We start from the raw sequence: 72,089 nt of genomic DNA on the forward strand, positions 1-72,089 counted from the left end.
GGGCCGCCATCAGGGGGGTACAGCCAGTACTCCTGTATGGGGCCCCGGCACATAGGGGGGCCCGGACAGCAGGAAGATCGGTAGGATGACAGCATACCTCCCAACCTGGGCAGGACTGTCCCGCTGTACAGAGGCTTTGTCCGGCATAATTCTGGTGATAAATGTTACCTTCTAGCTCAGAAGGACCTGCAGCAGTGGGAACATTTAGAGCAGCCAGGGATTGGCTAACAAACCAGCTGGGTGTGCACTATGCAGCCACAATGAGAGACTGCACCTGTCAAATTCATGCTGTGATGTCGGTAATGGGCGGGACTGCTACTCAGACCCGCCCCCTGTGTCAAGCAACACGTGCATAGGGAAGAAGGAGAAGGAAGATATGGCAGCCAGCAACAGAAAGGTATTTTAGAAAGGTAATTATGTGGAAGATGGGGGAACCTTTGGGGAAGATAAGGGCAGAGGAGAGGTGTGTGTGTTGCAGAGGTTGTAGCAGCTGGGAAGAGGTGCATACAGAGGCATTTACGTACATTCGCTACTATGGACAGCTTGGTATGGCACTACTCCTGATTTTTAACATTGGCCATAATGGAGAATCTTGGTCAACTTGGTATGGCACTGCTCCCTGTCTAACATTTGCATCTATGGGAAATCTTGGTCAGCTTAGTAAGGCACTACTCCCTATCTAGCACTCTCCTGAACCCTGTGTATAATGCACTCCAGAACCCGGCATTCTGTATCTAGCATTCTCCTGAACGTATTCCTGACCCCTGCACTCTGTATGTGGATGGGGTTGTGAATTTGTGGAGGAATTTGGGGGGTTGCGCTGTGAGGGGTGATCGGGAGGGATTTTTGCTAGGTAGAGGGATTGGGGAAGGGGGGTGATAATACAATTTAATATAATTTTGATATTTTCGGTGGAAGGGGGGGGGGGTGGCCTGTCAGGTAGGCTGTATGGGGCCCCAGGATTTCTAGCGGCACCCCTGCCAGGCCCATTACATACTGTGCTTTCTGCTAAGTAGCTCTTGTACTCTAGGGCTTCTTCACAACATATCCATTGAGCTTTGTTTTTCTGCACACCACCGCGCATGTATGGTGTGAACAAATTCCTATGCCCAGTACACATAGGAGACATCGGCTGCTTCAATAAAAACCGGCCAACAGGCTTTACTGTCCTCCCTCTCAATGCAATCCCATTTGCAGACCCCTGCTGTTCCTTTATGTTCCCTACAGAGAATATTTCTGTCCCACTGAGGGAGCTGCCACTAAAGTATATGGACTATTACAGACTCTTATGGGATTTTAGGTTATTTTTACAAATCCAATTATTATTTTTTATCGTATATGCATTATGACAAGTAGTTGCTTTTGATTATTCTATACTCCTCTTTGCACCATTTTCACTTATATCAATTCCATCATTCTGCTTATTGTATTTTGAAAATATTTCTAATATTCTGTATTTGGTGTTCTCTCAGTAGTTGTATTTAATCAGAGTATAGCATCAAGTCAATTAAACTCCTGGAATATGAATCTGGTCAGTTAAGTGGCAGATGGGGTTGTTAATCAGTTTCAGCTGCTTTGGTGTTAATGAAATTAACCTCTTGCAGACCGCTGCACGACTATATACAGCGGCGGTCAGCCCCTCCTGGGCAAAGTGACATATATATATATACGTCACTCGCCCGCGAGCCAATAGGGGGCAAGCACGCGCTGCCGGAGGCGCGCTCCTGCCCCCGCTCGTTCTCGGACACTCCAGCGCGAGTGACCGCCGGCTCGGATGTCCGCCGGTCACTTGCGATCGTCCGTTACAGAGGGAGAAAGGCAGTCGGCTAATGTAAACAAAGCCGCCTGTCATTCTCCCTGGTGTAACTGCAGAGATCATATGATCCTGCTATTTAGGATTGTATGTCTCTGTGGTTACATCAAAAGCCACGCCCCTTTACAGTAAGAAGCATGCCCCTAGGGACACATTTAACCCCTGCCACTTCAATAAAGTTAACCCCTTCCCGGCCAATGTAATTTTTACAGTAACAGTGCATATGTATAGCACTGATTACTGTAGTAGAAGTGTCAGAAATCTTTCCCTTAGTTAATAAACGCAATAACTTTTGCGCAAACCAATCAACATACGCTTATTGCAATTTTTCTTACCAAACATATGTAGCAGAAAACAAATTGGCCAAAAATGTTAAAAAATTTAGATTTTTAAATTTTTTGGGGGGGAATTTCATATAAAAAATGTGAAAAATATTGTTATTTTTGCAAAATTTACGCTCTTTTTGTTTATATCACATGATCAAAAAATTGCACAGGTGATCAAATACCACCAAAAGAAAGCTCTGTTTGTGGGAAAAAAAGGACATCAATTTAATTTGTGTACAGCGTTGCACAACCACGCAATTGTCCGTTAAAGTCACGCAGTGCTGAATCGCAAAATAGGCCTTGGTCAGGAAGGGGGTAAAATCTTCCGGGGCTTAAGTGGTTAATAGGTGCACTAGATGGGCAACAATGAGACGACCTCCAAAACAGGAAAAGTTTTACAGATGTAGACCAGTAAAAAAAATCCCTACTCATCTTTTCTGATTGTTTTTCACTAGTTTTGCGTTTGGCCAATGTCAGTATCACTACTGGTAGCATGAGGTGATACCTGGACCCTATAGAGGTGTATATGTATTTAGGTATGTATATATATATATATACTGTATGTGTGTGTGTATATATATGTGTGTATATATATATATATATATATATATATATATATATATATACACACACACATTATAGCGGGCCTCATTCCTCATGAATGTATACACAGCCTGTCACTAGGGAGGCGCTCACACTGACTTTGTATTCATTCATAGTCCATGTATGTCTCCTGCACACCTGACCCCTGCAGCCCAACTGTCACCTGCAGCCCAACTGTCACCTGAATTCACATAACGGCAGGCTGACAAATGTAATCACAAGTGCTATTACTGGCTGGACCTCTAGGGATGAGACTTTACAACAGATTCATAAAAACTCATCCCCCATCCGTATTCTCCATGGAAAGATTTCCCCTCTATTCCTGTCCTGATGGCAGCTCACAATGTTGGCTTTTCCATCACTTTCTATCCTGGTGACATTGGTGATCAGAAGAAATATAGAGGAGAATCTCTGTAACAGGACATAGAAAGTGTTAAAAACCAGACAGAGGTTCTAACTCTTCCCTACTCTGTCTAGTGACCTCCTATGTGTGTGTATATATATATATATATATATATATATATATATATATATATATATATATATATATATATGTATGTATGTATTTGGGTGATAAATGTTGTATTGTGTGCTGTGCATTATATCTCATTATTCTAATACTTACTATCTGTGTCTTCCAACTTTGTGTGAAGAAAGGGGCAAAATCTACCCAGAAATTTCCAAATTCTCTTCCCATTTGCCCTAAGTCTATCCCTTTTAGGGGCAGACTCTTGGGGCTGTGGGGTTGGTCTGTGGTCCTCTGTTAAGAGTCCCGCTCGTAGTAATATTACAGAATCCTCCTTGTTGGTTTTCAGGAGATCCATCGCATCATATCCTCTCTTTCTCACAGTCAGCCAGTTCATGATTACAAATCACAAAGCAAAGCCTCAGAGAGAAAGAGAACACAACCACCTCTAGCAGAGTACAACGATGGAATGGCTCAAGGATGCTCTGCAAGCTCTATTTATAGGCAGCAGCTGAGGGGGGCGGAGCCAGGTGATGACAGTTAAGAAAACAAGGTCACATGACCTTTTTTTTTTTTTTACCAGAGACATGACTATACAGGGAAAAAAAAATTGTTTATCCTATCTGGTGTTTATATGTCAGATTTTTTGGCAATTTTTTTTTTAACTAAAAGAAATATGGAACATCTTTGCTCAGCTTACATCTGAATTATTCATTTTTTCTGTATCCGGCACATAATAAAATCATTTTATTTCTGTCTATGGACACAATTCACAAAGCTATAACATTAGGACAAGGTTGTATTTTTATCCCTGTAACAGTCATGTTCAGATCTGCTGGCTCCAAACTGAAATTACTGGTCATGTGATCTTAGCCTGGTGATGGAAATACAAAATGTTGGCCATATAGTTTTTAACCCTTTGAGTGCCAGTCTGTAATATTCCCTCATTATAGGGACATTGTTCAGATTTTAGCACTGTGATAGTGTGAATGCCAATCGGTTATGTAATACTGTACACTAATGGATTTCATATCTTTTTCCTTTTTTGATGAATAGAACCTTATTTTGGTGGTGTTTTATTATCCACTGTTTTTTTTTTTTTTTTTTTGTTACTATATAATAAAAAAGAAAAATTGAACAATATGGTAGTTCTTCAGCCTTGGATCTAGCCTTGGTACATGGCTTTTATAAGTCCATATCCCTAACAGATATTAAATGCTGAGAAACCATACTTAAATTTTCAGGCCTCAAAACATAGCAATCCTAATGTGATATCTGACCACACTGAGATGTTAGTGCCAACGACCACAGATCAGCTACAAAGAGGAAGCCATACTGGGCTCCAGGGCCGCCATCAGGGGGGTACAGCCAGTACTCCTGTATGGGGCCCCGGCACATAGGGGGGCCCGGACAGCAGGAAGATCGGTAGGATGACAGCATACCTCCCAACCTGGGCAGGACTGTCCCGCTGTACAGAGGCTTTGTCCGGCATAATTCTGGTGATAAATGTTACCTTCTAGCTCAGAAGGACCTGCAGCAGTGGGAACATTTAGAGCAGCCAGGGATTGGCTAACAAACCAGCTGGGTGTGCACTATGCAGCCACAATGAGAGACTGCACCTGTCAAATTCATGCTGTGATGTCGGTAATGGGCGGGACTGCTACTCAGACCCGCCCCCTGTGTCAAGCAACACGTGCATAGGGAAGAAGGAGAAGGAAGATATGGCAGCCAGCAACAGAAAGGTATTTTAGAAAGGTAATTATGTGGAAGATGGGGGAACCTTTGGGGAAGATAAGGGCAGAGGAGAGGTGTGTGTGTTGCAGAGGTTGTAGCAGCTGGGAAGAGGTGCATACAGAGGCATTTACGTACATTCGCTACTATGGACAGCTTGGTATGGCACTACTCCTGATTTTTAACATTGGCCATAATGGAGAATCTTGGTCAACTTGGTATGGCACTGCTCCCTGTCTAACATTTGCATCTATGGGAAATCTTGGTCAGCTTAGTAAGGCACTACTCCCTATCTAGCACTCTCCTGAACCCTGTGTATAATGCACTCCAGAACCCGGCATTCTGTATCTAGCATTCTCCTGAACGTATTCCTGACCCCTGCACTCTGTATGTGGATGGGGTTGTGAATTTGTGGAGGAATTTGGGGGGTTGCGCTGTGAGGGGTGATCGGGAGGGATTTTTGCTAGGTAGAGGGATTGGGGAAGGGGGGTGATAATACAATTTAATATAATTTTGATATTTTCGGTGGAAGGGGGGGGGGGTGGCCTGTCAGGTAGGCTGTATGGGGCCCCAGGATTTCTAGCGGCACCCCTGCCAGGCCCATTACATACTGTGCTTTCTGCTAAGTAGCTCTTGTACTCTAGGGCTTCTTCACAACATATCCATTGAGCTTTGTTTTTCTGCACACCACCGCGCATGTATGGTGTGAACAAATTCCTATGCCCAGTACACATAGGAGACATCGGCTGCTTCAATAAAAACCGGCCAACAGGCTTTACTGTCCTCCCTCTCAATGCAATCCCATTTGCAGACCCCTGCTGTTCCTTTATGTTCCCTACAGAGAATACTTCTGTCCCACTGAGGGAGCTGCCACTAAAGTATATGGACTATTACAGACTCTTATGGGATTTTAGGTTATTTTTACAAATCCAATTATTATTTTTTATCGTATATGCATTATGACAAGTAGTTGCTTTTGATTATTCTATACTCCTCTTTGCACCATTTTCACTTATATCAATTCCATCATTCTGCTTATTGTATTTTGAAAATATTTCTAATATTCTGTATTTGGTGTTCTCTCAGTAGTTGTATTTAATCAGAGTATAGCATCAAGTCAATTAAACTCCTGGAATATGAATCTGGTCAGTTAAGTGGCAGATGGGGTTGTTAATCAGTTTCAGCTGCTTTGGTGTTAATGAAATTAACCTCTTGCAGTCCGCTGCACGACTATATACAGCGGCGGTCAGCCCCTCCTGGGCAAAGTGACATATATATACGTCACTCGCCCACGAGCCAATAGGGGGCAAGCACGCGCCGCCGGAGGCGCGCTCCCGCCCCCGCTCGTTCTCGGACACTCCAGCGCGAGTGACTGGCGGCTCGGATGTCCGCCGGTCACTTGCGATCGTCCGTTACAGAGGGAGAAAGGCAGTCGGCTAATGTAAACAAAGCTGCCTGTCATTCTCCCTGGTGTAACTGCAGAGATCATATGATCCTGCTATTTAGTATCGTATGTCTCTTTGGTTACATCAAAAGCCACGCCCCTTTACAGTAAGAAGCACGCCCCTAGGGACACATTTAACCCCTGCCTCTTCAATAAAGTTAACCCCTTCCCTGCCAGTGTCATTTTTACAGTAACAGTGCATATGTATAGCACTGATTACTGTAGTAATGTCACTGGTACCCCCAAAAGTGTCAAAAATGTCAGTCAAGGGTCCGATCTGTCCGCCGCAATGTCGCAATCCCGCAAAAAAATCGCAGATCGCCGCCATTACTCGTTAAAAAAAAAAACACCATAAATGACAGAAATCTTTCCCTTAGTTAGTAAAGGCAATAACTTTTGCGCAAACCAATCAAAATACGCTTATTTCGATTTTTTTTTTACCAAACATATGTAGCAGAAAACAAATTGGCCAAAAATGTAAAAAAAAATGTGATTTTTACATTTTTTTTGGCGAATTTCTTTTTTTTTTTCAAATTCTTTATTTATATAAGTCATACAAGAGATCAAAGCAAGTATCAAACAAAAGAATAATACTACAGGATACAATAAACGGTATCGGTAAACAGCAATCCCAGAAAGTGCATGACATCAGAGATAAAATCTATAGGGGAAGACAGCATACCCGTAAAATATCCATATGAGGTAAACATTCCCGTTTTTTCCAGACCGGTAGAGTGCAATCAACTAAGCTCAAGACAATCACTGCAATCGTCTCAAGATGTGCTAGGAGGATGCAACAAGTCTCACGCACACGGGACCTCAGACATCCAAAGGTGTTTCCATTAAACATCTGGAGCGATAGAATAGAGGGATAAATGCAAACATCCAGGGTAAAAGGAAGAAGGGAGGGGGAGTGAGTAGGGGACAAGGGTGGGGGGGAAAGAAAGCAGTGGGGGAAGCTCCGGCATCATGCCGGGAGACCGGGAGACACATCGTGGTGTGGGTAAGTGGGGAAGGCCAGTCAGGTGTCATCAGTGTCCTCCTGCGCGGGCGACCCCGCTGACAATCACAGCTCCTGCCCCGAGGTCAGTCCCTGAAGTGCCATCCCCTCAGCAGAGAATATGAATACATTCCAGACGGACCAAGTCTTGGAGTACTGTTCCTTTCTGCCCTGTGCAGTGAGCACCATGTCCTCCAAATCGTTTATCCTCTTGACCCTCTGCAACCAAAGGGCAATCGTCGGGGGAGAGGGGCTCTTCCAGCAGAGGCTGATACATGCTTTCGCTGCATCGGCAAGATGCCTCAACACCGAGCTTTTATAGCGTTTAGGAGCAATGCCCGTGCAGTGCAACAGGAAGAATGCCGGGTCGTCGGGGACAGCCCGGTCTGTCATCAGTTGGGAGATACGACGCACTTCGGCCCAGAAGTTCCGAAGCCTAGAGCAGTACCAGAAAACGTGGGACATGGTGCCCACTTCCTGATGGCAACGCCAGCACATGTCGGACGCCTCCGGGAAGAACCGGTGCAGTCTGGCCGGAGTAAAGTACCAGTGTGTAAGGACCTTGTAGTTGGATTCCTGTATCTTCGTGCAGATGGAAGATTTGAGGGAGAAACGGATCATATTTCGCCTCTGGGATTCAGAGAATGTCTGGTTCAGTTCCCTTTCCCATTTAAGGATACCCGGTAGGGCAAAGTCCGCGGGAGGGTCCGAGATCAGGGCATAAATCTGCGAGAGGGCATGCGGCAAGTGGCCCTGTGTGGACAGGAACTGCTCAAAGGGCGTCAGGTCTCGCCCAAATGTCGAGGGCTCGCCCAGGCCTCCAAGGAAGTGAAGAAGCTGCAGGGCCTGCCACCTGAGCAACCGAAATCTCCCACTCAGGGAAGTCAGCTGGCAGAGAGTCGGCCAGCCCGTACCCGAGACGAAGTGTGATACCTGGAAGATACCCTCCCTAATCAGGGCGCCGAACCTGCCGCCCTCACAACCAGGCCCAAACGTCGGATTCCCTAGCAAAGGGTAGAGCGGGCCTCTACCCCTCGAGAGGCCTCTATCCGAGGCCGCCAGAGAGCACGCCTTAAGTGTGGGCCCTATAGTAGGGTGACGCATTGCCTCCGCAGGAACTCCCCTGAGGACAAGCGGGGCCCGCGGTAAGTATATAGGAAATAGGGAGGCCTCCAGGGCAACCCACAGTTTCAGATCTGCGTGACGCGCCCAGTCTAGCCATCGGGTGAGCATGGCCGCCTGGTAGTATCGTCTAGGGTCCGGAAGCGCCACACCACCGTGTCGCTTAGGCAGCACCAGGTAGCGGCGAGCCAAACGCGGTCGCCTGCCTGCCCACACAAAATCGGTGAAGATCGACTCAACCTGCTTCAGGAACCCCCCCGGGAGTGATATCGGCAGTGCCTGAAAGAGGTATAACAGTTTGGGAAGGATCGACATCTTCAAAATATTACACCTGCCGAACCAGGAGTGGAGCCCCTTTGTCCACCTCTCCAACAGGGTCCGGATGCTCACCAGGAGGGGAGGGAAGTTGAGGCGAAACAGGTCGGCCGGATTGGGGGAGAGCACGGTCCCTAGATATCTAAGCCCCCCTTGGGCCCATCTGAATGGGAAGTCCGAAGCCAGCAAATCCTGAAGAGGCCGTGGGAGGGCCACCCCCATGATCTCTGACTTGGAGAGGTTGATCTTCAAGTTGGAGACGGATCCAAACACCTCAAACTCCCGCAATAGGCACGGGAGGGAGACAAGGGGCTGGGAGAGGGAAAATAGGAGGTCATCGGCGTACGCCGAGACCTTGTATGCGGTATTCCCCACAAGGATGCCCGAGATGCTCGCATTCGACCGAACTCGGTTCAGGAAGGGTTCCAGGGAAAGCGCGAAGAGGAGAGGCGACAAGGGGCACCCCTGGCGGGTACCATTGCGAATGCGGATCTGATCCGAGAGGACCCCATTCGCCTTCACATGTGCGCTCGGATTGGTGTATACACTCCGAATCCACGCCAGCATTCGATCTCCCACGCCAAACCTGCGGAGCGTCGCAAACAGGTAGTGCCAATTTACCCTGTCAAACGCTTTTTCCGCGTCCGTGCTCAAAAATACCGTGGGGAGATTAGTGTGGCGAGCCTGGTGTATAAGATCGATAACCTTGATGGTGTTATCCCTGGCTTCGCGGGTGGGGACAAAACCCACCTGATCTCGATGCACCAGTGCCGGTAAGAGCATCTGAAGTCGGAGGGCCAGAAGTTTGGTAAAAAACTTCAGGTCCGCATTCAACAGGGAAATCGGGCGGTAGCTCCCGCAGGCGGAGGGGTCCTTCCCCTCCTTCGGAATCACAGAGATGTGGGCACCCAGGGCCTCTTCCCGAAAAGCAGTGATAGTCCCCACCGCATTGAAGAATCGCAATAAGTGGGGGGCAAGGGTCTCCTTCAGCGTCTGATAGTAGGACACAGGTAAGCCATCCGGCCCGGGGGCTTTACCTTTTTTCGCAGAGGAGATCACCACAGTGAGTTCCTCCAACGTGAACGGCGCCTCCAGTTCCTCTCGATCCGAGGAGGAGATGCCCGGGAGTACCACGGAGTCAAGATAGGCCAATGTGGCGCCCTCATGCGACGGTTGTTGGGGAAGATCATATAGACGCGAATAAAATTCAGCAAAGCACCTAGATATCTCTCTAGGGAGGTGGACTTTAGAACCTCTGGCGTCCAACAGGAAAGGTACATAGGAGGCCTTTTGCTGCTCCCGAAGTGCGCGCGCCAGCACCTTCCCGCACTTGTCCCCCGCTTCATAGGAAACCCGCTTACAGCGCTGCAGTGCGGCCTTGGCTCTGAAACGCAAGAGATCCGCCACCTGCGACCTCAGATGAGTCAACCTCAGGCCGGTCTCCCCATCTGGTCTCCGTTTGTGTCGCTCTTCCAGCGAGACCACCTCCTGCAGGAGTGCGTCTAATTTAGCCTCCCGTTCCCGCTTGAGGCGAGCGCCATGACGGATAAGCACCCCTCGGATCACCGCCTTGTGGGCCTCCCACAACACGCCCAGATCACACTCCGGCGTGGAGTTCAAGCGGAAATAAGTCTGAAGTTGCTGCGTGACGTCCGCAAGAACGTCGGCATCCTGTAGAAGCCCTTCGTTCAACCTCCAATGCCAATCCGCGTCCCGGAGGGTTCCGCAGAGGCCGACAGACAGCGTGACCGGAGCGTGGTCGGACCAGGTAACGGCGCCTATCTCCACAGCCCCTACGTACTGGAGGAGGCGGTGTGGGATCAGAAACAGGTCTATCCTGGAATAGGCCTGATGGGGAGCGGAAAAACACGTGTAATCACGTTCCCCTGCATGCAGGAGCCGCCACGCGTCCACCAGTTGAAGGTCGTGTAGGACTGACTGAACCAGTCGGCGCGTACCCCGGGGCACCGACGACGATCCCGTGGAGGTATCTAACGTCGGGTCCAGTGGGAGATTAAAATCCCCACCCAGCAGCAGACGTCCCTTCGCGAAGTCGACAAGCTCCGTCAGTACCTTCCGGAGGAACACATCCTGGTGGACATTTGGAGCATATACCGTAGCCAGGGTCACCGCAACATCCCCCAGTCGGCCCCTGAGAAACAGGAACCTACCCCCCGGATCCTCCCGACGTTCCAGAAGGGTCCAGGGGAGTCTGTTGGAGATCAAGATAGAGACCCCTTTGGACTTGGATTCCGGATTGGAGGCATGGTACACACATGGGTAGAATCTATTTTGTAGGAGGGGAAGGCCTCCCGTCCGGAAGTGAGTCTCTTGTATAAAGGCCACGTCAGAACGGAGGCGCCGCAGCTCCCCAAGTAGCATGCGGCGTTTCTCAGGCACGTTCAGTCCCCTTGCATTAAGGGAGGTCACCCGCACAGGATCCATAATGAACAAGGAGGGGGGGAGAAGGGTAAGGCGTAAGGGGAGGGGTCAGAGGAGGGGGGGAAGAGCACCGACGGGTAAAGGAGAGCAGGTGAGAAAGAGATGGGGGGGAGGATCAGTAGAGAGCAATCAGTAGAGTGTCCACCGATCAGGGACCGTGCAAAGGGAAAGAGGGGAGGGGTGCACAGGAAAGAAAGGACCAGGGGAAACAAACAAAACAGAAAAGAGACACCCCTTGGGCCTACCTCTCACACAGGAGAGAGCCCGGATACGAGGTGTAGTCCTAGAGGGGGGTGTAGAACAGAGAAACGGAGACTGGGTGGGATGTAAACGAGCCTCCCGGACCAATCCCACCCCATCCCCTCTGGAACGTTACAGTCAAGCCAATGCAATTCAAAACATAGTAATGGTACTACAGTGCCACGGAAATTATGACGCAAGTGTAATATGCAAACTCAAACATAACATTGCTTTACAGGTGTACACAGCAGAGGACACAGCAGAGGCGAATAACCCAGGTGGAGGTACCCCTCAGCCACCAACCAAAACCACAGGTGGCGAAAGGGGGACACCCACTGCCCCGTAGGGTCAGCTAACCCCGACCGAGGCCTCCATCCAGCACAGAGAAACAGCCACATAAACAGTCGCTCAAGGTCCCCGTGCAGCAGCCAGGAGGGACGGACATCCAGTCCCCCCGGCTCCCCAGGCCCCCCACACAACATCCCCCGACATTTCCAAATATACAACGTATCTCCCCTCCCGGGTCCCGCCCAAACCCCCACAACACAGCACATTCCCAGGCACCCGCATCCGCGACCCCAGCGCCCCACTCCCCCAGCCAACATAGAAAGCCAAAGGGAGCACTGCGCCAGTGGACGAAGACACGGACACCCGTCCCCCTCCCCCCCCCGCCCTCCAGCCACAATCAGCCAACAGTCTAAAGTTAACCGTGGATCTCACCCCCGTCAGCCCCCCAGCCAAGCCAGTCACTTTTTTTTAGGAAGGCGTCCGCAGACATGACCCCCATCACCAAAAAGTGGGCGCACCACAGAGACCGTTGATGTCTGCAGGGTCAGGGCAGGCCAGGTAATGGCAACCAGGGCCGACCACCGGCTCAAGGAAGCGGGTACAACAGGGGGTCAAGGGGGGGACGGGTCATCCGGGTGGAGCTCCATCAGGCAGACTGCCGTAGAACATGGGGCTCTAGGAATGTTCCGCGGGCAGAGCAGAAATCATGCCTCTCCCAAGAAAAAAAAAAAAAAAAGGGAGAGACCGGGAGTGTGTAGGTCCATAGCGCAGAGTCCGAGGCCATGTCCAACAGCCTCATCGGGTAGATAGGGATGGGGAGCGGATCAAGGACGTTCCGGGCGGGCAGAGCAGGGCAGCGTACGAATCCACAGGAGATACTCCGAGCCCCGCAGCAAGACACCCGGGGATGGCGGTATAAAGAAGGGGGGGGGGTCACCATAGCGGGTGCAGGGCTCCAGGACCAGGCCACGGGAACCGGGTGGTTCCACAACGTCTCGTAACCCCGGTGACCACCCCCCATGAGAGCAGATGTGTGGGTCCGGGACAGGCCGGGGCAGTCTCGTGTCAGGGATGCATAGGGGACATTAAGCAGCAGGGGAAAAAGTACTCATCTGTGCCGTTGAGTCAAGTCACCTCCGGAAGGTCTCCTCAGTCCTCTCGCGTAGCCACCGACGGTTCCCCACGGGCCCGGCGGCCCCTCCGTGGGGTACGGGGAAGGGGTCCCCCCTCCATCCTGGCCGCCGAGGCAGCCCGTCTGCGGGAGTTGGGGAGCCTCTGGAGCCAATTCGGCACCTCCACAGGCGGCACCCCTAGGAAGGCGAACAGCCCAGGAAGTTCATCCGGATGCTGGAGCACGAAGGAAGAAGAACCCTTATGAACTGTCAGGGAGATGGGGAAGCCCCAGCGATATGTGCAGCCTAACTGCCGTATACGCTCCAGGAGGGGTCGCAGCAGAGCCCTCCTCTGCAGGGTGGCCCGGGACAGGTCAGGTAGAATGCGTACACTCGCCCCATCAAAATCCACCTCCCCGGCATCCCAGGCCTGACGGACGATCGTGTCCTTATGGGAGTACCGATGGAGCCGGCATATGACGTCCCGCGGCCTAGCGACATCTGGGGAGCGGGGTCCCAGGGCTCTATGGACCCGGTCAAACTCCAGGGAGGACGGTGGTATATCCGGTGCCAGGCGCTGGCAGATAGCCAGGACCGTAGGCTGCAGCGACTCCGGACCTGTTGCCTCCGGGATGCCCCGCAGCCGTAGGTTGTTACGGCGGCTGCGGTCCTCCATCTCCTCGAGCCGTAGTTGGAGCTCGCCCACGTACAGGTCCTGGGCCACTTGAGCCGCCTCCAAGCGAGACACTCTGGATTCCAAAGAAGACGCTGCAGTCTCGCCCGCAGAAACACGTTCCGTCAGTACCTGCACATCCGTGCGGACGGCTTGGATGTCCCTAGCGTGGGCTTCTTCCAGTCTAAGGGCCAGGGCCTCAAAGTCCCGCTTCGTGGGAAGCGCCTGGATCAGGGCCCGCAGATCCCCCGCATCACCCGCCGACAGGGGCATCGCGTGCGAGCTGGCCGTAGAGATCGAGGGGGACGGAGGCTGTGTGTCCATTCCAAACAGGACCGGTGCTGTCGGGGAGACAGGTGCCGAAGCCATAGCTGTCGTAGAGTCCCCACGTGGCTTGTTGCGGCCGGTTCGGGCAGAGGCCGAGCGGGTCTCAGGAAAGTATCGGCTGAGTTCCGATCCCGGAGGGGTGCGGAGTGGCTTCCGGGGTCCCCTCCTTCGGTTATTGCTCATTCCGTGGCTAAGAATGGCTTAGAAGCAGGTCGGGATAGGGTGAGACGGCCGGAGCTCAGGGAGTATGCTTCTTCACGCCGCCATGTCCAGGACACGCCCCTTTTTGGCGAATTTCATATAAAAAATATGTGAAAAATATTGTTATTTTTGCAAAATTGACACGCTTTTTTTGTTTATAGCGTGTGATCAAAAAATCGCACAGGTGATCAAATACCACCAAAAGAAAGCTCTGTTTGTGGGAAAAAAAGGATGTCAAATTTGTTTAGGTACAGCATCGCACAACCGCGCAATTGTCCGTTAAAGTCACGCAGTGCCGAATCGCAAAATACCCCCTGGTCTTTTAGCAGCCAAATCCTCCGGGGCTTAAGTGGTTAAATAAGCAGAAGGGAATTAAAAAAATTCCAGAGATTGACGTAGTAGAATAAAATTTGATAAAGAGCTTTCTAAATCTATTGAATGGAGGATTTCTGTTTTGCGTCTTTATTAGATAGATTGATCAATAGACTGTAGAGGATATAGATAAACTGTGAATATACTGTAGATATGGATGAAATGGATATGGATAATATAGATATACATAGATATGGATGATGTAGAATAGAGATATAGATATCTTTGCTTTTCTATCCGAATCTGAAGTAACAATAAAACACGGCCTAAAAAATTGTAAATAGTTAAAAAAATTATTTTTTTTTTTGGATACAGCAAAGGGGGATTAAAACTACTGCTCGGTTATTTTTCAATATTTTTTATTTCAGTTATCACCTTACCCCGACCATTGACACCGCTGTGAAGGCTATTATTGGCATTTTTACTTCTGTGACCGGTAAAGTCCCCCAGTTTCGCGTTCATGGTGGAACCAGACAGGAGAATCTGGCACTTCAGAATGTCCAGGTAACTTCATTCCTTTCATAAAAGCTAAAGCATGTATAGAGGGCTCAGCTTTTCTGTAAATGTTTCCTTTATAATTGTAAAGTTCTTCTGGTGTTAAAAATGTACCACATGTACCCCCTGCCATCTTCATGGAATTTTGCTATACTGTAGTTAGGCCCTAGATACAACGAGCAAGCTGCAGTGGGTGAGGATTGAGTCTCAGAAAAAGGATCTTATCCAAGAAATGTGAATTTTGGGTATTGAAAGCTTTAGGCATTATAAAAACTGCGTGGTGTCTCCATAATCATCTGTTGCTTTTACACACCCAACCACTTACACACCTTTACTGACACCACTTCTTTATGGTAACTAAATCCACCCTGAGCTTCCTATAATATCCCCATAATATCCCCAAAATGGAGTTTATATTTTTTGTTTTATTGTATTACTTTTTTATTTTAATTCAACATACAGAATTAGGAGATACAATGACAACAGCTTGACCAGACAAACATTGAGGACCATATAAGACAGTGGTATCCAAACTGCAGACCACAGGCCGGATATTGCCTTTGGCTTTCCTTTATCAGGCCCTTGGGGCACTATTCTTCCCACTAATACCAATGTTGGGACACCATTCCTTCCAATAACACCATTATTGGGACACCATTCCTCCCACTGACACAAGAGATAGGACACTGTTTCTCTCACTGACACCAATGATGGTGCACTATTCCTTACCTTTCATCACAATGACACCAATGATGGGACACCTTTCCTCACAATGACACCAATGATGGGACACCATTCCTCACAATGACACCAATGATGGGACACCTTTCCTCACAATGACACCAATGATGGGACACCATTCCTCTTACTGGCACAATGATGGGACACCATTCCTCTCACTGACACAATGATGGGACACCATTCCTCCCACTGACACAATGATGGCACACCATTCCTCCCACTGACACAATGATGGCACACCATTCCTCCCACTGACACGATGGGACACCATTCCTCCCACTGACACAATGATGGGACGCCATTCCTCCCACTGACAGCAATGATGGGATGCCATTCCTCCCACTGACAGCAATGATGGGACGCCATTCCTCCCACTGACAGCAATGATGGGACGCCATTCCTCCCACTGACAGCAATGATGGGACGCCATTCCTCCCACTGACAGCAATGATGGGAAGCCATTCCTCCCACTAACAACAATGAGGGGACGCCATTCCTCCCACTGACAGCAGTGACAGGACGCCATTCCTCCCACTGACAGCAATGACAGGACGCCATTTCTCCCACTGACAGCAATGACAGGACGCCATCTCTCCCACTGACAGCAATGACGGGACGCCATCTCTCCCACTGACAGCAATGACGGGACGCCATCTCTCCCACTGACAGCAATGACGGGACGCCATTCCTCCCACTGACAGCAATGACGGGACGCCATTCCTCCCACTGACAGCAATGACGGGACGCCATTCCTCCCACTGACAGCAATGACGGGACGCCATTCCTCCCACTGACAGCAATGACGGGACGCCATTCCTCCCACTGACACCAATGACGGGACGCCATTCCTCCCACTGACAGCAATGACGGGACACCATTCCTCCCACTGACAGCAATGACGGGACGCCATTCCTCCCACTGACACCAATGACGGGACGCCATTCCTCCCACTGACAGCAATGACGGGACGCCATTCCTCCCACTGACAGCAATGATGGGACGCCATTCCTCCCACCGACAGCAATGATGGGACGCAATTCCTCCCACTGTCAACAATGGAACACTATTCCTTCCACTGACACCAATGACGTGGCATAATTATATTTGCTATAGATATTAATGATATAACAATATTACTCCCACTGACACCAATGCTGGGATGCTTTTCCTCACAGTGACACCAACAATGGGACACTATTCCTTCCACTGACACTAATGGTGCGGCATAATTCCTTCCACTGATATAAATGATGAAACGCTATTCCTCTCACCGACACAAAGATGGGCACTATTACTCTCACTAATACCAGTGATAGGGCACTATTCCCCCTACTGATCACAGGCACTATGTAGACCTTGTCCTCCCACTGATCACGAAGCCTGAGGTATTGTCCACTCTTTATGATGCTGGGGCATTTTCTACTCCCACTGACCACAGTTCGCCCCCTTAAAGTCTGAAGGACAATTAACTAAATCTTTGCTTAGAAGGTTTGGTGACCCCCCTGGTATTGGATGTAACAATGCTTCTTGGATGGGTAAATGGAGAAGATAATGCCATGTGGTGCATGGCTATGGCAAGGGTATTAGTGCCAGAGCATAGACATGGAATGCGATTGAAAAATCATATCATCACTTTTGAAACTAGAGGGTGTATATAGTTGCTATGGATTGGTCTATTGGACCTCCAATGTCTCCCCCGCCCTCCAATGTAGCAAATCAAGACCCAGACTCATTTACATTGGACATTTGTAAACACCCCTAAGAACTTCACAGATACCAGATTTCACTTGATTGTGTCATCAATCCAGGAAGTAGATGGAGACCCTGGCTTGTGCCTTAGCAAAGATGGTGCCGTCCTTCTGTAGAGAAATGTAAAGAGGAGTACTATAATCGGAAATATCTGGAAGTGTTACTCTAATGCATTATTGAGCATGCATGTGTTTAATATGAAACAATATATTTGATGCTAGGTCCACTCTAAATGATATTGTCATGTCACGTCTTTCCACAGGCCCGATTAAAGAGGAAGTAAACCCTCCTCGGGAAGTTGTACCTATAGGTAAGCCTATGATAAGGCTTACCTATAGGTACTGTAAATATCTCCTAAACATGTACCGTTTAGGAGATATTTACCTTCGATGCATCCAGTGACGTCACCGGCGCATGCGCTATGAAGGAACGGCCGCTCGTGCCGTTCCTTCAGAGCCCCGTGCCGTGACTGTCGGCTCCCGTGCGCGTGCGCGGGAGTGACGTCACCGCGGCTCCGGCCAATCAGATGGCCGGATGCCGCGATCCCGGAAGACGGGCGACTAGACATGTCGCCCGTCATAGAGGTGAGCGGACGGCACGGCGGGGGCTCGTTCTAAGGTAAGTATTTCATAATGAGCTAGTATGCGATGCATACTAGCTCATTATGTATTTCTCTTTCAGGTTGTAGAAAAAAAAAATTTTTTTACCGAGTTTACAACCTCTTTAAGGATGGTGATGGCGTACTTGTTTGCTCAGCTCAGCCTCTGGACACGTGGCTTACCAGGAGGACTGCTGGTTCTCGGATCAGCTAATGTGGATGAAAGGTTAGATCGATCATTTATATATTTAACCAATGACAATAAATGTAGAATATGAATTCTGACACATTTTTAAGGAAATATTCTTTAAAATGGTTGAGAAATCCAGACATCTAGTTTAATTCTAGTCAGAATTCTAGCCGGAATATTTTTTGGGGGGAAAATAGCCTGTTCTCCAGCCTTTTGTCTAGACCACAATAACGTCCATAGCTGCCCCAAGCCTCCAGAAATAATCACTTTATGCGTCCCAGAAGGCTTTGCGGCAATCTAGAACACACCGTGCATGTGAGTGTCACCAGGGGCCTGGTTGCACCCGGGAAAGACCGCTTGACACATGATGGTAAGTACAGAAGATGGCAGACGTGGGCTCAGTGTGCAGCGGAGGATTGGTGGGTTAAAACAGGACAACACTGGACTCGTGTGAGTATGTATTTTGAAGATAACCCAAGAAACCAGAGAAGGTGAGGGGATAACAAGGGGGGGAGGGGTGAAGTTCCTCTTTAAGGCTCCATGTACACGGGACGTTGTTAAAAGTCCCTTTGAATGCTGGAATTTTTAGGACGTTTGAAACGTCCGTTCGGTCGCGTTTGTACCCGCGTTTAGCGGGCGTTTAGCAGTGTTTGCGGGCGTTTGCGTTTAGAAGCGTTCCTAGAGGTCAAAAAAATTATTCCCCTTTAAAATGGAAAAACGTGAACGCTAAACGCGGGTCATCACGTTCAGACGCGTTCGGACGCGTTTGTGTGTTTGAAACGCCGGGAAACACACGTTCAAACGCAAATAATTGCGTTCTAAAAACAGTCCCTGAACGCAACTGCCTGCAAATGACTGTAAACGACCCTGTGTACATGGACAGATAAGATAAAATGTAGATGGGTTCAGGGGCTTCTGAAAAAAAAGCCCAACTGCTCCTAAACGGCCATTTCCAGCGTCCCGTGTACATGGAGCCTAAGACATGATGCCAGAGATACTGAAAAATAGATCTGAGGTTTGTAAACTCTTTTAAAACCAACATTGTTTTAGGGTTTTGTGGCGACTATTTTTTTTAAATTCGCTGTGCAAATGCCTCAAGCATTCGCACAATCCTCAATAAGAATGCTCTTAACATAATATCTTGCGCTTAACATGTCTAATAAGTTTTATTACCTAGGATTTTTCAGTGCCATTCTAGTGCCCATAATGTGGTATTTTCCTAAATACCTCAGTCAGGAAAATACTACATTATGGCCACTAGATGGCGCTGGCAATCCTAGGAAATAAACATATGAGGCAGATTACTGTGATTTTTCATGGTGGCTGTGTGAATGCTTGAAATATTCGCACACACACAAATTTTTTAAAAAAAACCTTTCACAGCACTTTTTACCCCCTGATGTTTTTGAAATAACCTTTAAAATGATTTACAAATATTGAGTTCCAGTCAGCATCATTTTTATACTTTTGTTTATTAAAGCCTTCGAGGATACCTGACAAAGTATGACTGCTCCAGTGCCGACATAAGCCCCATTGGTGGGATCAGTAAAACAGATCTGAGAAGATTCATCGGCTATGCTATCGATACATTTTAGCTCAGCGCACTGACAAGGTGGGTGAGGATCAAACTTCCTTCTCAATAAATGTGGTGCAAAACAGGACAGTCCACACAAATCTGCTATTGTGGACTGTTTGTTTCTGACTGGTACTCCATACAGAGCTGTAAGAACCAGAGACAGGGAGGGGCTTGGATCTTTTTAGCTGTGTGTGTAATCTGAATAGACCTGAGCAGGTGCAGATAAAATTGCCTTCTGTTTGTAGCATAGCGGTAAGTTGCAGGAAGCTTGCAATCATCATTCTAGCACTCCACCTGCTCCCTGAATCTACTCGTGTGCACTATTTCCTGATTGTCTTTCTAATATTTTCCTGATTTCAAAAATAAAATGTGTACTTCTTCGTCCTGATCTGATGGACTGAAATCATCCTGAACTCATCATGTTTTTAATATTCCAGTATACTGTCTGCCCCGCCAACAGCAGAACTGGAGCCGCTCACAGATGGACGCATATCGCAGACCGATGAGGTAGGACAGTCATTGGTCTCTTATTATACAGTCTCTTCCTTGTTCTTGTCCATAGTTAACTTTATTTTTTTAAAGTTTTTAAACTGTTGTTTGATATCCTTTAACCACTTTACCACCAGAGGATTTTCCTGCTAAAAGACCAGGGTTTTTTTTGCGATTTTTTACTGCGTGACTTTAACGGACAATTGCGCGGTCGTGCGACGCTGTACCTAAACAAATTTCACGTCTTTTTTTTCCCACAAACAGAGCTTTCTTTTGGTGGTATTTGATCACCTGTGCGATTTTTTGATCACGCGCTATAAACAAAAAAAGAGCGTAATTTTTGCAAAAACAACAATATTTTTCACTCTTTTTTTATATGAAATTCCCCCCCAAAAAAATGTAAAAATCAAAATTTTTTAACATTTTCGGCCAATTTGTTTTACGCTACCTATGTTTGGTAAAAAAAATCGCAAAAAGCGTATTTTGATTGGTTTGCGCAAAAGTTATCGCGTTTACTAACAAAGGGAAAGATTTTTGTCATTTTTGGTGTTTTTTTTTTAACGAGTAATGGCGGCGATCTGCGATTTTTTTTGCGGTACTGCGACATTGCGGCGGACAGATCGGACCCTTGACTGACATTTTTTACACTTTTGGCGGTACCAGTGACATTACTGCAGTAATCAGTGCTATAAATATGCACTGTTACTGCAAAAATGACACTGGCAGGGAAGGGGTTAACAGTATTGGACAGGGAGGGGTTAAGTGTGTCCTAGGGGCGTGATTCTAACTGTGCAGGGACAGGTCTACTAGTGTAAAAACAAAGATCAACAGTTCTACATAGTAGAACTGTCTGATCTTCACTTTTACGCAGGGAGAACTGACAGGCGGCTTGTTTACATAAGCCGCTCTGTCTTTCTCCCGCTGTACCGGCGATCGTAGTGTGACCGGCGGACATCGGGTCCGCCAGTCACACTCCCGCACTCCTCCGTGAACGAGCCGAGGCGGGCGCGCGCCTCAGCGGGCGCGCGCCCGCCCGCTGTTGGCTCTAGAAGGAGTGACAGGCGAGCGACGTAGACCTACGTCACTCTGCCTGGCCGGGGCCGACTGCCGCAGTAAATATACTGTGCGCAGTCGGCAACCGGTTAAATAAATGGTTCTAAAATCATTATTAAAAAAAAAAAAAATATATATATATATATATATATATATATATATATATATATATTTAATTAAAAGCTATTATCAGCAAAGTGAACAACCTCTGCTCCTTAATAGCATTAAAACACAGGCCAACCTTAGAGAACTAGATTACACAGCTTATAACAAGTATGGTGAGTTCCATATGTAAAAAAAAAAAAAGTGTGTATGTATATATGTGTGTGTGTGTGTGTGTGTGTGTATGTATATATATATATATATATATATATATATATATATATACAGTGTATGTATGTATGTATGTATATATATATATATGTGTATGTATTTATATAATTTTTTTTTTTGTAAGCTCCAGGGTGCAGGGACTGATTGTATAAATAGTATGTATGTTACTGTGTGTGTGTATACATATACATACACACACGCCTACATACACAGTGTGTATATTTATATATATATATATTTATATATATATTGACCTATAAAAAATGGTTATAAACTGTGTGGTATGGTATGCCAAATATATATATATATATATGTTGTGTGTGTGTGTGTGTGTGGAAATAAAAAAAAAAAAAAAATATATATATATATATATATATATATATATATATATAATATAGAAAGGCCAGCTGTCTGCTTTGTAATCCGTAATAGTTGAGGGCTTCATTTTTAGTTTTTAATAGTCCTATTTGCTGCAGCAAAGGTTAGTATAGCTAGTTCTAGAGAGGCCCTGAGAAGCGCTGTTGATTGGAGCACAGGGCAGGAGAAGAGTCTAAATGCTGCCCTCAATGTTAAGCAGTGGCTTGACTCTCTAAGATGCTGATGGCATGGGCTGCTTTAACCCATGTAATAGCAACAGGACTCTGTAACAGAGAAGCCCTCAATTATTAATGTTTATGTGGACAGGTTGCCTTTCTTAGTGAAGTGGTTTTTTAGACTCATTGGCGTGCACAGGGGGTGTACTCATTGGCGTGCACAGGGGGTGTGTCAGGTGTGCCTGGGCACACCCTAATCACTATGTGTGATGCCGATTCCCCCTATTGCCTGGGCCTCCCCCCGTGCTACGCCCCCCACAGTGCTGCTGGCTTCCCTCTTCTCCCCCTGGCTGCTGTGGGGGATGTTTCAGAATGGAGAGTGGGGGCAGGGGCTAGTAAATATGTAATTTACCAGCCCCTTCCTTTTCTAAATGAACACAGCGAACAAACTCACTCACTGTGTTCATTTTGTTTACTATAATTCAGTTGGCAAATGAACAGGAAGCCACTCAGCACAGAGTATTATCTTGTTCATGCACTGTCCAGTGCAGCTGAGGCTGCAGAGAAAGGCATGTGTGTTTGAGCTTTGGGGTGCACACCCTAATGCAATGGGCTGCACACACCTATGATCAGAATAAAGTATGTTACATGTTAGCGGATTTCTAGCCATGCTCAAATAATTTTCTAACCAACGTGCCCCTTACAGGAGGATATGGGAATGACATACGATGAGCTTTCGGTCTATGGAAGGCTAAGAAAAGTTGTAAAAACTGGACCGTACAGCATGTTCTGCAAACTAATTCTTATGTGGAGGATGATATCACCTAGACAGGCAAGTACAAAGTCCATTGTGCCCTTTAACAGGTTCAAACATAAGACAACCTAATACTTGGGTGCAAGTGGGAAAAGGGTTAGAACTTCTTCATTTTTTTTTAGGTAGAATTCTGCTTACTTAGAATGATACATAATTATGGTAAAAAATGTGAGTCAAAAAAGTTTGGGATGGGACCAGCCCTATATTTATTTGTACCAAGAAAAAGGAGGGGAATGGATCTAGCCCCACCGGAAAGTGGGCTTTTAAATGGTACCTCCCTAAAGATGTATAATTATACAAATCTTTTGTTGAAAATGTAACAAAAATATAATAAAAAATCCTATACATAGCCTTATTCCAACCAGGGCCACAAGAAAGAGGAGCCCCTGAGACAAAATACATACAGCGACATCAATAATGTACGGCGACATCATATATTACATACAAAATACATACAGAGACATCAATAATGTACGGCGACATCATATATTGCATACAAAATACATACAGAGACATCAATATATTTTTGTACATTTTTAACAAGATCTTTGTATTATTTATCTTTTGGGAGGTACCATTTAAAGCCCTCTTTCTGATGGGGTTAGGTCACTCTTTCTTACCCTCATTTTTCATGGTACAAATTCTGCTTACGGTACTTCCTGTGCTGGTGACAGCTAGCAGACAAGCAAAGCAACCTGAAATAGGATGCCTTCTTTATGCTGTCCTAAAAAGGGAAACAAAGTTCCTTTGGAGTTGAACATTAAAGGGTCAGACCACTCAAAAGTGATATTTTAGGTAATGGTGAAATCAGTCCCCGGGGTGTCTTGGTTATTCCCGAAGAAATCTCCTTGCCATTGTTCCTGTCTACCCGGGAATTTTATATGTTCTGCCACCTTTTGTGTGTTCCAGCTCCTCCTGTTCCAGGCTCCCTAATATTTAATGACTAAACAAACTGGGTGAGTTGGTAATGCTTTTAATGGTCACGGGAGGTGTGCAGACCCAGGAACCTAGCACCGAGATCTCACCAATAAAGTCCCTAGGAGATACACAATATGGCCAAAAGATACACTTGACCATCACACCAACGGTATGACTAAAAGTGTGTGGGCAGCTCTCCAAATTATTCACTTCAGGCATTTTAGTAAAAATAATTTTTAACTACCGTATTTATCGGCGTATAACACGCGCCGGCGTATAACACGCACCTCAATATTTGGAGAGAAATTTTAGGAACAAAGCTTAAATTTTAAAATAAACAGCTTTGAACTCAGAACATTTTTTTTAATCAAATGACATCTCACCAGTGCCCATGAATGCAGCCTCATCAGCAGTGTCCATATATGCAGCCTCAGCAGCAGTGTCCATATATGCAGCCTCAGCAGCAGTGTCCATATATGCAGCCTCAGCAGCAGTGTCCATATATGCAGCCTCAGCAGCAGCGTCCAGCAATGCATCCTCATCAGCAGCGTCCATATATGCAGCCTCAGCAGCAGCGTCCATATATGCAGCCTCATCAGCAGTGGCCATATATGCAGCCTCATCAGCAGTGTCCATATATGCAGCCTCATCAGCAGCGTCCATATATGCAGCCTCATCAGCAGCGTCCATATATGCAGCCTCATCATCAGCGTCCATATGCAGCAGTGGCCATATATGCAGCCTCATCAGCAGTGGCCATATATGCAGCCTCGCAAGCGCCATTGGAACTATCCAAATCTGTTTTAAAAAAGGCCGGGAAGCAGCGCTGAGAGCAGAAGGGGCGGGCCGGGCCGAGGAGAAGGAAGGACGAGCGAGCGCAGTCATCGGAAGTCCCGCCTCCTCTGCCGAGACGTGTGACGTCTCTCATAGGCGCGACTTCCGATGACTGCGCTCGCTCGTTCTCCTCGGCCCGGCCCGCCCCCTTCTGCTCTTATGACAGCTCGTCCTTCCTTCTCCTTGGCCCGGCCCGCCCCTTCTGCTCTCGGCGATGCTTCCTGGCTTTTTTTTTTTTTTTTAATATCGGCGTATAACATGCACTGCTGCTTTTTCCTCCATTTTTAGGAGGAAAAATGTGTGTTATACGCCGATAAATACGGTACTTCAGCTCTGGAAGGTTTTACCCCCTTCATGACCAGGCTGTTTTTTGCTATTTAGCACTGTGCTACTTTAACTGGATATTGCAAAGTCATGCTACACTGCACCCAAATGAAATTTGTATCATTTTTTTTCACACAATTTTTTTTTTTGGTTGTATTTGATCACCACTGTGACCAAAAATTATGAAAAGAAAAAATATTTTTTACTTTTCTGTTTTATAAAACGTATTAAAAAAAAAAATCCAATTTCTTCATGAATTTAGGCCAAAATGTTTTTTTGCTACGTCTTTGGAAAAAAAAAATCCTAATAGGTGTATATTGATTGGTTTGTATGAAAGTTTACAAACTATGGTGTATATATAAAGAAAATGCGAAGGCGCCTGGCCCTTTTCAAAGATGTTAAAAAACCTGCTGCCCTTTTAATTGTTAGGTAACAATAAATAAATAGATAAATGGTTAAAAGGCGCTGGTAATCTTAGGTGTAAAATATAAATTATTTGAAAGTGTGTGATCTTATTTAAAAACTTACTAAAAATTCACATAACCAGGTACAAATGCCAGTGGTGCATACATATACAATATATATAAATAATGAATATATAAAGTGCAAGTGCTGTATAACAATTTGTGCAAAAATAAAAAGTGCTTAAATGTGCAGCCAAGGATATGTTAAATAATATGTACCATAAATAAATAATAAAACATTAAAAAAATATTGTGACTACTATTTCAGTGCTTAAGTGATTTTTTAAAGTGCTTATGGGTAGTTCATAGTCCAAGTCAATTCATGCAGGGAAAAAAAACTTGAATGTATTAATTGCTTGGATCTTGGGTGATCCGGTGATGGGGTGTGACACTCTTTGCTTCTTACCAGATTGAAGCAGGTCGCAAAGACCCCCAACGCCTGCAATCCCTTTTATATAGGTGGATCAGACCTTACGGACTCCTCTTTCTTTAAACAGAATATACTGCTCCTTTCTCCTATTTTTCCTTGTGTATTACTCATATGGGTGAGGGTAGAGCCCACATATAGAAAGACACATAAAACAGCCAAAATAGTGTAATACTGTTGGTTTAATATAGGTGCATAGTAATTACAATGATTGGCTCCTTACATTTAGTTGTGCCCTCCTGGCACTGGGCAATTCGCATTGGTTGCTGCGGGTATCAGGAAAAAAAGCTCTACGAGGATCTGCAGTACCCTCTCTTGAGTCTCCTTCCCACCTTCTAGCGTGGGGCGGTCGGCGTGCCTTAAAGATTAAAGGGTGGCATTAATCTTGCCAAATATTGAAAACCTTCTAAATGGAAAGACACTGCTGAGATTTGAACTCAGGATCTCCTGTTTACTAGACAGGTGCTTTCACCAACTAAGCCACAGCGCCTCACTTCACGACGACCGCCGCACGCTAGAAGGGGGGAAGGAGACTCAAGAGAGGGTACTGCAGATCCTCGTAGAGCTTTTTGTCCTGATACCCGCAGCAACCAATGCGAATTGCCCAGTGCCAGGAGGGCACAACTAAATGTAAGGAGCCAATCATTGTAATTACTATGCACCTATATTAAATCAACAGTATTACACTATTTTGGCTGTTTTATGTGTCTTTCTATATGTGGGCTCTACCCTCACCCGTATGAGTAATACACAAGGAAAAATAGGAGAAAGGAGCAGTATATTCTGTTTAAAGAAAGAGGAGTCCGTATGGTCTGATCCACCTATATAAAAGGGATCGCAGGCGTTGGGGGTCTTTGCGACCTGCTTCAATCTGGTAAGAAGCAAAGAGTGTCACACCCCATCACCGGAGCACCCAAGATCCAAGCAATTAATACATTCAAGGTTTTTTTGCCTGCGTGAATTGACTTGGACTATGAACTACCCATAAGCACTTTAAAAAATCACTTAAGCACTGAAATAGTAGTCACAATATGTTTTTATTGTTTTATTATTTATTTATGGTACATATTATTTAACATATCCGTGGCTGCACATTTAAGCACTTTTTATTTTTACACAAATTGTTGTACAGCACTTGCACTTTATATATTAATTATTTATATATATTGTATATGTATGCACCTCTGGCATTTGTACCTGGTTTTGTGAATTTTTAGTAAGTTTTTAAATAAGATCACACACTTTCAAATAATTTATATTTTACACCTAAGATTACCAGCGCCTTTTTACCATTTATCTATTTATGGTGTATATATACTGGAATTTGTATTTAGTTTTTTATACTGGTAATGGTGGTGATGGCAGGAATGTGATGCATCGGTCAGTCTGACACCAACTGATACTGGGTGGGAACTGGCTGACACTGACATCACCAGTGACACTAATACAGTGATTAGTGATAATACTATACACTGTGACTGTACTGATAACACTGGCTGGGAAAGGGTTAACATCTCGGAGTATAAAGGGGTTTAGAGTGTGCCTAAGTGTTAATGTGTGTATTATGTGCTGCTTTTTACTAAATACAGTAAACCCCCCTCCATTGCGGGGGTTACGTTCCGGACCCATCCGCGAAAAGAAAATCCGCTAAATAGAAAAACCCTATTAAAATACACACTGTAGGCATGTTTTTTTTTACTGTCACTGTACTTTTAAAAGCATTTTAAGGTCTTTAAACACACTTTTAAAACAATAGAAACTCATTTAAACACATAAAAGATACTGAGAGACAGAGCAAGAGCTATGGAAAACACAAAAATATTTTATTTTCAATGATTTAATTCGTAAAATAACATCACAGAAAAAAACGCAATATACCGGGGAGAAACTGAACCGTAATGGAGCGGGGGTTTACTGTATCTTTGTTCCCTCTCCCTGCGCGCCCTGTACCCGAAAGAGGCCAGCGACGTACAGGTACGTCAGTGTGGCTTTAGGAGCCGACCGTCTGCAGTACAAAGCAGACCGGCAATCCTAAAGAGGTTAATACAAAGACATTTTAGACAGTTGTGCTCTCCTAACCTTGTGGTAACAGTTTGAGGAAGGCCATTTTCTGTTTCAGCATGACTGTACACCTGTGTACAATTCCAGCTCCATGAAAACATGGTTTGGTGTGGAGGAATATAAGTGTCCTGTACAGAGCCTTGACCTCAACCCTACTGAACACCTTTAGAAATTGAAATTTGGAAAGCAGATTGCAAGCCAGGTCTTCTCATCCAATGTCACTACCTGTCCTCCACAAATGTTTTTTTGGCTGAATGGGCACACATTTTCACCAACGTCTTCCACTGGACAACCTTTCCAGAAGAGTGTACGTTGTAATGGCTGTAGGTGGAAGCCATGGTCATGGTTTTGGAATGGGATGACCAACAAGCAAATAAAGGTGTGATGACCAGGTGTCCACCGACCTTTGGCCATATAGAACATAAAGAATATGTCAGGTTCTCTAACAATACCGTGGCTACTAAACTCCAAAATATCAGTTTTGGGTGGACTGATCCTTAAAACTGAACTTCAGCTTTTGATTATACATAGTTACATAATGGCTGAGCGCTGATACTCTACTGTGTTCCGGGTATGAGACCGGAAGTCTCGACTCCAACCCGGAACACAGCATGGTATGCTGTATGTGGCCTCAGCTCAGGGCCGGCGCTACCACTAAGGCAAATTAGGCAGCCCCCTAGGGCGCACTGTAGCCTAGGGCGCCTGGCCGCTGGTTTCCCTACTCAGTCCCACTGCTGCCTGTGCTGTGCAGCCGCCCTGGACCATCACTAAATGTAGCTGCCATGGCAGCACTGAGGAACAGACCTGATGTCACGGTCTCCCGAGTCCTGAAAGTCTCCGGAGACCTGACAGTGACAGAACAGAGGCGGTCTGCGCCTCAATGATCAATGACAGACAGGACAGTCTGTGACTTGTCTGTCTCTCTCTCTCAGAAACTCTCTGGTGCCATCCAGCTTTGGAAGTGGTGATCGTTCGATTCGTCTGTCCCTGGCTATTCCCTCCCATCAGTGCCATTACTCCCATGATGAGCTCTGCTCTGCCCTTCCTCCCCCCCTTCCTCCTCCTCCCCCTTTCTCCTCCTCCCTATGTCTCTGTGTAACCATGTACTTGTGTCAAAAAGGATCCTGTTGCATTGCTTCCTTTGTGTGAAATACCCAGTCCTTCTTCCAGTCCCCATCCTTTCCTATTCCAAATTACATTGTTGCCTCTGTCCATTTTATTTCAGGTAGCTGAGAAAGTAAAACATTTCTTCAGGATGTACGCCATTAACCGGCACAAAATGACGACCCTGACGCCTGCATACCATGCCGAGAGCTACAGTCCAGATGATAACTGGTTTGACCTCCGACCTTTCCTGTATAATGCATCGTGGGCGTGGCAGTTCCGCTGCATTGATTAACAGGCAGGTCTCTTTCTATTGTTGTGGCTGCATGAGAGTTCTATTGAGCTTTTATAATGAATCTGTAATGAGAGATATACAGGGACTGCCATTGCAGACCTCCTTCTGAAAATTCAACATACCTGGCTGTTATGCTGAGCCCCTGGCTTCGGTACTTGAGTCACTGACAAGTCTGCACAAAACATTGCAGAAAAGTCAGAAATCCCTATCTGTATATTTGATCACCGACTCATTGTTGAAGCAAAGGATCTGTGTGACAGCCAGACAACTTAACTTTCAACAGAGATCTCTGCTATGACTACTGCCATGTTTGCCTCATGACTGGTTTCCCTTCTTGTAGATGTATTTCTTCTTGATAATTACCCACTTGAGCCCCGGAAGGTTTTACCCCCTAATGACCAGGCCATTTTTTGCGATACGGTATTGCGTTACGTTAACTGACAACTGCACGGTCGTGCGACGCTGTACCCAAATAATATTGATGTCCTTTCTTTCCCACACCTCGGCGGTTTTAATTTTTTGCGCTATAAACAAAAAAAGACCGACCGTTTTCAAAACATTTTTTTTCTATCTGCTATAAAACATATCCAATAAAAAAATAGAAAAAATCGAATGCCTTATACATTTAGGCCACTATGTATTCCGCTACATAGTTTTGGTAAAAAAAAATCCCAATAAGCATATATTGATAGGTTTGCGCAAAAGTTATAACGTCTACAAACGATGGGACATTTTTATGGAATTTTATTATTTATTTAATTTTTTACTAGTAATGGCGGTGCTCAGCGATTATTTTTTTTTTTTTTTTTAGTGGGACTGCAACATTACAGCGGACAAATCAGACACCAACACTTTTGACACTTTTTTGAGGCCCAGTTACACTAATACAGTGATCAATGCTAAACTGTACTAAAGACACTGGCAGGGAAGGGGTTAACAGGGGTGATCGAAGGGTTAAATGTGTCCCTAGGGGGGGTGCTCTGACTGAGGTAAGACAGAGATCCATGTTCCTGCTTAGCAGGAACACAGGATCTCCATCTTCTCCCCTGTCAGAAAGGGCCATCTGCCTTGTTTACATAGGAAGACTGCCGTTCTGTCTCTCCTGGGAATGATCGAGGGAGACCGGTGGAAATCGGGTCCGCCGGATCCGCTGATTGGCAATCCCTGTGTCCAATCAGCACACGATCGCGCCTTAGGCGGCGCACGTGCACCCCCCAGTGGCTATTGCACAAAATGACGTACAGGTACTGTATGTAGTAGAATTTCATGTGGTCGGGTAGGGAGAATCGTTCCTGTAACTGCGCAAATGTTAGCATGACCCCTCCATGGAGGATATGCCGCATATGAGTCACCCCCAAAGCCCGCCATCTGTCCGCCTGATCTAATTTGCACAATTCCGGGTAGGCACGGTTACCCCAGATCGGACTAAATTTGGTATATCCCGTCACCTGTTGCATTTGTTTTGTGTTATCCCATACCTTCTGTAGGAGGCGATACGTCGGGTATCGCCGATTGGGTTTGGTGAACAGCTGTGCCTCCAGTCCCTCTGGCACCCCAATTGCCCCCGTAAATTCCTGCATAACTGTCAACGCTGCACCAGCCGGAGCCCCCGACAGCGCACCCGCCAGGTACTGCAGCTGGGACGCCAGATAGTACAGCCAAGGGTTGGGCGGGGCAAGGCCCCCTCCATCTCTGGGCTTCTGCAGTTGCTCCAAGCGGATCCTAGCCGCCTTTCCCTTCCACAGCAGGGACCGGAAGAGGGTATTAACACTTGTTTTTTTTAGTGTTCACGTATTTTTTGTGTTCTGTTGAGCAGGCAGCACAAGCAGCACCCTTCTTGTATTGTTTATCAGCAACTTCAAGAGAATCTTCCACTTTGCTAATTCAGAGAATAGTGACAGGCTCCCTTTACAGGCTAGTCACGCACCTTGTAATAAGAAAAAACAGAGACACACACAGCGGGTAAGATCGGTAATAGAAATAGAGATGTAAAGACAAGCTTCAGTCTCGTGCCACACCCACTGACGCATTTCACCCTCTCTCGATTAAACGTGTGGAAAGGTAAAACGCGTTAGTAGGGCATGGCATGAGAGAAGACTAGCTGAAGACAGTCTTTACATTTCTATTTCCATTGCTGGGCTAATCTACTGTTTGTGGCTCTGGTATTTCTTTTAGGGGGTAGTGATACTGGGCCAGACAGGCCGTCTAAGTGTTGGCACCTTAAAGTGGTTCTGAAGCGTTAAGGTTTTTTACCCTAATGCATTCTATGCGTTAAGGAAAACTTTCTGTACTGCAGGATTTCCCCCAGCCTCCCCCTTTATCGTACCTGAGTACGATCAAATTCTGCTCTCGCCGCTCTCTCCCTCCTTATTGAGCAGATTGTTAGCAGCTGGAGCCATTGGCTCCCAGTGCTGTTAATCAAATGCTATGTCAAGGGAGAGGATGTCGGGACAGAGCCGCCCACTCTGTGTTAATAGATGCAGACAGGGTGGTTCGGGAGCGAGCGTGCACGGGTGCCCCCCGTGGAAAGCGGGTTTCCGTGGGGGCACTTGTCTAAGAGGAGGTGCTGGAATGACAGTGGGGGACCCCAGAATAAAAGGATCGGGGCTGCTCTGTGGAAAAGCAGTGCACAGAGCAATTAAGTAGGACATGTTTTTGTTGTTCATTTAATTAAAAAAAAAAAAAGTTTATTATCACTTTATGTGATTTTGGAGTCGCCAGGAGGGGAATACACAGTTGCGCAGACTGGTGCATTTTGCTATACATCCTACCATTCTTTCACCACTCCACCATTCCATTCTGTTTTTGGAGCCCTTAGAACTACCCGGTACTTCCAGGTATGAGGGAGCAACTTACCTTTTCCCTGTATCAGTATGTTGTGATTGGGCCTGAGGAGGAGGGCAGAAGAATATTAAAGTATAACTAAAGGCAAAACTTATTTTAAATTTTGGATAGAGTAGAGAGGGATTAAAATGCTTGCCAAGTTTTATTGCTGTCTGTGTTAAGGAGATTCACCTGTCTGTCCTTTTTACCATTATCAAAAGTGAAAGTAAAAAAACATGTTGGGTTGTCTCCAGGAAAATAATAGAGAGAAAATCTTCCAATGGGGACACTAGTTCTGGTGACATGGGGGGGTCCCCAAGGAATTCTCTTAATTTGCAGGGATTTCCTCCCACTTCCTGTTTGGCTATGAGACAGGAAGTGAAGAGAAATCTCCTCAATGGAACACAATAGAACACAAATGGCAAAACAAATCTGACAGCGGTTATAACCCTCCGTTATAAATAAAATAAATAAAATTACCTATAGTTCTACTTTAAAGCTGAGCTCCAGGCTTTAAAAATAAAAAAGTTGCAGCTCTGGTTGTAGTCCCCTTTTAACACATCGTTGTACACAGTTCTCTTCACCACAAGATGCCCTCAGTCTTCCGGGTTCAATGACACTGTGAGACTGAAGGGTGTCACGAGCCCCCTGAACCCGACACCCAGTATATTGATGCAGAGTGCTGCTCTGATGTCCCCACATTAGCTCCACTCTCTCCATCATCCATGACTGCCCATCACTAGGAGAAGATCAAAGAGGATCCAGCATGTCATGTGCTGGCCAGTACACATTGGAAAAACAAGCAAAACATACAGCTGTAGTGGACTCAGTGGAGGAAGTATGCCTGTCAAGAGAACCAGTCATTCTGCTCTGAATAGGCAAAGTGACAGATTCTCTTTAACAGGAGAAACGCCTGGCTGACTATTTTGCTGTCTGCGTCGTAAATGTACATACTGTAAGTACTAAATGTCAGCTGAACCCTTACATAAGAGCGGTTCAGGTTCCAGCAGGTATAACATTATTTTGCTTTTGTTGCATTGTATTAGTGGAAAGCCAATTTAAATACGACCACTGATCGGTTCTACTCAACTGTCTGCTGCAGCAGCCAGTTGTACCAGATGGCCCAGCATGGGGATGAGTGTAATTTATATTGTGGTGATAGAAGTAGTTGCTTTTTAGGAGTAATTGATGGTGAAGAAATTGGCATAAATCGTTAAAATATATTTTTTTAATGGCTTATTTTTATTTTATGTGTCTTCTCTATTTTGAAAGTAAAATGGGAGAGGTATCTGGAGAGATGTTTTTAAAAAAAAAAAAAAAATCCGCCCCTTATAGCTGGCCAATCACGCTCCTTTTTGTGAGATGTGTTTAAAAAAAAAATATCTGGCCTCCTCCCCTTATAGCTAGCCAATAATGTTCCTTTTTGAAAGAGAGCTGTGTAAAAAAAAAAGAAAAAAATCCAGCCTTCTCCTCCCCTTATAGCCAGACAATAATGCGCCTTTTTCTTTTTGAGAGAGAGCTGTGTAAAAAAAAAAATAATAAAATCTGGCCTCCTCCTCCCCTTATAGCCAGCCAATCACGCTCCTTTTTCTTTTTCAGAGATGTGTTTAAAAAAAAAAAATCCAGCCTTCTCCTCCCCTTATAACCGGCCAAAAATGCGCTTTTATCTTTTTGAGAGAGAGCTGTGTAAAAAAAAAAAAAAAAATCTGGCCTCCTCCTCCCCTCATAGCCAGCCAATCACGCTCCTTTTTGTGAGATGTGTTTAAAAAAAAAAAGAATCCAGCCTTCTCCTCCCCTTATAGCCGGCCAATCATGCTTCTTTTTGCGAGATGTGTTTAATAAAAAAAAAATAAAAATCCGGCCTCCTCCTCCCCTTGTAGCCGGCCAATCACGCACCTTTTTGTGAGATGTGTTTTAAAAAGAAAAAAATCCAGCCTTCTCCTCCCCTTATAGCCAGCCAATAATGCGCCTTTTTCTTTTTGAGAGAGAGCTGTGTAAAAAAAAAAAATATAATAAAATCTGGCCTCCTCCTCCCCTTATAGCCAGCCAATCACGCTCCTTTTTCTTTTTGAGAGATGTGTTTGAAAAAAAAAATCCAGCCTCCTCCTCCCCTTGTAGCCGGCCAATCACGCACCTTTTTGTGAGATGTGTTTTAAAAAGAAAAAAATCCAGCCTTCTCCTCCCCTTATAGCCAGCCAATAATGCGCCTTTTTCTTTTTGAGAGAGCTGTGTAAAAAAAAAAAATAAAATCTGGCCTCCTCCTCCCCTTATAGCCAGCCATTCACGCTCCTTTTTGTGAGATGTGTTAAAAAAAAGAAAAAAATCCAGCCTTCTCCTCCCCTTATAGCCAGCCAATAATGCGCCTTTTTCTTTTTGAGAGAGCTGTGTAAAAAAAAAAAAAAAAAACGGCCTCCTCCTCCCCTATTAGCCGGGCCAATCACGCACCTTTGGCTCATTTTGGCTGTGTGAACTTCTCCTTTTCCCCTGGTGCTGACTCCTGGGTTTTTCTCTTCCCCTTTGGATGCCGCTCATTGAGCAAGTGCATCCTGGTGCAGTGGGTGCTACCCAGGTGGGGTGGTGAGTCTGGTAGGGTCCCTCCCTCCCTCTGCTGCAGGTTGTGGGGTGCTGTTTGCTGGCGACCTGGTGGTGCTAGCAGCGTGGTGGCGGTGTCCCTTTGCAGTGCTAGACACTTTGTGGGGGTCCCCCTATTTATTGATGGTGTCTCTGTAGCATTTTTACCCCCCTGACTCCCTCTTAGAGGCTGCAGGTCCCTTCGGGGACCCAGCCATCCATTGATGCACTGACGGCGGTCCTGGAGTCCTTTGTGTCCTGGGTGAAGATAGCTTTTGGGCGGCGGGCTAGCATAAAGCATCCCCCGCCTTCCCTTACTTCATCTGTCTCAATAAAATCCTGAATCTAATTCGGTCGCTGCGGACAAGACCGGAATGGGACTAAAAACCAGCCCTGGAAATAATTTCATACCAGCCTCAGTGGCATAGCGTGGGTTGTCAGCACTCAAGGCAGGTAATTTGTGCCCCTAATCAGCGGACGTTTAGCGCTCTCTGGGTCCCTACCACTCATACAGAATTAAAACCCCTTATGGTACATTTTAGGATTTACCAATCCTCTTTGTTCTCCTTTCTTTCCCTTTTATCTTTCTCTATCCTAATTTCTTGTTTTTTTTTTTTTTCCATCTCTCTCTCTCCCTTTTTCTTTGTTCCTCCCCCACTTTTCCTCTCTCTTCCGTGTATTCTTTCTTTTTATTCCTTCACTTACTCCTTGTTGGGGGAGGGGAGACTGGGAGAGCGGGGTCCAGTCTCCAGGGACAGCACAGCTGGGAGGCCACAGGCTCTAGGAACAGCCCAGCTGCCCCCCCTCCCCACTATCTAATACACTGCTGACCCCCCCCTCCCCGCTATCTAATACACTGCTGACCCCCCTCCCCGCTATCTAATACACTGCTGAACCCCCCCTCCCCGCTAACTAATACACTGCAGACCCCCCTTTCCGCTAACTAATACACTGCAGACCCCCCTCCCTGCTATCTAATACACTGCTGACCCCCCCCCCTCCCCACTATCTAATACACTGATGACCACCCCCTCTCCCCACTATCTAATACAATGCTGATCCCCCTCTCCCCCTAATACAATGCTGTTTCCCCCCTGGCCCCCTCCCCCTAATACAATGCTGATCCCCCCTCCACCTAATACAATGCTGATCCCCTCCTCTGCTCTCCCTAATACAATGCTGCCTCCCCCCCCTCCCTCAATGCAATACTCAAGGTCCCTCCTTCACGACTCTTACCTGTACACTACAGGGCAGCTCAGCGCACCGTCGGTCACCGGTGTCTGTGTGGGAGCCTGGGAGGGAACTTCAGGGAAGGGATGCCGCCATGCTGTGCAGCCAGCTAATGACTAGAGATCCGCTGACTACTGCCACGCATCCTCTGGATATGACATCATGCCGCTCACATCTGGCAGCTAGCTCGACTCTGCATACCCAGCAGGGTGGGCCGGCGGCCGCGATTACAAAGGGGAGTAAAAACTATCTTTCCGGCTATATCTCAAAGCGGCCCCCCAGAAATTTCCCAGTATCCCGGCAGGCCAGTCCAGCCCTGGCTGCGGACGTGGCCTACTGTGCAGAGTCTGCGGCCACCGTCCCCGAATTATCGGATAGTGAGGATAATTCCTCCACACCTTTGGCTGCGCACAAGAAGGCACTGGTGGACGCACTGATGGTATGTGTGCGTGAAACTGTTAAAAATTGGCACTCACAAACCATCTTACGCTGCAAATGTGTTTCCTTATCCCTTATCTCACTTGAGAGCTGCTGGTCCGTTCAGGATAAAATTTTAGAATGTAAACTAATGCCCTTGTCCCTGAAGGTGATTAGCTGTCATTGCCCACACAGCCAGTGCAACGGATCTGAAATCTATAGTTCTCTTCCCCTTCTTCCTGTAGTGCTTCTGGGATGGATCAGGGTGATTCTGACTGGTTTGTTATGTTGGTAAATGTTAGTATTTTTATGGGGATATGCCCTTGGTGGTGCTGTTACTTTACAGCTTCCTCTCTTTGGTGTTGTTTGAATTGCTGAGCGTGGAGCGCTCAGTATTGATATAGATAGAAGCTGTCTTCAAAGTCTGTGAGGCTGCTTAAGTAGTTAGAGTTGTCTTTGATTAGAGTAATCGTGTACTCTAGCACCTCCTGCACGCTGTCATCTGGGTATCCTTGTATACCAGTGAGGGTGACAGTCTTGTCTGGGCAGACAACCCATTCAGCAGCTTTGACACAGCAGATGGCCTGCAGTGATGGAGGGACAGAGCAGTAATAGTACTCTGTCAGGCAGAGTTTAACAATTGCTTTTGCACATACCATCAGGATATGGTTCTCCTCCACTGTCTGTGCAGTGAGCTCTGCACTGGCCATCCGCTTCATGATAAGATGCTGCAAGAAAAAGTTGGTGGTTGGAGCAATTAGCCGGTAGCTGAGTTTCCTCATGATTAATGCCTCCATAGTCCACATTGTGGTGTTGGTGAAATGTCTGCGACAACCCAGAATTATCTGGTCCAATTCTTCACTATATGTCTCTGATGTTTTTAAGGCAAGTACCATTGAGGTAATGGCCATAATGTTGTAGGTGCGCCTCTCCACCCTGAGGTTAAGTAGGAGCCTGTCCAGGTAGTTTATGGCCAGGCACAGGGACTCCAAGCTCAGGGAGTGCTTTGAGTGGGATTTGATAAGGCAGCGCACCATTTTTCTTCGGTCTTCTTCATCCAGTTCTGTACAACGAAGACAGTTCGCAGGTAGGAAGTAGAGTTCAACACTCCTCTTGCAAGCATAGTTTTCGTTTCCATATTCCATTACATACTGCAGGTCTCTTCTCAGGCTATGGAGGTTGTATTGTCCCACACAAGGGTTCATTGAGCAGATAGGTGATTCATAGGGCTTCAGCTTTTTGAAAGTAGGTTTAACAGAAGGGGAACTAAACTGGCTAAATGTCCCTCTGTCGTCCATCTTTCTTTTGCTTGGCTGAGTGGACTCCTCTAGTTCAGATGTGAACTCCTCTTCATCGAAATAGCTTATAGGACTGTTGGTCTGTGAGCTGCTAGAGGTATCGGACTGAACAGATGTGTCTTCATCTGAATAGGTCGCTCGAGGTTTCAGCTGAAGTGTTCCAAGCGGAAGGGACTCCTCTTCATCAGAAAAGCTTACAGGACTGTTAAGCTGTGAGCTACTGGAAGAATCAGACCTACCAGATGTGTCTCCATTGGCAAAGGTCACTCGAGGTTTCGGTTGAAGTTTTAAAAGCGGAAAGGTCACCTCTCCATCAGAAAAGATTTTAGAACTGTTCAGCTCTGAGCTTCTGGCTCCATCAGACTGAACAGATTTGTCTTCAAAGGAATAGGTCATTGTAGTGCTTAGCTGAGATGTTTCAAGCTCTGACCCCTCTTCATCGGAATAGTTTAAAGGACTGTTTAGCTGAGGGCTACTGGCTCCATCAGACTGAACAGATGTGTCTTCTTCGGTATTGGTAATAGGAGTGTTCAGCTGAGGGCTACTGCCTCTCTCAGAATGAACAAACTCCTTTCCATCAATATAGGTCACTGGAGTGTTCAGCTGAGATGTTTCCAGCTGAAGGGACTCCTCTGGTTTGCCATTAGTGTCAGTTGGCCTGGCAGCAGAGTTTCCTCCACTAGGCACAATAGGCACATCATGGCAGAGAGAGACATCAGACTGATATCTCTGTTGTTTTCCAGCCACTAAAGGCTTAAAAGTAATTTTTGCCTTTGCCTGTGACTTTGGATGATAAGCTGTCTCATCAACACAGGTGCGTTTTTTTCTACAACAGTTTCCCATTTTTTTTGGAAATCACAAAAAAAATCGCAATAAAACCAACTCAACAAGGTTAAGAACTAACAGTGTGCTGCTACTCCTTCGCCTCTCACTGCTGGTTTGATCCGTTGACTCAGCTGCAGGTCTTTTTATAGTCTCAGACTCACCAACTGTCACCGCTTGCTTGTTGCCATGGTGACAGTAAACAAAGTGACCTTTGCAGTCAGGCAGTTTTAAGGCTCCCTTTACTATGGGACAGCGGCAGTTAGGGAGTTTCAAGGCTCCCCTGAGTGAGAGGTTTCAAGACTCCCCATACACCTGTAATAACACATGAGGAGCCTTCTAGAAGGGTCAGCTGATTGGTGGGATGAACTTTGTAGGGGTCACTTGACCTCCTGGGCCTTCTGGAACGTTTTGGGGGGGCTATTTAAAGGGGGTTCAGACCCCAAGAGTTTACTCACCTCCGGAGGAATCTCTGTGCTGCTCCTCTCCCTCCCGCCTCAATTTTTGTCATGGCCTGATATTACGTGGTTGGGTCACCTTTTGTTAAAAGGGGGACTTTTGTGTTGTATAAGTTTCCAGCTTGAGTTTTGATGACTGAGCTGATATGGTAATTTAGGTTTATGAGTTATATTTATGGGATGGTTTAAACTTCCTATGTAACGTATGGCTTGAGTCGTAGTGGCTGAGCCATTGTTTAACCACTTAAGCCCCGACCCCTGACCAGGGGTTTTTTTGCGATTTTTTTTTTTTTTTACTTTAACGGACAATTGCGCGGTCGTGCGACGCTGTACCTAAAACAAATTTGACGTCTTTTTTTTCCCCACAAACAGAGCTTTCTTTTGAAGGTATTTGATCACCTGTGCAATTTTTTATTTTTTTTTTGATCATGCGCTATAAAACAAAAAAATAGCGTCAATTTTGCAAAAATAACAATATTTTTCACATTTTTTTTATATGAAATTCCCCCAAAAAAATGTAAAAATCAAAATTTTTTAACATTTTCGGCCAATTTGTTTTATGCTACATATGTTTGGTAAAAAAAGTGTATTTTGATTGGTTTGTGCAAAAGGTATCGCGTTTACTAACAAAGGGAAAGATTTTTGTCATTTTTGGTGTTTTTTTTTTTTTTTTTAACGAGTAATGGCGGTGATCTGGGATTTTTTTTGCGGGACTGCGACATTGCGGCGGACAGATCGGACCCTTGACTGACATTTTTGACACTTTTGGGGTTACCAGTGACATTACTGCAGTAATCAGTGCTATGCATATGCACTGTTACTGTAAAAATGACACTGGCAGGGAAGGGGTTAACTGTATTGGAGAGGGAGGGGTTAAGTGTGTCCTAGGGGCGTGTTTCTTACTGTGATGGGACATGGAGACTAGTGTAAAAACAGAGATCAACGGTCTTACATAGTAGAACCGTCTGATCTCCATTTTTACACAGGGGAGAATGACAGGCGGCTTTGTTTACATTAGCCGCCTGCCTTTCTCCCTTCCCGGCGAATGATCGCGAGTGACCGGCGGACATCGGGTCCGCCGGTCACACGCACTGACTTCTTAGGGAACGAGCCGTGGCGGGCGTGTGCCTCAGCGGGCGCGTGCCTCAGCGGGCGTGCGCTCGCCCGCTATTGACTCACAAGCCGGTGACAGGCTAGTGACGTATATATACATCACTTTGCCTGGCTGGGGCTGACCGCCGCAGTACATGTACTTGCGGCGGTCGGCAAGTGGTTAAGTGATAACAATTTAAACTTCAAATAATATTGTTTCAATTTAGAATTTTGAATAAAGTGTTTTTATTAAAACCAATAAAAAAAATGGCCGTGGCCCAAGTTTACTCCCAGAAGGTTGTTTTTGGTGTTTATTAATTTAGTTAAAATACCAATAAAACTCCAATACTGTAGTCTCTGATGATTTATCTGTATACTGGTGACATTTTTAAAAAGCCTCATGCTTTCTCTCATAGCGATTTTCTTATGATGTCTGTGAATGGAAGCTGAATTTCTGTAATTTGTGATAGAATTAGGAAGCATTAGAAGTTGTTTTTCTTTTTTTGCTGCCTAACATTTGGGAAACTTTTCTTGTGTGCGGTGGAGTCACTGGAGCAGAAAATAAGGAAAAATCTCTCCAATGGGAACACAGGTATCAATAAAAACACAGCAAAAGCTCTAACCCATTCTGATTCTATTCAATGATTCTAACCCTGTTAAAGTGTAACTCCAGACAGATATAATAAACAATGCAAAGTTAAGGGCCATACACACTATAAGATTTTCTGAAGACTTTTTCCTTCAGATTTACCTTTCTATGTAGTGTAAGGGCCTGCCAGATTGCAGACAAATTGAAAGTGTTTAGGTTTGACCTCATATTATATGGTTTTGGTAAATCTAAAGGAAAAAGTCTTCAGAAAATCTTATAGTGTGTATGGCCCTTTATGCCGTTACAAGGTTTGTTATTTTAAATGCAGCCAGAGTTAAAGTGGACATGACATTGCTAAAGTAAAAACAATGCTTACCTGCAGCACCTTGTGGTATCTGTAGCCCCACGCTTTATCATTGTATGCCAATGAATGTTAGCTGTTAGCTTTAATGGGCAGAGACGCTGGCATTTGACAGGTGTAATGACAACGAGTGGATGGGGCTTGATCTCAACTTGGTCCTAGAAGCCAGGAGACTTTTTCTTTTTAACCACTTCAGGACCAGGCCTGTTTCTGACACTTGTTGTTTACAAGTTAAAATCAGTATTTTTTACTAGAAAATTACTTAGAACCCCCAAACACGTTTTTTTTGGCAAGAGACTATAGAGATTAAAATGGAGATGGTTGCAATACTTTGTCACACTGTATTTGCGCTCGGGTCTTAAAAACGCATTTTCTCTTACGTCCTCGGACAGTCGCCGCCCCCTTCCAAGTCCTCACCAATGGGTATTGACCTTTGCTCCGTAGGAGTAGCTAGGCAACAAGAATTGTTAATACAAAAGCTTTTAGCATAGACACACCCCTAGGGGCTGTCCCCTCAGTCAATACCTCCCTGCACCAGCATTCCCAACTCAGTTTGATCTTGCCTAGCTTATGAGTAGCTGGCTTTCCTGTGCTGGGGCTCAGTCTCAGCCTTCTACCCTTAATTTGATTTTATTTCAAGTATTTTTCTCTTTTCCTTGCTAGCTGTTATTTTGTCAGCCTTAGTTTAGGGATCTTCTGATGAAGAATCATCATGCGGAGCTGGGTCTCGGACTGGCCGCCCTGGATCCCAGGGCTGAGAGCCAGATGGATCCCCAGCCTGCCAGCTTAGGTTTTACCCTGGCACATTGGCCCTGTTCGCTGCAGGGATACTGCCTGTGAGGTGGCTACCTCACTGGACGCCATGACTGCGGTCCACAAGCGTCATGGCTGCGGCACTCCCTGTCTGCCCTGATAGCGGTTTGTCGCTGGAGACGGCTCCCCATGCCATCTGGAACGGTAAGCACCTTCTGTGTGGGGACCTTCTGTATGGGTGTCAGTCTGTGGCTGTGTATTACCCTCCATGTCCCTGTCAGATCCCTGTGTGGCTGCACTGCCTGTGGGCTGCGGGGGGGGGGGGGTATCCTGCTCTGCTGTTTATTATGCTCTGGGTGCAGTTTGCTGTGCAGACATGTGTGTGTGCGGCGGTCGCTGCGGCGATCCGCCATTTTTTCTTTGCCTGAATACTGTGACCGGCCCTGTCCCTATGCAGCGCCGTGTTTTGGCGCCATTCGCCGCCATTTTGGCCGGCGGTACTCATCCATGCACATGGCGGCGCCATTTTATTGTAGCCTTCTCCCCCGGCCGAGCGGCCATTTTGCCGGAGCCTTCAATAGGCTATATCAGTCAGCCAGCATTGCATCACTTCCTCTTTCTCTGGGAACAGCGATCGGTGGCAGCAGTCTGGTGTGCTCTCTCCAGGTTTTTACCTTCTTGTCCTGTCATTCCTTGCTCAGTATTGTCTATCCCTGCAGGGTCAGTGCATACAGCAGTGTGCGGTGGGCTGCGCTCGCCGTGGTATTAAAGGGCCAGTACCTTTATTACTTTTCTGTACTGGGGCATGGATTCTCAGGATAGCAAGTTTCCCCCCGCCCTGGTGGGGGACCAGGGGGCTGCTGCACCCCCCGAGGGGGCCGATCTGACCACTGTAGTGGCTTCCTTAGTGTCTCAGGTGCAGATGCTGATGGCTGAACGATCCGCAAAAAGGGCCAGGTTATCCATTTCCTCTGATTCAGAGGGCGATGTGGCTGCTGTGGCTGGCGTACCCTTCTCGGGGTCCCGCTCATCTTTGGACCTTATGGGGTCCGAGGGGGAGGCTGAGGTGGAGGGGGATGATGTTTCTCCCCCTGGCTCGCCTGAAGAGCTTGCACTCATGAATGAGCTGATTGCTTCCATAAATGATACCTTGCACCTGGAGGATGAGCCTACTCCTCCTGCTAGGGTGTCTTCTTTTGGAACACAGAGGACTCGCAAATCAGCGCAGGTTTTTCCCTGCCCTGCTGAATTTCACCATACGGTTAATGAACAGTGGCGCAATTTAAAGAAGCCCTTTACTGTGCCAAATAAGTTTAAACTTCTTTATCCGTTTGCGCCTTCCACCGACGAGCGTTGGTGTGTGGCGCCTCCGGTGGATCACGCGGTAGCCGTTTTGAACAAAGCTACTGCGGTGCCTTCTGAGGATACCCCGGTTTTTCCGGGACCCTACGAACAGGAGAATAGAGTCTCTTGCCCGTCATGCCTATATGGTGGCTGGTTCTATGCTGAAGCCTATTTTCGCTTCCATTATGGCGGCACAGGCTGTTGCTGATTGGACCAAGATGCTCAGGCGCACCTTGGTGGCTGATTCCACTTCACCTACCACGTTGACTATGGTGGACCAGATCCATCAGGGTGTCATGTACTTGTGCGATGCGGACTTGAATTTAGCTCCCTTGGCTGTGCGCCTGTCCAGCGTGGCGATACTGAATCGTCGTCTGATTTGGCTGAAGAATTGGTCGGTCGACCAATCTTCTCGCAAGACGCTGGCGGATTTTCCCTACGCGGGGTCTCGCCTTTTTGGCGAGGCTTTGGATACCCTGATAAAAGGGGTTACGGGGGGCAAGAGTACTCTCCTGCCCCAGTCTCACAAGCATAAGTCTTTCCGTGGCAAGCGGAATTCCTCGTCTAGGCCCCCTCAGGGGTCCTTTCGTGCCTTTCGGTCGCAGTCCAAGGGCAAGCCCTTCAAAGGCCAAGGCTCCCAGAAGAAGCCGTCGGCGGGAAAGCAGAAGTCCGGCCAGTCCGGTTCGGCTTCCCATACCACTTCTGCCTGAAGGGGCGCCCTCACCCGTTTCTGGGGTGGGGGGACGTCTGCGCGGTTTCCTACAACCTTGGCTGGCCCGCATTTGGGACAGATGGGTTCAGGAAATCATTCGATCTGGTTACAAGATCGAATTTCTCTCTCGGCCGGCGGGCAGATTTTTTCCCTCAAATCTTCAGCTGTCTCCAGAGCGCTTGCAGGATTTGCACCTGGCGGTGCGGGACCTGCGGGCCCAGGGGGTGGTGGTCCCGGTGCCTCATCGGGACAGATTTCGGGGGTTTTACTCCAATCTGTTCACTGTGCCCAGAAAGGAGGGCAAGGTGCGTCCGATTCTGGACTTAAAGGCTCTGAACCGCTTTGTACGGGTTCGCAAGTTTCACATGGAATCCCTGCGCTCAGTGGTGGCTGCCCTGAGTCCGGGGGAATTCATGGCCTCCATCGATCTGAAGGATGCGTACCTACACATCCCCATTTTCGAGGGTCACCAGAGGTACCTTAGATTCGCCATTGCGGAGGATCACTACCAATTCGTGGCGTTGCCTTTCGGTCTCGCTTCGGCTCCGCGGGTTTTTACCAAAGTGCTGGCGCCGGTTCTGGCCCTGTTGCGAGCACAGGGCATTGCTGTCTTGGGGTATATGGACGATATCCTGATACGGTCAAACGCCAGTCAGAGCCTGGTGACCGACCTGTCCGCCATGATGCGGACACTGCAGGAGTTCGGTTGGACTATAAACGTTCCGAAGTCGACTCTGTGTCCTTTGGTTCGTCTTCCCTACCTGGGAATGATTCTGGACTCTGTCCAAGCGAAGGTCTTCCTGCCGGAGGACAAGCTTCAGACTCTTCAGGACGAGGTCAGGTCCCTCAGGGACAACCGGCACTCGTCTCTCCGGACATGCATGAGATGTCTAGGTTTAATGGTCTCGTCTTTCGAGGCGATCCCCTTTGCCCAGTTTCACACGCGGGGTCTCATGGCGGAGATTCTGGCCGAGAGGGACGGGCGGCCGCAATCCCTGGAACTGCGGATCTCGTTGAGCCACGACACCAGAAGGGATCTTCTGTGGTGGCTCCAGTCCCCGGCGGTGTTGGGGGGCAAGTCTTTTCGTCCATTATCGTGGACGGTGCTCACCACGGATGCCAGCCTGTCGGGCTGGGGTGGTGTTCTGGGCGTTCTGTCCGCCCAGGGATCTTGGTCGGAGGAGGAGTCCTCCCTTCCGATCAACATTCTGGAATTGAGAGCGATAAAGTTTTGCCTTCTGAGATGGACGGACCGGCTTCGGGGCCGTCCAGTTCGGGTTCAGACGGACAATGCCACCGCGGTGGCCTACATCAACCACCAAGGGGGCACCAGGAGTGCCCGAGCGGCTCGGGAAGTAGCCGACATTGTCTTGGGCCGAGACACACGTCCCGGCGATAACTGTAGTTCACATTCCGGGGGTGGAGATCTGGCGGGCGGATTATCTGAGTCGCCAGACCCTGGACCAGGGAGAATGGTCCCTTCACCCGGATGTCTTCCAGATGTTGTGCGCGAAGTGGGGTTCCCCGGATGTGGACCTGTTCGCGTCTCGTCTGAACAACAAGGTGGAAAGGTTCGTGGCAAGGACGCGCGATCCTCGGGCAGACGCCTCAGACGCGTTAGTGGCGCCCTGGCATCAGTATCGTCTGATGTATGCCTTTCCACCGATTCAACTGCTGTCCAGGCTTCTTCGCAGGCTAGCCTCGGAACCGCACACAGTGATTCTGGTGGCGCCGGACTGGCCTCGCCGGTCTTGGTACGCAGACCTCGTAAATCTGGCAGTCGACGCTGCGTGGCGTCTGCCACTTCGAGAAGACCTCCTGTCTCAAGGGCCGATATTCCATCCTGCTTTACAGTCGCTGGCTTTAACGGCCTGGCTGTTGAAAGCCAGGTCCTGAAGGATAGGGGTCTCTCCCCTGAGGTCATTCCCACTTTGATCAAGGCTAGAAAAGCCTCTTCGGGGAAGATTTACTACCGTACTTGGAAGGCATATTTTGCCTGGTGTGAGTCCAGGGGGTATTCCCCTCGCTCATACTCGGTGTCGAGAATGTTGGATTTCCTTCAAATGGGAGTGGACCAGCGTTTGGCGTTGGCCACGATTAAGGGTCAGATTTCTGCGCTGGCCGTTCTCTTTCAACGCCCTGTGGCGTCTAATTCATTGGTTAGCACCTTTGTTCAGGGGGTGCGACATTTGGCTCCTCCTAGGAGGGACCCTTTACCTCCATGGGACTTGAACTTGGTTCTGTCCGTGTTGCAACAGGCTCCCTTTGAAAAGATCAGGGAGATCTCGTTGTCTCTGTTATCCAAGAAGGTTGCCTTTTTGGTGGCGATCACTTTGGCTCGCAGGGTGTCGGAGCTGGCGGCTTTGTCCTGCAACTCTCCCTACCTGGTGGTCCACAAGGATAAGGTGGTCCTGCGGCCTAACCCATCTTTTCTTCCGAAAAGGATCTCGGAATTTCACCTGAATGAAGACGTTGTCTTGCCTTCGCTCTGCGCGAAGCCTAAGCATCCGAAGGAGGTTGCCTTACATTCCTTGGATGTTGTCCGGGCGATCAGGGGTTACCTGTCGTCCACTAAATCTTTTCGCAAGTCGGATTCCCTCTTTGTCCTTCCTGAGGGACCTCGGAAAGGGCATGGCGGCGTCGGCTGCGACCATCGCCAAATGGATCAGACAGATCATTGAACAAGCATATGCCTTGAAGGGGAAGGTTCCTCCCTTCCCTGTGAAGGCGCACTCTACCAGGTCTTTGAGTACGTCTTGGGCTTACCATCATCAGGCTTCTGTGGCCCAGGTGTGTAAGGCGGCGACTTGGTCGTCCGTTCACACCTTCTCAAAGTTCTATAAGGTGGATGTTCAGGCATCGGCTGATGCCTCCTTTGGCCGTAAAGTTCTCAGTGTGGCAGTTTCTTAGGGACCCTTGTTTTTGTGGACCCTTGGTTATTGGGGTGTTTTACCCCTGGGTTACTTGTTTTCCTGGGTTGTTGCTCCTGTTGAGCACGTTTTCCTGTTGCCCAGTTGGTTCTCTTACTGTGGTAAGGTTCCTTTCTCTGATGTGGGTACTGCGTTGCCTTTCTACGGTTGCGTCTCCCACCCCTCATGTCTTCACTGCTTTGGGACGTCCCATTGGTGAGGACTTGGAAGGGGGCGGCGACTGTCGGAGGACGTAAGAGAAAACGGAATTTTTGTAAAATCTTACCGTAAAATTCCTTTCTCTGAGTCCTCCGACAGTCACCGCCCCCCGCCCCTCTTTTGGGGTTTTTGTGTACTCTTACTGCTATGCTACCAAACTGAGTTGGGAATGCTGGTGCAGGGAGGTATTGACTGAGGGGACAGCCCCTAGGGGTGTGTCTTTGCTAAAAGCTTTTGTATTAACAATTCTTGTTGCCTAGCTACTCCTACGGAGCAAAGGTCAATACCCATTGGTGAGGACTTGGAAGGGGGCGGCGACTGTCGGAGGACTCAGAGAAAGGAATTTTACGGTAAGATTTTACAAAAATTCCGTTTTTTTTTTTTTTTAAAATGCACTTCTTTTTATAAAAAAATAGGAAAACAGAAAAGTTAGCCCAATTTTTGTTTATGTTTAGTGAATTGATATCCAACACGTCATGCTTCAAAATTGCGCACGCTCGTGGAATGGCGACAAACATCGGTGCTTAAAAATCTCTTAATTTGCGACGTTTTCTACAGGTTACCAGTTTAGAGTTTCAGAGGAGGTCTAGGGCTACAATTATTGATCTCTCTCTAACGTTTGCAGCGATACCTCACATGTATGTTTAAACACTGTGTACCTATGTGGACGTGACTTGCATATGCGTTCGCTTCTGCACGCAAGTTTGGAGGGACAGGGCGCTTTAAATTTATTTTTTCCTATTTATTTTACCTTTTTGTTTTTATTGTTTACACTGTCCCATTTTTTTTTATCACTTTTTCTTATTACAAGGAATGTAAATATCCCTTGTATAAGAAATAAGCAGGACAGGTCCTCTTTAATGTGAGATCTGGGGTCAAAAGGACCTCACATCTACACTTAAAAGCAAAAAAATAACATTTTCATTTTTTTTTTTTTTTTTTAAGTCAAACTTATGACGTCGCTCTGGTCCTCCAAAGTCATAGAGTCGAGTGGGGGCCCTCATTCGACTTCCTGCCTTGGACCCGAGAGGACCGGATTGTTTTCCCAACTACTGACGGCTCCGGTAAGGGGGCACCTCTCCCGCCGCCCATAAAAGTGATCCCACGGCGAATCTGCCACTGGGACCACTTTTATGTGAAAGAGGGCCGCTGGCCACGTAGCTGCCATAAGCCTGGTATTTAACGTCAAAGTAGCAACATAAATATGTGCCGGGCGGTCTGGAAGTGGTTAAAGTGAACCTGTGCCCAGATTACGTGCTCAAAAATATTTACATGTTCTGAACTAGCAGTTATAGTACATTATAAATAGGTCATCCTTTATCTTTGTATCTATAGACATTGTGGAGTATATTGTAAATATCTTTTGGAATAGAAGCTGTGAAATCTCAGCTGTTTTCTATGGTGGTCAGAATGTTGGCAGCTTGCCAGCCTTCTCATGCCAACAACCTGCAGATATTTCTACCATATTAGGCACTTGTTGACCAGGCCTTTTTCTGACATTTGTTTACAAGTTAAAATCAGTATTGTTTGCTAAAAAATTACTTCGAACCCCCAGACATTATATATATATATATATATATATATATATATTTATTTATATATATTATATATATAAATAAATATATATATATATATATATATATATATATATATATTATATATATATTTTTTTTTTTTTTTTAACAGAGACCCTAGAAAATAAAAGGGCGGTCGTTGCAATTTTTATGTCACGCGGTTTTTTCAGCAGATGTTTTTTAAACACAATTTATTTGGAGAAAATACACTTAAACCACTTCCCGCAAACCGACGTACCGTGGTTGTACCGGGATGATTCCGTGCAGCGGCAGCCATCAACCCGGTACCATTTTGTTAAAGCCAGCGGTCGGCTTTCAGGAAATAACAGCCAATGCGGCTCTGCAGCCACTCGGCCGTTATCCCAGCGAGCTGGAGGGGACTTCCCCCCTTCTGCCGCCTTGAGCGGCTCTGCCAGGGTCTCCAGTCTCACCGGAAGGCCCGAGCAACCAGCCAACACTTCTGCCGGCTGGTTGGAGTCCCGAACAAAGTTGGATTCGGCTTCGATCTGGCCTCTGATCATGTAACCCAGAAGCGACGCCACAACCTCACTTCCGGTTTACTTGGCTACCAATGGCGCTGATTTAAAAAGAATTTCACTATTCAAAAATGCCAATTTCCGAATTTTTAATACTTTGAAGTGCAGTGGAGGGGTCTGCTAAAATGAATATGTAAATAAAATAAATAGGAAAAAAAAAAAGTAAAGTGCCCCTGTCGCAGTGAGCTTGAGCACGAAAGAAAAAGTATACATAAGCCAAATGAAACCCAAATGAATTTGAAACGTTGTTCAAATCACACATGTGAGGTATCGCTGCAATCACCAGAGCGAGAGCAATAATTCTAGCAAAATGCCTCCACTTTAACTCTAAACTGGTAACCATTAAAAATTTTAAAACATCCCCTATGGAGATTTTTAGGTATCGTAGTTTGTCGCCATTCCACGAGTGTGCGCAATTTTAAACCGTAACATAATAGGTATCTATTTTACTCGGCTTGATGACATAATCTTTCACAATATACAAAACAAATGGGCTAACTTTACTTATTTTTTTTAAATGCAGTGAAATGTATTTTATTTAGAAAAAAAGACCAGTGCACGAAAATGACAAGCTAGTCTTTACTTTACTATATATATATATATATACAGGTCCTTCTCAAAAAATTAGCATATTGTGATAAAGTTCATTATTTTCTGTAATTTACTGATAAACATTAGACTTTCATATATTTTAGATTAATTACACACAACTGAAGTAGTGCAAGCCTTTTATTGTTTTAATATTGATGATTTTGGCATACAGCGCATGAAAAACCAAAATTCCTATCTCAAAAAATTAGCATATTTCATCCGACCAATAAAAAAAGAGTGTTTTTAATACAAAAAAAGTCAACCTTCAAAAAATTATGTTCAGTTATGCACTCAATGCTTGGTCGGGAATCCTTTTGCAGAAATGACTGCTTCAATGCGGCGTGGCATGGAGGCAATCAGCCTGTGGCACTGCTGAGGTGTTATGGAGGCCCAGGATGCTTCGATAGCGGCCTTGAGCTCATCCAGAGTGTTGGGTCTTGCGTCTCTCAACTTTCTCTTCACAACATCCCACAGATTCTCTATGGGGTTCAGGTCAGGAGAGTCGGCAGGCCAATTGAGCACAGTAATACCATGGTCAGTAAACCATTTACCAGTGGTTTTGGCACTGTGAGCAGGTGCCAGGTCATGCTGAAAAATGAAATCTTCATCTCCATAAAGCTTTTCAGCAGATGGAAGCTTGAAGTGCTCCAAAATCTCCTGATAGCTAGCTGCATTGACCCTGCCCTTGATAAAACACAGTGGACCAACACCAGCAGCTGACTGTGGGTACTTGACACTGGACTTCAGGCATTTTGGCATTTCCCTCTCCCCAGTCTTCCTCCAGACTCTGGCACCTTGATTTCCGAATGACATGCAAAATTTGGTACTTTGGACCACTGAGCAACAGTCCAGTGCTGCTTCTCTGTAGCCCAGGTCAGGCGCTTCTGCCGCTGTTTCTGGTTCAAAAGTGGCTTGACCTGGGGAATGCGGCACCTGTAGCCCATTTCCTGCACACGCCTGTACACTGTGGCTCTAGATGTTTCTACTCCAGACTCAGTCCACTGCTTCCGCAGGTCCCCCAAGGTCTGGAATCGGTCCTTCTCACAATCTTCCTCAGGGTCCGGTCACCTCTTCTCGTTGTGCAGCGTTTTCTGCCACACTTTTTCCTTCCCACAGACTTCCCACTGAGGTGCCTTGATACAGCACTCTGGGAACAGCCTATTCATTCAGAAATTTCTTTCTGTGTCTTACCCTCTTGCTTGAGGGTGTCAATGATGGCCTTCTGGACAGTAGTCAGGTCGGCAGTCTTACCCATGATTGCGGTTTTGAGTAATGAACCAGGCTGGGAGTTTTTAAAAGCCTCAGGAATCTTTTGCAGGTGTTTAGAGTTAATTTGTTGATTCAGATGATTAGGTTAATAGCTCGTTTAGAGAACCTTTTCATGATATGCTAATTTTTTGAGATAGGAATTTTGGTTTTTCATGAGCTGTATGCCAAAATCATCAATATTAAAACAATAAAAAGGCTTGCACTACTTCAGTTCTGTGTAATGAATATAAAATATATGAAAGTCTAATGTTTATCAGTACATTACAGAAAATAATGAACTTTATCACAATATGCAAATTTTTTTAAGGGGCCTGTAGATTGATATACAGTATCTCACAAAAGTGAGTACACCCTCACATTTTTGTAAATATTTTATTATATCTTTTCATGTGACAATACTGAAGAAATTACACCTTGCTACAAAGTAGTGAGAGTACAGCTTTTATACCAGTGTAAATTTGCTGTCCCCTCAAAATAACTCAACACACATTAATGTCTAAGCTGCTGTTAACAAAAGTGAGTACACCCCTAAGTGAAAATGTCCAAGGTGTCAATATTTTGTGTGGCCACCATAATTTTCCAGCACTGCCTTAACCCTCTTGGGCATGGAGTTCACCAGGGCTTCACAGGTTGCCACTGGAGTCCTCTTCCACTCCTCCATGAAGACGTCATGGAGCTGGTGGATGTTAGAGACCTTACGCTCCTCCACCTTCCGTTTGAGGATGCTTCACAGATGCTCAATAGGGTTTAGCTCTGTAGACATGGTTGGCCAGTCCATTACCTTTATCCTCAGCTTCTTTTAGCAAGGCAGTGTTGGAATAATGCCCTGCGGCCCAGTCTCCGAAGGGAGGAGATCCTGCTCTGCTTCAGTATGTCACAGTACATGTTGGCATTCATGGTTCCCTCAATGAACTGTAGTTCCCCAGTGCCGGAAGCTCTCATGCAGCCCCAGACCATGACACTCCCACCAACATGCTTGACTGTAGGCAAGACACACTTGTCTTTGTACTCCTCACCTGGTTTGCCGCCACACACGCTTGACACATCTGAACCAAATAAGTTTTTCTTGGTTTCATCAGACCACAGGAGATGGTTCCAGGATTCCATGTCCTTAGTCTGCTTGTCTTCAGCAACCTGTTTGCGGGCTTTGTTGTGCATCATCTTTAGAAGAGGCTTCCTTCTGGGACGACAGCCATGCAGACCAATTTGATGCAGAGTGCGGTGTATGGTCTGAGCACCGACAGGATGACCCCCCACCCCTTCAACCTCTGCAGCACTCGTACGTCTATTTCTTAAAGACAACCTCTGGATATGACTATGAACACGTGCACTCAACTTTTTTGGTCGACCATGGCTTGGCCTGTTCTGAGTGGAACTTGTCCTGTTAGGCTCCATGTACACGGGACGTTGTTAAAAGTCCCTTTGAATGCTGGAATTTTTAGGATGTTTGAAACGTCCGTTCGGTCGCGTTTGTACCCGCGTTTAGCGGGCGTTTAGTGGGCGTTTGCGGGCGTTTGCGTTTAGAACCGTTCCTAGAGGTCAAAAAAATGATTCCCCTTTAAAATGGAAAAACGCGAAGGCTAAACGCGGGTCATCGCATTCGGACACGTTCAGACGTGTTCGGATGCGTTTGAAACGCCGGGAAACACACGTTCGAACGTAAATAATTGCGTTCTAAAAAAAGTCCCTGAACGCAACTGCCTGCAAATGACTGTAAACGACCTGGTGTACATGGACAGATAAGATAAAATGTAGATGGGTTCAGGGGGCTTCTGAAAAAAACGCCCAACTGCTCCTAAACGGCCATTTCCAGCATCCCGTGTACATGGAGCCTAAAACCGCTGTATGGTCTTGGCCACTGTGCTGCAGCTCAGTTTCAGAGTCCTGGAAATCTTAGAGCCTAGGCCATCTTTATGTAGAGCAAATATTATTTTTTACAGATCCTCAGAGAGTTCTTTGCCATGAGGTGCCATGTTGAACTTCCAGTGACCAGTATGAGAGTGAGAGCGATAACATCAAATTTAACACACCTGCTCCCCATTCACACTTGAGACCTTGTAACACTAACGAGTCACATGACACCAGGGAGGGAAATGGCTAATTGGGCCAAATTTGGAAATTTTTACTTAGGGGTGTACTCACTTTTGTTGCTAGCATTTTAGACATTAATGGCTGTGTGTTGAGTTATTTTGAGGGGACAGTAAATTTACACTGCTATACAAGCTGTGCACTCACTACTTTACATTGAAGAAAAGTGTCATTTCTTCAGTGATGTCACATGAAAAGATATACTAAAATATTTACATAAATGTGAGGGGTGTACTCACTTTTGTGAGATACATATGCACAAACTATGAGATCATTTACAGCCCTGGGATTGTGGATTCATTCACCTAAAATGTATAGAGTTGTGTGTGGCCATGTCTAATGATAACGTTTACAAACAAAAAATCTGGTACCTACATCCCGATCAGAAATATATCGAAAAATTGGTGGGTGGTCCGTGAACTGCCCCACTCCCTACAGTCCCAAGAGGGGATGTTGAGTAAGGTAGGCAGCTACAGGGACCACTGGGGGACTACTGGGACTTTTTATGGTACCATATCACATATTGTTAGGACAGTATAGGTAAAAAATCTCAAAGTTTATTTAACCTCCCTGGCGGTAACCCCGAGCGTGACTCGGGGTGGATTTTTCATACCAGGATCGGTAACCCCGAGTCACGCTCGGGGTAGATGTGCAGAGAGCGCAGCGGTGTTCTCTTACCTTCTCCTGGCGATCCAGCGATGATCTCTCATTGCTGTGACCGCCAGCCGAGATCCCCGCCGCTCTCCATCGGTCTCCGTCGGTCTGATCACTTCCTAGTTCCGTTCCCTGCAGCAGCAATGCTGCATGGGAGCGGAACTAGGGAGGGAAATTCAAAAGAAAAAAAAAAAAGTTGCACAAAACACAAACACATTACACATTTTATATTATATATATTATATGTATATATATGCATATATATATATATATATATATATATATATATGCATATATGTATATATATATATATATATATATATATATATATATATGCACACACACACACACATATATACCTATATACACATATATATATATATATATATATATATATATAAATAAAATTATATTATTGATTTGATTATAATTCATGCGTTTGTGTTTCAAATTTATCACATCTGGGATGTCTACTAGACTCTTGTTTTGGTCAGGTTTAAGTCAGTAATTACTAAGAATTGTAGGCCTATAATACATAACGCCAAATTTCCATGAAAAGAATTGTACCGCTTTTGGTACAGAATTCCTGACAGAATCATCCCGCCAGGGAGGTTAATAGACCGCCAAAATCTAATATTTTTTATTTTTAGTGGTGCTTGGTCTAATCATACAGAGGTTTGCTAATAGACGTACTCAGCCTGAATAACTGGAAAAGGTAATGATAACATCACCCATTTGTCAAAGCTCCAATTAGGACGAGCCACTCAGTATCCCTGCCAACCAACCAGCATGTCACATCCCTGTGCATGCCGCTGCTCCTAGGCTCTGCCACATCTAAAGAAGCCTAGGGATGAGCTGCTTCTAGACCCTGTCACATCTAAATGGATGTCCCACTGAGTGGTTTTCCTCACCACTTAAACACCCCCCCCCCCCCACCCCCACCCCCACGGATCCTCGGCCCTGTCATATCTAAAGGAGATCCAGGGATGTGTTGCTCCTAGACTATGTCATAACTAAAGGAGTCAGTCCTGGGGGTGTGCTGCTCCTAGGCTCTGTCACATGATCCACGGAGATGCGCTGCTGTCTGTGTGTCTATGTCCTCACCATCTGACCCCCCCCAACAAATGAATCAGGTCCTTGGATCTGTCATATCCAAATGAGCTCCGGGGATGCGTCGCTCAGATTGCACAAGCGACAACTCAATGACTCCCACAGCGCATGCGGGATCTCTGGCTGCAGCGCCATACAACGGGAGGAAAAGAAGCGGCTGTTTCAAAAGGCACCAGGGACAAATCCGGGAAATCTGAACCGGTATGGAGGAAGTAAGTAGCCCCAGTAATCACAGAAGTGAGATATCAATTCTTCTATTGAACACTTTCCTCTGGTTGGCCATTACCAAATAATCCTTCACTGCTATTCTCCACATATACTTTATTGTATTTATTCTTGGGGCAATCTATGGAGGCCTGTGTGCCATCTAGTGGCCAAATAGAGGTGGTGAAAAAGTTTACAGCCTATGTACTATTGTTGCACCCTAATAGAAATAAGTGCTAAGTCTTTTAGCCACTTAAAGCGGAGTTCCAGTCTTTTTTGTGTTTATAAAATTTAGCAGCTAGAAGAAGTGTATCTCACCTGTCCCAGGATCCAGCCATGTGGTCACCCGAACCATCGCTTCTTTCCCTCTCCCCTTCCCAGCTGGCATTACAACTGTGGGCACCTGGCTAAAATACAGCTTGGAAGTGGGTACCTGTCAAAACTAGGTACCCCCTCCCCACCAAAAAAAGTTACATGGCAAATGTGGCATAGGAGGTGGAGAGGCATGCTTAGAGCGGAACTTCCTCTTTTGGGTGCAGCTCTGCTTTAAAGACCAGGCCTTTTTCTAACAATTCTTAAATACAAAAATACACTTTAATGAATTAAAAACAAATACTATAATTACCCCAATTTTTTGTTGTTTATTGGGAAAGATGAAGTTACCCCGAGTAAATTGATACCCAACATGTAATGCTTTAAAATTGCGCGCGCTCATGGAATGGCGCCAAACTACAGTACTTAAAAAAACTCCATAGGTGACTCTTTAAAACATTTTTTACAGGTTACCAGTTTAAAGTTACAGAGGAGGTCTTGCACTAGAATTCTCACTCTCGCTTTCACAATCGCAGCGATACCTCACATGAAATACTTGGAGCAGCCTGTCTGGCACCAACAACCATGCCACATTCAAAGTCATTTAAATACCCTTTATTCCCCATTCTGATGCTTGGTTTAAATTTCAGCATGTCGTCTTCACCACATCTTGATGCCTAAATGCATTAAGTTGCTGCAATGTGATTGGCTGATTAGCAATTTGTGTTACCATGCAATTGAACAGATGTACCTAATAAAGTGGCCGGTGAGTGTATATCTAACCTTCTAGGAATGTTGGTGTATATAACACGCGCCGTGCCCCAGTATATGAAGGATCAAATGGCGTATTTTCTATTCCCCGTTTTAAGATATATAATCAGAATTCATCCCCAAAGCATTACATGCTGTCAATGAAGAAACCAGGTGATCCTTCCAAAGATCCATGCATTATAGCAGCAGTCCCCAACCTTTTTGGCACCAGGGACTGGTTTCACAGCAGCCAATTTTCCCATAGACCGAGGATGGGTTGGCAGGAGGGGCTATTCACTGAGTCTTTCGTCAGCCCCTTTACATCACAGTCCCCCTTTATATCAGTATCCTCAATTCACTTTTACATCACAGCCCCCCTTTAAATTACAGTCATTACAGTGTCCCTTCACAGTGCAGTCCCCTTTACATCACAGTGCCCCTTTACATTAATGTAACTGGGACTGCTTTGTAAATGGGCACTGTAATGTAGAGGGGGCACTGTAATGTAAAGTGGGGCTGTGATGTAAGGGGGGCTGTGATGTAGAGGGGGCACTATAATGTAAAGGGGGACTGTGATGTAGAGGGGGCACTGTAATGTAAAGTGGACTGCTCTGTAAAGGGAGCACTGTAATGTTAAGGGGGGCTGTGATGTAGAGGGAGCACTGTAATGTAAAGTGGGGCTGTGATGTAAAGGGGGCACTGTAATGTAAAGTGGGGCTGTGATGTAAAGGGGGCACTATAATGTAAAGAGGGACTGTGATGTAGAGGGGGCATTGTAATGTAAAGTGGGGCTGTGATGTAAAGGGGGCACTATAATGTAAAGAGGGACTGTGATGTAGAGGGGGCATTGTAATGTAAAGTGGGGCTGTGATGTAAAGGGGCACTGTAATGTAAAGTGGGGATGTGATGTAAAGGGGGGCTGTCATGTAAAGGAAACTGCACTATAAAGGGGACACTGTAATGATTATAGTCCCCCTTATATTACAGTGCCACTAGCAACCCTGCACAGGACTCCTATCTTTGGCAGGGCAGAGGCTGTGATTAGTCCATGTGTCTTCTCCTGGCTCCCCCACCCACCCAAAGATGTCATCCTATCAGTAGGGCAGGGGGCGGGAGAAACTCTCCATTCTGCTATGCAGCTCCTCCTGCCCTGCTGATTGGATGACATCATCGGCCGGGTGGGCGGAGATGCTGGGAGAGGATATGCAGGCATGGTCACACAACAGGAGATGAGCGGCGACCGCGGTCCGCACGGGTCTATCGCAGTCACTACTCATCTCCTGCTGTGCAGCCCGGTCATCAACAGGCTGTGGACCATCACAGGTCCGTGGCCCAGGGTTGGGGTCCCCTGCACTATAAGACCAAGACAGAACCGCAGTGCCATTTACAGAGAACTTCTAGAACAGGAGCTTCAGCCATGTATCATGTTCTATACACACATGAGCATAGCCAGTCCCGCCTCAGGCATATGAACTAGAAATCCCATCAAAGGGAATAGTGGTATCCTTAAAGTCTGTGCGTACTTCAAACCTGGGGAGCCCAGGAATGGCGGCAGGAGGGAAAGAGGTGTTCAGGTGGCTGTAGAGTCACTCAGATCATTTTTACATCATAGAGCATTGGCGGCACCATAAAATTATACCAGGATCATGGCTGCAGCCCGAGGACATGCAGGTATATCCTAGGGTCTGGAAATGGTTAAAGCCCCCTAAAGTCTAATCTGAATGGACACAGAGCAGCGGCTCGGGTTTCCCCATAGCAAGCTGCTCACTGTGGGGGCACTCGGCAGGAGGGAGGGAGAGGCCAAGGGAGCTGAAGAGGGACCAAAGAAAAGAAGGATCTGGGCTGCTCTGTGCAAAACCAACTACACAGAGCAGGTAAGTATAACATGTTATTGTTATTTTTAAATGAAAAAACTGAGTCTTTAGTATCACTTTAAATAGTTTTATTTTGGTAATAAGACAAATAAATCCACTGACAAGAGTTATAAAGATATAGATTTTTATTATTTCCTGAAATGAAAAAACCAAGATCCTATAATAAAAATCACAAAGCAGTGTTATTTCCGCACATGTTCCTGTTTCCGCACTTAAGAAAGTTGCATATCCTCATTCTTCCAGCAGGGGCAGTGAGCAGTCCTTCCATTATACTGAAGGGGTGTCACATGAGCACCGTCCGGTGCTGGAATACTAAAGAAGGGCTTATTCACATCATGTCCATCGAGCTGCATTTTGCTGCACACCTCCACACATGTATAGTATGAGCAGAGCCGGTACAGGGGGGGGGGGAATTGAAGGGACAGGGTGCCCTGAGCGGTAACATCAGTGGGGACTCCGATGCACAGGGCAGGCGACTCCGATTGCCGCCTGACACCCGCGATCGCTCCCCACTGAGAGAGAACAACGGTCAGCTATTGTAAACACAGCTGACCGTTCTTCTCCCTGGAATGATCACAGAGCACCTCTGATCCTTCTATATGGGATCACAGGTCTCTGTGATCATTTCACGCCCCCATACAGTTAGAAACACGCCCCTAGGTACACATTTAACCCCTTGATCACCCACAGTGTTAACCCCTTCCCTGCCAGTGTCATTAGTACAGTGACAGTGCATTTTTATAGCACTGATTACTGTAGTAATGTCACTGGTCCCCCCAAAAGTGTCAAAAATGTCAGTCAGGGGTCCAATCTGTCCACCGCAATGTCGCAGTCCCGCAAAAAATGACAGATCGCCGCCATTACTAGTGAAAAAAAAAAGAAAAAACAATAAAAATTACATAAATCTTTCCCGTAGTTAGTAGATGCGATAACTTTTGCGCAAAGCAACCAAAAATATGTAGCAGAAAACAAATTGGCCTAAGATGTTAAAAAAATTTGATTTTTAAATGTTTTCTATTGAATTTGTATTGTTTTAAGTATTTTCTTGTTTTGAAACGACATTGACTCTCATATTACACCCGGGACGAGGACGGGTTTGGGGATGGGGGGCGCAGTTTGCCATCTTCGCCCTGGGCACCAAATGACCTTGTCCCAGCCCTGAGTATGAGTAGTACCCATAGGAAACTATTGTTTTCTATGTGCCCTGTTCACACCATGCATGTGTGTTGTTGTGCAGTAAATGGATATGGTGTGAAGAAGCTGTAAGTGGCGGTTCACACATAGTACGGTGACTGGCATTTCTCTGCACTGGAAGAACGCCAGTCACACAGTTGTTGGAGCCGCAGTAAAATGCAGACATGCTGCGTTGTATGGTAGCGCACAGGAAGGCACTGCATGTCACTGTACAGAAGCTCATCACACTGCACTGCTCTACGGTGACATGAATGATGTGTCACTTTGTGCGCTTCACATAAAGTTGTGCAGTAAAATGTACATCACTCCGCCTCCTAGGGCTGGCTCACTGCGACTGGAACGGACAGCTGCCTGCACACTAAACCGCTCCAGTTTGATGTGTGGGCATAGGTGTGCGCAGCCTATTGCATTAGGGTGTGCACCCCAAAGTTTAAATACACATGCATGTGTTTGCCTACATGTATATGGACCGGTACATTACTCTCCCTGCTGGCAAAGTGAAATAGAAGTGTGTGGCACTTCTCATATGGCAGAGCAGGTCCGAGGGAGATCTTTCCCATCTCCTCACTGGCAAACAGAGCGATAATGCTAATGTGCCCTAGGTGATTAGGGTGTGCCCAGGCACACCCGGCACACCCTGTGCGCACGCCTATGTGTGTGGGCGGTGTGAACAGACCCCTAATGATCAAAATAAAAATTCCGGCTTCCTCTTCCTGCTTATAGCTGGCCAATCACGCACCTTTCTTGTAAAATGTTAAAGCGGCACTAAACTCTGGTTTAAAAAAAGAAATGTTCTGTTCAGGTATGTGTTCTTAAGGCGTTTGTTACCCCAACACTTTATATTCCTGATATGTGGCTGCTGTACCATGTACTTGTATGAGAAAGTCTCCTGTTCTCTTTCTATTGCTTCCTTTATGTGAAATCCCCGGTGTTCCTGCCAGTCCCTCTGTTTTCCTATTATAAACTGTCCACACCAAGCAGAAAAGCACAGCGTGGTCAGTTCTCTAGCTGTGCTGTGAAATCATTGTACTGTTGTCCTGACACGCCCCCATCTGCATAGCCATTCACTGGGAAGCCCAGTGTGCTGCTGCTTCTCCTCCCCCAGCTCATATGAAGCTGAGAACAGAGAGAATGTGATCACTTATAAAAAAAGAGGAAAAAGTATTTATAATGTTTTTATATCTACACAAAAATTTTTTGCCTTTCTTTTTTATTTTCACCTGAATGGGTTGTCTTACTAGGTGATCGTTTACAATCACTTTAACTCAAACAAAAGTCCCTTCTGTTGGTCTCAGCCTCCTATTCTCCAAATTCCTTCTGTTTTCCCTGTGATGTCACTTCCTGTTAGATGGTGGCTACGTTCATTCTCCATGGTCCTCACAGTAAGTAAGAGCATTGCCTGTGCAATGATAATCAAAATGCAGTGTACAACACCACCGGTGCAAAATGATGAAGTGATACAATAGATAAAAAATTATCCACAAAAAGAATCCACAAACAAATCCAAATACTGTATAAAACACCAACAGTGCACTGTGATGAAGTGATGCAATAAATATAAAAAGTCCACAAATTAAATGAATTAAAAAATAAAACAAGTGAGTTCACATAAGGTGATGATATTCCTAATCTGGAAATGCAGTGGTATAGAAAGGGCTCTTTGTAGTGCAGTGTGTCCTCAAAGCGTGCGGTAAAATGGCTCCTTACCAGAATTAACCAGTAAATCGCATAAAGATGCATCCAATTACCACGACCCAAGCTATGATGTAACCACGGCACACAGTAGGACACCTCGTGCAGATGGATAAAATTGTCTCTTACCAGATGGAAAGGAAAAGTCAGCCAATTAAAACTCTATCCAGAGTATGGATGGCCACAGACCAGCAGGGATGGATTACAAGGCTTAAAGACTGTTTCCCCCGTGCACGGTATCCCGGAGTTCTATCACCATGTAGGGCTGCTGCATGTAAACCTTCCTCCATGCAAGGGACTAATGTACATAAAGAAGAATACTTACATAAGCCCAATGATCAATTGCTTCCGATAGAGGTATTCGCGGCCGCCTGCAGTGCGGATCGCGAAGATGTGACGCTGCGGCCCCTCCTATCTGACGCGTTTCCCCTCAGAAGGCGACCCTCGAGAAAATTTTAATTTTTTTTTTTTTTTTTTTTACAAAAAGTGTTCACTAAATGATATATTGCTCACACATGCCATGGTATATGTGAAATGACACCCCAAAATACATTTAGCTGCTTCTCCTGTGTATAGGGATCCCCATGTGTGAGACTTTTTGGCAGTCTAGCCACGTACAGGACCCCGAAAACCATTCAGCACCTTCAGGCTTTCCAGGGGCGTAAATTGTTGATTTCACTCCGCACTACATATCATAGTTTCGGAGGCAATAAAATGCCAAGACTGCAAAATTGGGTCATTTGGGGGGGGGTTGTGCTATCTTGAAATTTCAGAGCCCCTGAAACTGTGATAGGTAGTGAGGAAGTAAAATAAGCAATTTACGCCATTAGAAAACCTGAAGGTGGTGATTGGCTTTCGGGGTTCCATACAAAGCTAGGCTCCCAGAAAGTCTCACACTTGTGGTATTCCTGTACTCAGGAGAAGAAGCAGAATAAAAAAAAAAAAAAAAAAAAAAAATTCTCCTTCTGTATGAAGCCAACTCCATCGAATTTAATCGGCTTACCATAGACCCACGCTGGCATTGTCGATGTTCTGTTTTTAGCCTTGCAGGCAGGCACTCTTTCTTTAACCATTACAGTGAAACATGTAAGTGCACTTTTTTTGACTTGATTATTTTTTCTTGCCAGATTGACTTTGCAATATGTATAATATGTACATTTACACTGATTGTTTACAGACCACCCTCCCAAGGCACCCCTGAAGAAGGAGTGTTTCTCCGAAACGCGTCGGGTGTTTACATGGGGGTCCTATGGTGGATGTTCAACCCTGTAATGTGATGTATAATTTTGCTTGCCTCTGCTTTTATTTTTTATATATTTTGTATAAACAATTTCAATAAAGCTACATTTTTGTATTCTTACCTATGTGTAATTTCTGAAATATCAGTGCCTTTAAAGTCCCACCCACAGGGGAACCCTTTTGTTTTTGATTCTGTACCCGGGATGTGGCACGCTAGGGACCACTCCACATGAACTACATATGTACAATTTGATTTAGGTAGCAAATACCATTCCCCGCTTCAGTTCATGTGGCGTTGTCCCAATCTTAACTAAAACTACAATTTTTTGAATTTTTTGTATTTTGACCACAACGTTGGTCTAGTTCTGTCTAGATTTTGTAACATTTTGTGTAATCACACAATTTTTTCCTATTCCAATTCCCCTTTTCTTTGCTTTGCCTTTGTCTTTGTTCACATATTTATTTCTATTTTTTTGCAGCAAACATTTAAATTTGGTGTACAGATATGTCTGTATATGTAGGCGATGAGTGGGAGTCATTGATGGCCGGATACTTACAAGATTTCGGAAACAAAGAGTATGTAGAAGCTGATTTGTCGACACTATTTTTCCAGTTATCCAAAACCCTTGAAAAAAAGTCTGCTTATTTTTGGCATGTAAAGTCCTTCAAAGACTACATCAAAAATAAGACAAACCCAATTGGCCTCAGGATACAGGTATTTCCTCTCCTTGAGGACCTTAGTCCAGAGTTCAAAACCAATTGGGAGCATACTTTAAGTGAATGTTCAGCCACTTTGATGACTCTTCTCATTACTGAATATACCACTCGCGCCTCCAAGCTAGATACTGAGGTCACTAATCTCTGTCAAAAGCTCCAGAAATATAAATCTCACAAACTGTTTTCAACAAAAGAAAAACAGCTTAAAGACCACTTAGAGGTTTTCAACCGTAATATTCTTATAAAAAAACAACAAAAACTAGTACGTGACACTATTGCATTTGATCAAAACAAAGCATACAGATGGAATATAAATAAATTTCCTCATCTTCCACCTATACAGAAGGAACAACGTTTCCCTATCCCTCAACTTCCTTCCAAAAATGCATCCAAAAATGGTCCCTCAAACATGCCCAAATTAAAAACAACGAAACGGGCTTATCATGATGAACATGACCTAAAACAATCTTTTAAAAAAACAAATGTTCAACACGACACAGGATCAAACCTATCTTTATTCAAACCCACGACACAGAGATCAGATTACAACGCTGACACACCTCAAGAAGGCACAAAATCTAACACCAAAACATCACTTTCTAATTTGAATTCAGCACCTGTTTCATTAGCTTCCACAATTAATTTGCAAGACACCACTTTTTTAGAGCTTATTCACGCACAAGCACCAACCTTCACTCCCACCACTCCCCTTTAAATTCAACCGCAGCACCACCCCCCTCACCCCCCCCAGAGGCACCTATTTCTGAAACTTCACATACTGATCTTTCAGTCATTAATCTTTCAGATTACCGTTTGTCTCAAGATGAGATTGATGTTCTCAAAAAAGGTCTAAGCTTTTGCCCGAGTAGAAAGCTAGACAAATTTGACCTTATCAAAGACATAAATCTCTTTGCTCGGAAATTGAATTTTAAAATTCTTTTCGACAAAGAGAATTCATCCAAGACTACACGTTCAGACAAAGACCCTATATTAGAAACACTAATCTCTCTCTTGGAGGAAAATGAGGACCTCATTGACAGAATCGACTTGCCCTCTCTTTTGACAGATTTAGATTCCGAAAAATCCATACATAAAAAAGATGATCCCAAATTGAGGAAAAAATCAGATAAATTTCCGTGTATCTCCAATCCCCACGTTGCCGCCTTTGTCAGCTTGGTAACTAAAGATGTTGACAAACTCAACATCAAAAAACCTATAAAAACAAACATAACATTCAATCAAAGACAGGCCATTGAAAGCCTAAAAACCAACCACTCGATTACTATTAAGCAGGCTGACAAGGGGGGCAACGTGGTGATTATGAACAATGTTCACTATGTGACTATGTGCCAAAAGATTCTGAAGAATCATAACTGGTATCGTAAAATTCCAGCTGATATTAACAATAAGTATCAGCTCGAATTTTACAAATTGGTTGATACTGCTTATTTGAACGAAGTCATTCCCAAACATACATGGGAATTCATACGCACAACCTTTCCAATTACCCCGACCTTTTATGCCCTCCCCAAAATACATAAGGACGCCACTAATCCACCAGGGCGCCCCATTATTTCGGGGCGAGGCTCTATAACAGATAACGCTAGCAGGCTTATTGACTCTTTCTTGAAACCACTGGTTACACAACTACCATCTCATGTACGTGACACGATACACTTTTTACAAAGAATTGAAAACATATGGATTCCAGATGAGTGTCTCCTAGTCACAATTGACGTTGAGGCACTTTATAGCTCTATTCCTCACGATCGTGGCCTTTCGGCAATTAGACACACACTAATAGAAAATCAAATTCTGGACGCGTACGGAGAGTTTATTCTGTCCATGTTACAGTTCATATTATCTCACAATGTCTTTACATTTGATGGTTCCCACTACCTCCAGGTGCAGGGCGTAGCGATGGGCACATGTTGTGCCCCATCCTACGCCAATCTGTACCTGGGGGAGTGGGAACAAGCTCTTCTGAATGATGACATGCTCTCGATGTACACGGACCACATCAGATTGTGGGTCCGATACATCGATGACGTGTTCATGCTTTGGCATGGACCCCCTGAACTTTTGAATGCATTTATGGACCGAATTAACAAAAACGACTTCAATTTAACTTTCACAATGCAATATGACATCTCTTGTGTCACGTTTCTTGATGTCACAGTGACTAGGGGGGAGGATGGTGTTCTCCACAGTGGGCTTTATCGTAAGCCCACTGCTGGTAACACCATCCTCCATGCCTCTAGCTTTCATCCATCTACATTGGTGCAATCCATTCCATACGGACAGTACCTTCGCGCTAGACGCAATTGTAAAGACCTCATCAGTTTCCAGAAGGCAGCTGACGATTTGAGACAGAGACTTCTGACTAGAGGATACCCCCCTACCACCTTGAAGAAGGCTTATAGAAAGGCCCTGATGAAAGATAGAACCTCATTAATAGCCTCAAACACAGCCAGACCAGTTGACCAAACACTGAGAGTAATCATGAAATATTCAGAACAACATACTGAAGTCAGGAGAATCGTGGGGAAGTATTGGCACCTGTTGTCCCTCGATCCTATCGTGGGCAAACATGTTCCCCCTGCTCCCCAAATTACTTTCAAAAAAGCTCCCGCTCTAAAAGATCAATTGGTACGTAGCGAATACACAGCTCAAAATGGGAGAGATCCTTGCAAGGCCAAAGGCACCTTTATATGCGGTGCCTGTAAATATTGCAAATTTATGCTGACCAAAAAAAATCCCATTCTACCGAATGGGCAAATATTTATACCCCAGCACTTTGCCAACTGCCGCACCCACGGGGTGGTTTATTTACTCCTCTGTGGGTGCGGCTGTTTTTATGTTGGCAAAACAAAGCTAGATTTCACCAAAAGGGCCAACAGACACATAAAGAGCATGCAAACCTGCAATCCGGATCTCCCACTAGGCCGACATACCAGTTTAGTTCATGCAGGGATTTTTCCAAAAATAAAGTTTCTGATCCTGGATAGAGTCCACCCCAGTCCAAGAGGAGGGGATTGGAATAAGACCCTCCTCCAACTTGAACTGCGGTGGATTTACCGCCTGAGGGCAACAGAACCTCCTGGCTTGAACGAGATGATTTCGTTCAAGCCATTTCTTGAGGGATTCACCTCAGGAGGCATGGAGAGATAAATAATCTCTCTTATGCCTCCTGGGTTACACATCTCGATCTAGCACTTGCCTCTTGGAGGGAATCCCCGGCTCTGTCTTTATTACAATAGACTCCTTGTATAGAAATATGCTGCTTGTATACCCATTTTATTTGTTAGTTTCTTTCCCTTTCCCCTCTTTCCCTTTTCCCTTCCCCCCTCCCCCTCTTTCTTTTTCTTCCCCTTCAGTTAGCCTGTGTGATTACATTATTGTATTAAGCATTTGTCTTGCTTTGTACACATGAACATCGACTTGCCCTTGGGTTGCAATTATGGTTGCCAATGCTTTTCTTCTTTCTTTCTCTGTTTAAATGGCTATAAATCCATACAGAGATGTATTTTGAACCATTATGTTGCCTTTGGTATACAGATAACATACACTTTTGACATGATTTTTTATTCTTATCAAGTTTGTTGCGCAGAAAATAACCATCTTCTGCGATTGCTATGGGTACAGCCCGGCACGGTAAGGCGAATGCCATTCGTGGCGTTCGCCAATGGGGGCAGCAGCCTTGCACACCTGGCTCATGGGAATTCCCATTGCGCATGCCCAATGGACTCCGCCTGACGTATCCAACGCTGGCGGAAGTCTGTACCGTGTCGGTGGGACGCATGGGCCGACGTCACTTCCGCCGGATCATTTCCGGCGGTGTTGACTTGCCATCACTTCCGCCGGACTCCTTCCGGCTGGGGGCGGCGCTGGCCCATGTGACCCGGGAGATCCCTTTGGCAGTCAGCTGGACGCAATAGCCGCCCAGCTGAGACTGCTCTCAGCTGATTAGCAATTCCTCATTTATACTCCACGCTCGGCGTCGGACTCATATGTTCCTTTGCCGAGCGTGGAGCAACATCTATCCTGCTATTGCATTCATTTTGCCAAGATTGGATTTGAAAAGGTATTTCTATATTTCTTAGACATATTTTACCCTTTTTGATTGTTGTTTTTGGGATCTCCATTCTTGGTGGCTCCTCTGCTCTTAAGTAGTTGTAACGTTCACTTAGAGGAAAAAAGAACCAACCCCCCCTCTCTTTATTAAATTACTCAATAATTATTCTATTTGGCTATATATCTATGAGCATTGGAGCCTCCAGGATGATTCCCTCACCTCAGAGAGCCTGTAGCTCCTATATGGGTAGTAGCTCTCTGGTGAGATTAACCCCTAGGTGTCTTGTGTGTCCTCTGACTTGTTCATATGACACACTATTTACCATATACTCCCTTTCTTTTTTTCTTTTTTACTTTGGCTTTTTGCCCAGCAGGATTGCCTCTTTTTGGGATTTCAGCTGTCCCCACCCAGACCCACACAGTTGTCTGGTAGCAAGCAACCTTGATTTAACTTCAATTCTACAAATCAAAAAAATTCTCCTTCTGTATGAAGCCAACTCCATCGAATTTAATCGGCTTACCATAGACCCACGCTGGCATTGTCGATGTTCTGTTTTTAGCCTTGCAGGCAGGCACTCTTTCTTTAACCATTACAGTGAAACATGTAAGTGCACTTTTTTTGACTTGATTATTTTTTCTTGCCAGATTGACTTTGCAATATGTATAATATGTACATTTACACTGATTGTTTACAGACCACCCTCCCAAGGCACCCCTGAAGAAGGAGTGTTTCTCCGAAACGCGTCGGGTGTTTACATGGGGGTCCTATGGTGGATGTTCAACCCTGTAATGTGATGTATAATTTTGCTTGCCTCTGCTTTTATTTTTTATATATTTTGTATAAACAATTTCAATAAAGCTACATTTTTGTATTCTTACCTATGTGTAATTTCTGAAATATCAGTGCCTTTAAAGTCCCACCCACAGGGGAACCCTTTTGTTTTTGATAATGTATTTTGGGGTGTCATTTCACATATACCCATGGCATGTGTGAGCACTATATCATTTAGTGACAACTTTGTGTAAAAAAAAGAAACAAAAAAAAAAAACTGTCATTTTACCGAAACTTAGAGCAAAATAATTAAATACTCCATGGACTCAACATGCTTCTCAGCAAATACCTTTGGGTGTCTACTTTCCAAAAAGGGGTCATTTGGGGGAATGTTTGAACTGTCCTGGCATTTTATGCTCAACCTTAGCCACACATCACCCACTCTTCTAACCACTTGAAGACCAAGCCTTTTCTGTGACTTTTTGTTTACATAAAAAATATTTTTTTAGGGCTGCAACTAACGATTATTTTCATAATCGATTAGTTGCCCGATTATTGTTTCGATTAATCGATTAATCGGATAAAATCATTTAAAAAATTCAATATGCCATTTTTTCCCCCTGGCAACACCAATGATGGGGCACTATTCCTCCCGGCAACACCAATGATGGGGCACCATTCCTCCCGGGAACACCAATGATGGGGCACCATTCCTCCTGGGAACACCAATGAGGGCACTATATTTCACTTCTGTTATTCCAAATGCTGACATTTTTTTTTATTTTGCTGACTCTTGCAAACACATTTTAGCTATCAACCTGTACAGCCACCCCAATCCCCATTTCCATAGGCTTTGGAATGATCCTTGAGCAAGTTTTGGGAATAAAATCATTAAAAAGTAACCATTGCAGGGCACATAATGCTCCCAGTACATTCATACCTTAGGCCCCCTTTTTTTTTTCTCAGTGGGGGATCGATCCCCCGCTGAGCAGGCGGATGGCAGCTCTGTCTCCGAGATGGAGCTGTCAGGTCCCCGCTGTTCACTATGGGGGAATCGGCTGAGAACGGACCACCTGTCCATTCTCACCCGATCCCATCCGATCTGTCAGACAGATGGGAAATAGGGTTTCCATCCGTCCGGATTTGACAGAGAGGATCGGATGTCAGCGGACATGTCTCCGCTGACATCCGATGCCCAATAGAGATGCATGGGGCATCCGTTCAGATCCGCCTAAAAAACTGACAGTCGGATCTGAACGGTCTGCAAGTGTGAAAGGGGCCTTAACGGCTTTTTTTTTTTTTTTTTTATTATGCTGCTATATACTGTATAATATAACAATAAATCCTAATGGCAGCTTACAAAAGGTACCTTTCACTAACCACATAACCACAAACCAAAAGTAAACAAAGAATCAATGCAGAGCCAAAAGCCTAAGAAATATGTGCTTATCCGGATAAAATAGTTAAAGCGGAGTTCCGGCCACAAAATTTTTTTCAATGAACATACCCCCGGGACAGTCAGGGCTAGTGCATTCCACAATGGCTAGCCTCTGATCTGTCCCGGTTCGTACTTACCTTTTAGAATAAATACTTACTTTAAAAATTTCTTCTCCAGCGCTGCCATCTCAGGTGTGGGCAGCTTGAAGCCAGCGCGATCCTCTTCCCCGTCCTCTTCCGTCCTCTTCAGTCCCACGATGCACTGCGCCGGCCCCGCCATCACTTCCGGGTCTGCAACGTCATCCCTGCACAACTTCTGGGCATGCCCAGAAGCTGTTTAGCAAGGTATGACGCGCCTGCACCGAAACTGACGTCGGGGCCGGTGCAGGCGCATTGATTCCTGGGAGCGATGACGTTCAGCTCCCAGGAATCATTGCAAAGCGGAAGTGACGGCGCGGGCCGTGCGGCCGAGGGAGGAAGTGGAAGGAAGATGAGTATTTTTTTTCTGCAATTACAAGGTAAGTAAAAAAAAAAAAAAAAAAAATCCTAACTACCCATTTCTTTTTCAGGTGACCTATAGCAAGCGGATGGCCCAAAATCGACTATGTCGATTTTGTGACCGGAACTCCGCTTTAATATTCCTTATAAGGTGCAATATTATAGTAGAAAAATAAGTGAATGAAAACGTCAGCCAGAGATATGCAAAGGATGTGAAAAATTAAAAGTGCAATTTCACTAATAAAATGAGGCTTCACTCCATAATAATAGGGAGCATAGAAAGACCCACTAATGTGCTAGAAGGACGTTTTTAGTCACTTATTTTTCTATTATAATATTCCTTATAAGATGCAATATTATAATAGAAAATAAGTGAATAAAAATGTCCTTATAGCACATATAGTGGGTCTGTCTATGCTCCCTATTATGGAGTGAAGTCCCATTTTATTAGTGGAATTGCACTATTATAATTTTTCACATCCTTTGCATATCTCTGGCTGATGTTTTTATTCACTTATTTTTCTATTATAATATTGCACCTTATAAGGATTATTAACTATCCGGATAAGCATATATTTCTTAGGCTGTTTGGCGCTCTTTATTTAATACTGTAACTTAGAGCAGTTCGGGACTCACGTGATCAGCTGCTTCTCTCCTCGCTCTCCCCTCTCTCCTCCCTCGATCTGATTGACTGCAGGGCTGAGAGTACCTCACTGACGTCAACAAGAAGGCGGAGAGGAAAGGAGGAAGGAGGGGGCGGTCACTTGGGTGCAGAACGACGCTGTGAAACACAGTGAGTGTATTCACACAGCAGCTTGTAGAGACTGGATGGCACTGACAGGCAGGGAGAAAAGCCCTGTACGCAGACCAACTAATCGATAATGACAATCGTTGACAACGATTGTAATTATCGATTATTATCGATTTAGTCGATTAGTTGTTTCAGCCCTAATTTTTTTTTACTAGAAAATTACTTTGAACCCCCAAACATTATATCATTATATATTTTTTCATAGCAGAGACCCTACAGAACCAAATGGTGGATGTTGCAATTTTTTTTATCACAGTATTTGCGCACAGATTTTCCAAACGCAATTTTTGCAACAAAAAAAAAAAACACTTTTTTTAATTTAATGCACAAATACAAAATATATTTCCTAATTGTTTGGTAAAATGTAAAAGATGATCTTACGCCAAGTACATAGATACCAAACATGACATGCTTTAAAATTGCGCACGCCCGTGCAGAGGCAACAAACTGTGTACATTTTTAAAAGCCTTTGTACGTCTAAAGTGGTAACCTGTAAGACTTTTAGAGGAGGTCTACTGTAAGAATTACTGCCCTCGACCTGGCGTTCGCGGCGATACCTCACATGCTGCAATTGCTGTTTACATATGACACTAGACCGGCGCTTACGTGCGCCTTTGCGCGCAAGCACGGTGGGACAAGGATGCTTGAATTTTTTTTTTATTATTTATTTTGCTTTTTTATGTAATTTTGACACCTTCCCTTTCATTTTTTTTTTCTTTTCATTTTTATTACTATCACAGTGAATTTAAACATCACCTATGACAGCAATCTGTAGTAACAGGTACTCTTGGGGTCTATTAGACTCTAGATCTCTCCTCTGCCCTTAAAGCGTCTGACCACACCAAGATTGGTGTGATAAGATGCTTTCCCAATTTCCCAATGGCGCTGTTTATATCTGGCAAAGTCGTGAAATGCTCATAGCTTTTGGTATCTTAGGCCATAGAGATGATTGGAGCCATTCTAGTCTCCAATCAGCTCTATGGTCAGATAATGGAACCACCGGCTGCATTCTCGGGTTACCCGGTGGAACAGGAGAGCCCGAGAAAAAACGCAGAACGCGGTAGGAGGGGGGGGGGGGTGTCCTCTCCCACTGCTTGTAAAAGCAGTCTAGCAGCTAATTATCCGCTAGGATCATTTTTACATGTAAGCCGACCGCTGGCTGTAAAAAACGATACCAAGATGATGCCAAAATCTACAGGCATCATCCTGGTATAACCACTCAAAGTCCAGCAACGTACCAGTACATTGCTGGTCCTTGCATATATTGTAGGTTTTTTTTTTCATGCAGCCTGTGGGCTGAACGAAAAAAGAGAACCTAACAGATTCCTCCATCCACATCGATCAATGTGGATGAAGAAATCTCCGCCAGAAAATAAGTGGTATACCCATCATTAGACCGCCCAACATCCACCCACTTCTAATGATGGGCATACATGATGAAAGCCACGTATTGCCTATTTTTTTAACTGCGGTGGTGAAATCACCTCCTACAGCGCTGCCACAGTAGATCTCTATATATGCTGAGCGCAAACGCTGTTGCTGTCAGAATATATAAATCAGTGTGGCAGCTGATGGGCGTACCTGCAAGGCAAACAATAATTAACAATAAAACAGTAAAAATA

The 72,089-nt window shown here is 45.6% G+C and overlaps 1 pseudogene across 1 annotated transcript; it reads left to right on the forward strand.

Annotated features, from left to right (window-relative positions):
• The first annotated feature begins 14,672 nt into the window (after positions 1–14,672).
• LOC309565919 (glutamine-dependent NAD(+) synthetase-like) lies at positions 14,673–29,473 on the forward strand (annotated as a pseudogene). The gene is made up of 7 exons: positions 14,673–14,677; positions 14,844–14,979; positions 18,178–18,284; positions 19,729–19,860; positions 20,262–20,331; positions 22,939–23,068; positions 29,304–29,473. The product of its transcript is annotated as a glutamine-dependent NAD(+) synthetase-like (transcript).
• The last annotated feature ends 42,616 nt before the right edge of the window (positions 29,474–72,089 follow it).

This window comes from Pelophylax lessonae (genome assembly GCF_965119305.1).
Source record: "Pelophylax lessonae genome assembly, chromosome: 10".
Classification (NCBI taxonomy): domain Eukaryota; kingdom Metazoa; phylum Chordata; class Amphibia; order Anura; family Ranidae; genus Pelophylax; species Pelophylax lessonae.